This window comes from Brachycentrus maculatus, unplaced genomic scaffold (genome assembly GCF_059751285.1).
Source record: "Brachycentrus maculatus isolate JH-2025_06_01 unplaced genomic scaffold, ASM5975128v1 h1tg000440l, whole genome shotgun sequence".
Taxonomy (NCBI): Eukaryota; Metazoa; Arthropoda; class Insecta; order Trichoptera; family Brachycentridae; genus Brachycentrus; species Brachycentrus maculatus.
Window position 1 is genome coordinate 198043 of NW_028281188.1, and position 72089 is coordinate 270131.

A 72089-nucleotide genomic window follows, 5' to 3' on the forward strand; every position below is an offset into this window, starting at 1 on the left:
TAAATACAGGTATTAATAAAGTGACAAAGGTTTTACTAAAATATTATACTGACAACTATAAGAAATGAAGTCCTATGAAAATAGTTTTAAATCAATTTGTAAGCGATTAAAAATATTAAAGATTCATATATCTAGCGGTATATAATAGTACCGATCCGATGAACGAAGAAGGTGCTTGATTGGAGACCTAAAACAGGACGCAGAAGCGTGGGTAGGCCCCAGATAAGGATGGTCCTAAGAAAGTGGCGTGCCTGCACAGGAAGAGAGTCGCGTCTAACAGAGAACTGTGCAAGTCCAAGAGGGAGGGCTTTGTTCAATGCTGGAAGAAGGATGAAGAAGGTCATGTAGTATGGAACGAAGAAGGTGCTTGATTGGAGGCCTAGAACAGGACGCAGAAACGTGGGTAGGCCCCAGACAAGATGGTCCGATAACATTAGGATAGTGGCGGGCCTGCACATGAAAAGAGTCGCGTCCAACCGACAACTGTGAAAGTCCAAGAGGGAGGACTTTGTTCAATACTGGAAGAAGGTAATGTAGTATGGAACGAAGAAGGTGCTTGATTGGAGGCCTAGAACAGGACGCAGAAACGTGGGTAGGCCCCAGACAAGATGGTCCGATAACATTAGGAAAGTGGCGGGCCTGCACATGAAAAGAGTCGCGTCCAACCGACAACTGTGCAAGTCCAAGAGGGAGGGGTTTGTTCAATACTAGACACAATAAGAAGGCTGAAGTTAGTAAATATATCTAGAAAGACCTATTCTTCCTTAATAGATCTCCCGGGAGTGGCGCAGTCTCCTCCGGCGGCAAGGTAGGCCTCCCGTGCGGCCCTCCGCAGCCCGGCGGCCATCTCGGCGCCCGTCTCCTTGACCATGGCCGCGAGCGCACCCTCGGCCTGCAGCAACAGGTGCGGGGGCCCGTACTCCAGCGCGCGCCCGCTCTCCAGCACCAGCACGCGGTCCGAGTCCATCACCGTGTTGAGGCGGTGCGCGATGGTCAGCACCGTGCAGTGGGAGAACTGCTCCCGGATGGTGCGCTGGATGAAGGCATCCGTTCTGCACACACACATACATACACACAAAGGCTGTAGAGTCACTGTACATAGACCGGAAAGGCAAGAGTAGTGTCATTTGTTGCTGCAGACCAACCCACAGAATTGAGACAAAAGAAGACGACATTGAAAGCTGTCCCACCGCATTCCCAGATCTGCTGATATAGAAGCATTTTAAAGCTTCCTGACAGACATATCACTTCCAAAGCAATTTTCTTTTCTGTTTAACTAAGTTGTAAAAATGTAAATCAAAATTATATCCTGATTTTATGGTATATTTACATTTGAAAGCTTTCAAGTCAATCTAAATAAATACAAGTTTGAAAACCACCACCTCCAATACACAATATTACTCTGGACTGGTACCTGAAGCAGAGAGCTGATCACCTTTTCTTCCTGTGTTATCTTTAGATCAAAATAACACGTTAACATGCGTTCATATGATGCAGTGCCTTATGCACCATCGGGGCGCATAAGGTTTTGAATGAATGAATGAATGAAAACCACCACCAAATTGTCTAGAAGTGCCCCGGTGTAGGCAGTGGAACTGATCGGTGAAGGGATTGGTCAGTCAGCTAGCTCACTGTGCAGAGGGAGGGAGGTGTAAGTGACTCACTGCGGGTCCACGTTGGCCGTGGCCTCGTCCAGCACTAGCAGCGGGTTGGCGCGCAGCACGGCCCGCGCCAGGCACACGAGCTGGCGCTGCCCGAGGCTGAGGTTGGCGCCCCCCTCCGCCACGCGCCACTCCAGCGTCGGCAGCGCCCCCTTGAGCTCCACCTGCGACAGAGCACCTGTACTACTCCGCACACGCCGGCACTACGCCACCCCACACCCTGCCCGGTGCACTCACGGCCTCCAGCGCCCGCCACAGGGCCGCGTCCTCGTACTTCCCGAAGGGGTCCAGGTTGTACCGGATCGAGGCCGAGAACAGCACCGGCTCCTGGGGGATGATGGATATCCTGGAGCGAAGATCCTGAAAAACAGATATGAAAAACATCAAATTAGCAGTCGTGACTTTAAGGTCTGGAAAGTGTTCTTTCTGGGGCGTGTGCTGAGAGGAGACAAGTATGTGCTTTTGCACATAATGGAGGGTCGACGAGGTGTGGGCAGAAGGCAGATCTCCTGGCTCCGGAATATACGAGATTGGACGGGGATCAAGACCGTCAAGACGCTATTTAGAGCTGCCCAAGACAAAGACAATCACTCTCAAGTGATAACCGACATCCTGACATGAATTGTTGGGTTATATATCCAAAATTATCACGGTTATTGGATTGAATTCTACTTTTATTTACATATATATGATAAAATGTGATGCATTTAATTTTATTAAGACATTATCAAACAATCAGAGTGTTTGATAATGTCTTAATAAGACGAAACGTGTCACACATCGCTCACTCCTTTCAACAACATCATATATCAAAAATCATCAATTTTCAGTTTTGCATGTTTTCGGAATGTCCAGAAAATGTACTGTATCCCAGCAAAAGGGGCATAGTTTTAACTTAATATTTACCCGCTACAGGGCAGAAACTGTTGTTTTTGCATTTCGAAGAAAAGGTATTGTTTATTTATTTTTTCAATATACTAAATATTTTTCAAATGGAGAAAAAACCTTCAGGTTTTAATTAAACCTATAAAGATCTGTTGCACAGTAAAAAGTTCAATAAGTGGCTTGATATTCATTTTTAATACATTTCATTATATTCTTAAACTTTAAAATCAATCTCCTAAAAAATCAAGTTTTTTGATTTATCACGTTCTTGAAAGGAGTGAGCGATATGTTAGACGTTTATTACCTAAGTTTGTTTCAATTTAAAATTTTGCTTAAATTATTTATCCGCCTCCGTAGTGTAATGGTCAGCACGCTCGGCTACCGTTCTGGAGGTCCCGGGTTCGATTCCCAAGGGGGGTAAAATAAATAGAAGTGATTTTTTCACTGTCATATTTATTCAATATTATCCTGGACTGGTACCTGAAGCGGAGGGCTGATCACCTTTCCTTCATGTGTAAACGATCAAGATAACACTGCGTTTATATGACGCAGTGCCCTATGCATCATTGGGGTGCGGATAAGGGTTCCGCACCCCACGACCATTACACTACGGAGGCGGCTATATATATATACCTAGGTATAGTGGGTATCTACCCACACACAGGCCATGCCTTTGTGGGACCTTTTTTTGTATTTATATTAATATTTTTTGTACTTGTATATATTTTGTTGTAAAATGTAAAAGAATTAAAATATTAAAAAATGCCTCACCTGCTTAGAAATATTTCTAATATCCACATTGTCGATTGAGATTTTCCCTTGGACGTCAGCCAATCTAAAAAGGGCCGCTATAAGGGACGACTTGCCAGCACCAGTTCTCCCAACTATTCCCACCTACCATAAAAGCAACAAGATATTATTATTTGATTTAAGACAAACCTGGACATAAGTAAAAACACTTTAAAAGAAAACTAGCTTAACCGGATCCACGCGGCTCACATAACCGTATGTGTTTTAACAAAACATGCCCCATACGCGGCTGACATAAGCGTTTGTGTTTTTACATTGCTCCAAGTTTCCAACCTCAGTTCAACTTGGAGGGATTTTTTCATGGTGTGGAACTTTGATAAAATAATACGTCAATCCTTGGCCTTATGACATCTGTTGAAATATCTGACTAATAATTTATAACATCACAATTGTAAAATCATCAAAAGAACAGATCCCTGATTTTTCTTGCGGTCGGTAATTAGTCCGCGCCATAATCATGCCCTATATCTGTCTCACTCTCGACGCTACGCATCGCCAGTGGGTAAGAGTGACACACGATGCGTGCTTTGATTTATTTATGTTACGATCTAATTTGTTTTTATTACAATATATTTCAAGAATAATGTGACAAACGTGTATTATAGAGTACCAAAAAGGGTTTTTGTTTAGGAAAATAAATCGTTTCTTAACTAAATACATGATAAAATTAATCATTTAAAAAACGGCGATATACCGCCGCGCATAAGTATCTCTTAGGAACAAAGTTAACGCGGTTAAAAGGTGTAAGTTCCGTGATTTCACTCTCAAGCATAGATCTAACACCTTGATTCATGTGATTAACGATCAAGATAACACTGTGACAATACATGGATATTTGGCCTCAATTTACGGACTCCTGACAATTACAGACATAACCTCTGTTCTTACATTCCATTCCATTTTCCCATAGATTCTACATATCCTCCTTTATTGGGAAATTTCTGAAAGTTCACCTTCCATGGGAATTTGGTAAAACATGGGGAATTTAGTGAAACCCACCTTCCATGGGTTATTTTTTTAAAGGTTGCTAGTAAAACACACCTTCCATGGAAATTTTCTGTAAGTGCTCTAGTGAAACTCACCTTCTGGGGGAATTTTCTGAAAGGTCGCTAGTGAAACTCACCTTCTGTGGGAATTTTCTGAAAGGTCGCTAGTGAAACTCACCTTCTGTGGGAATTTTCTGAAAGGTCGCTAGTGAAACTCACCTTCTATAGGAATTTTCTGAAAGGTCGCTAGTGAAACCCACCTTCTGTGGGAATTTTCTGAAAGTTCGCTAGTGAAACTCACCTTCAATGGGAATATTTTGAACGTTCACTAGTAAAACTCACCTTCCACCCGCTCTGTATGTTGATGTTCAGATTCTTCAGAACTGGGTCAGAGTTTGAACTGTATCTCAAAGAAACATTCTCAAACTCTATGGACCCGTCAGAAGGCCATTGTTCAGGGGTAGATTCCGCTGCAAAAAAGAACTCAAAAATTAAAGTAAAAAAAAGGCACTGTATTTCAAAACAAATCAAAGGAACAGTGGTCGGAGTGTGAGGTTACATTTGAAAAATGTATTATATGCATCATTAAGTCAAAATTACATATTTTTGAGTTAACGTTTTTTGCCAGTAAACCCACGATATGTTGTTCAAAAGACTATTTTTAAGGGTTCAACATATCTCCCAGATGGTTTGTGTATTTTTCCAGTTTATAGAAACGTTGAAAAATTTATAATATGCATCATTGAGTAAAAATTGCATATTTTCAAGTAAGTGTTTTTTCGCTAGAACACCCATAATATAATAAAACCCTTATCCGCACCCCAATGGTGCATAGGGCACTGCGTCATATAAACGCAGTGTTATCTTGATAGTGAAGGTGATCAGCCCTCCGCTTCAGGTACCAGTCCAGGGTAATATTGAATAAATATGACAGTGAAAAAATCACTTATATTTATTTTACCCCCCTTGGGAATCGAACCCGGGACCTCCAGAACGGTAGCCGAGCGTGCTGACCATTACACTACGGAGACCATTACACTACACCCACAATATAATCATGTATATCGTAGTCATACAGGAGAAAGTGACCAAGTGCATATTTTACAAAAACGTGATCATTGACTATTTGTTATCTTACTAGCTTAAAATTGCCCTGAAAAAAATCCCAAAGGATTTTAAACTTGGAAGTTTAATATGTTGACTTGTTAAAAATTACTAACTGCATTGATGTTTATTTTCTTGCCAAGCAAAACTGACTTAAATGACCCTCCTGAACATTTTACGTTGTGTTAGTTGGTCACTTTCTCCTGTACGACTACGATATGTGGTACGTACTTCCTTCATACAAGGCTTCCTCAGGTTGGATCTTGTTGTACTGCAGGATCCTCTCCACGCTGGTCATCTGGGAGACCATGTCGGCCACCCGGGACACTCCGTAGGGCAGGACCTGGCACAGTATCAGGCACTGCGACACGGCTAGCCCGACGCTCCCAGACAGGGACTTATCTGGAAACAATTCACTCTCTTTACATTCACAACTGTCACAATTCATTCATTTGTTATTCCATGGATTGTCATTGTCCGCCTCCGTAGTGTAATGGTTAGCACACTCGGTTACCGTTCTGGAGGTCCCAGGTTCGATTCCCAGGGGAGGTCAAATAAATATAAGTGATTTTTTCACTCTAATATTTATTCAATAGTACCCTGGACTGGTACCTGAAGCGGAAGGCTGATCACCTTTCCTTCGTGTTTCAGTGATCAAGATAACACTGTGTTTATATAATGCAGTGCCCTATGCACCATGTGGGTGTGGATAAGGGTTTGAATTGAATTGAATTGTTAATCCATAATGCATTTGATCGTTATTTGAACGAAACCACCGGACAGGTAACCAAAATTTTCCTACTGACCATTTTTCATGCCTGTGTGGTGCCTCGGTCGGCCCCGACCACCATAGACGAACTGATGATGACAAACCATAGACGACCGTGCAATTGTGAACAGCATGACGTCACCACGCCTTTATAAGCGATGACGAGGCGAAGTACTCTCTCTCTTGTCCCAAGCCACCGGAGCGACCTGGCTTACCTCTGAAGGTAGGGCAACTGATTGCCCATTTACCCGCATATAAAATTTGTAACTTTAAATTATTTGTGTGAATATAAACTTAGTACTAGAATCTGTAAAGTTATTTGTAAGCATAATCTTTGTAAAAACGTGAATCATTCAAGTGACTTTATCGATTTATTTCTTCATCCATCATTAAAAAATGCAACTTCTGAGGAGCATTAAATGGAGACGTAGATGCACATAATTAGTGCAAAATGCACAATTCCCCATATCGGGTAATTACGTCACCATGTCTGATGATTACCGACGTACGAATATTCCACATTCAGATCCGTCTCCATACCTCATTGATTTCTAAGGAGACTGCAGAAACCTGGCTTTGAGCTTACACAAATCCTTACTGGTCACGGTGGGTTCATGAGCTACCTGCATCGTTTCAAGCTCTCCTATACCAACAGCTGTGCGTGTGATGATGAAACACCTCAAGATGCCCCTCACCTGTTGATTCTTTGCCCCCTTTTCAGTTTTTAAAAACAACAGCTGGAGTCGCGTTGCAGGAGCCTGGGTCCTCACCCTATCCGACATCGTTCCGATATCATAAGGAACTGTTACAAGAGGTGGTTTCATACATGATAAAGCTAGCAAAGGATGCCATAAACCTAGCTAGGACACAAAATGCCCAACCCTCTTCTAGTGGAACGGAAGGCCTGATAAAAGTCAACAGTCCGGCTTCTCCTGAGGATGGCAACATGGTTTTCTGCCAACAATGAGCAAATGCTGAGTACCTGATTGGTCCACACTAGATTATACCTCCTGTTCCCAACACAGATTAAAACAAAAGATTTTTTAGCTAGAAGAAACAAAATTCCACTTAACCCTTTCCGGTCCTATGTCGAATGTCATTCGACATTTTTTTCTTCATCAGTTTAGAGTTAAAATACAAGCAAACATATTTTTTTCTCACTCGTATTTAGTGTCGAATGTAATAATAAGAGACAAGATAGAATACATTCAAAATAAAAATAAATTTTTAACACAAGTGTAGTTTTATTTTTAAAAAAAACTTGGATGTATTGTTTAACCCTGTCATGCTGTAAATCTATTGTGGACCTGGTGGAATTTAAAAATTTTTTTATGGACCGGAAAGGGTAAAATGATCTATAAACCTTGTATGTTATAAACGAGGTAAATAATAAACAAACATAATAATAAATAAACGCAACTACTCCCATCTAAAAAAAAACTAAATCCATAATGGATCTTGTGGTGTACGTTTCTAAAAAGAGTCTTAATTTGGTTGTGTACCTGTATCGAAGATAAGGAATGAGAAGCACACAATAGCCAGAAACACTGTGCAGATTACGTCCAGCCAAAATCCCAGATGACTGCTGCAGGCCAACGACTGGTACCAGGCGGAAGTGTGCAAATCCTGGGGGAAATAAAAGACTGTTAAAAATTAATTTTTAATTAATTAATTAAACCATATCCGCACCCTAGGTGGAGCATATGGAGTCCACAAACTGTCTCCAGGCTTTTCTATTGGCTGCCAGCTCCCTGGCATCCTCCCAAGTCAGATCCGTGTCCCCAAGTTCTGACGAGAACTGCCGACGAATTGTCAGCAGTGGTCGGGAACCTGATGCCTTGTAAAAGAGGCAAGCTTGATGGCGGCTCTCGGGAGGCATGCGGAGTACATGGCGAAGCCAACTGAATCGCCTTTTCTTGACGACAGTTGTGACCAAGATCTGTTGCGTCCTACGCCTTATCTCTTCATTCCTCACAAAGTCAAACCACCGCACGCTTTAAAAGACTTTTTTCCACTTAGACATGAGTTATTTACATTAATATCTCAGCAATCCTGATCCATGCTGCCCATGTGATGGCACCACTGCTCAGTCTGTGGAACACGTACTGAGATCTTGCCCAATGTTTGAGCGAAACAGGTGGAATCTCCAAATGGAGTGTGATGCTCACAACATCGACTCCCTGAACCCGCAGGAGATGCTAAAAAGCGGAGTCGTCTCCAAATTATACTTGGACTACCTGGAAAGTTTAGTTGTGGAGATGAAAAACTACAATGAAGGAGGATAAACGTCGGAGCCGGATAATACTTACGGAGCTCAATGCAGCGGGGTGAAGCGGCTGAACGCTGCTCTAACCTCTTTTTCTCTCCCAGATAATGCATACCCGAAAGCACTAAAGCAAAAGTGCAAGAATCCCGTACCCGTAACATGACCTTGCATATATAAGCAGGGTGCAAAAAAATGTGAGAGGGAGAAAAAAAAAATAAAAAAAAAAAAATATCTCAGCAAAGATGAAGAATGTGTAAGTCTGGGTATATAGTATACAGGGCAACATGTCCTTTCTACTATCTATCCATAAAGATAGAATGTTGAATACTGTGATCAAGTGATCACTCAATTATACTGACTCCCCTGGAAAACGAACCCGGGAACTCCAGCAGCTACCATGCTACTACCATGAGGCTACCGCCAAACGGGTCACTATACAGGCGTACAAATGCTGATCAAGAACTTAAGATGACAGACTGATCTGTGATTAACTCTTGAGAGTTGGAATAAACGGCATGTATGAAGAGATGCATGAATATGGAAGACTCGAGAAATGTTTGCAAAGACAGAGAGGTGTGGTGTTCTATTCTCTTTGCCTACCCCTGCGGTGAAGCTACGTGATAGTGAATACCTGATGAGCATCAAACTCCGCAGTCAGACGTTCAGAAGCATTGGAGATCCGGATTGTGGCGATACCATTCAGCGTGGCTGTCATGTGGCAGAATACAGGGCTCTTAGCTGGAACAATTCACAAGGAAATATTATCACATCGCTCTGATAACGTTTTTGCAGTGAAGCATGGAGTTGGCAAAAGAAGGATGAAAGTAGACTGAATGCAGTACAAATGCAATCTCTCAGTGCGGCAAAACCATGTATGGTAGATGTTCCAATGGTGATATAAGGAAAGACTGCAAGGCTGAGATAAGCATAATGACATCTGAATATGGAAATCTGGGCATTTACGGGGCTTACAACCATCAAAGACTATTTTAAAAGATAACTTTATACACATGTAACATTTACCAATTCTACCCATGGTTGACAACCACACCACTCAAATTCTTGGGACTAGATGAAGAAAAACATGGAATATGGACCTCACATACAAATGAAAGAGATTCCGCTCAATAAAAAGCTTCTTTCATCTCACTATAGATATCTCTAGTGAAATGCTAGACAATTCAAGCAATATGTTTCGAATTGGAACAATATATATAGAAGTTCCAAGAATTTGAGAAGTATGGTTTTTCAATGGGTAGAATTTATAAAGTGAGCACTTAAACCAGCTTGTGACGGTCGTAAGCCTCGTAAATACCCAGACTTCCATATTCTTCTTCATCTATGTTGAGATGCCAAAAATATATATATATATTTATTTATTAAATAACTCCTGATTGGAGATAATCCAGATTTGTGACACAAGTATTTGGACATACTCAAAATGTTGTAACTTGTCCTAGCGGCGTGATGGTCAGTTAGTTAGTTAGTGACTTGATGAGGTCATCAGTCTGACTCACTAATGCCTTCAATTCTCCTGACGTTCTGAGCAGTCTTGAGGTACACGAGGAAGATGGCGTAGAAGAGTGCCGCGCAGACAGCGATGGGCAGCAGCATCCACACGTTGGAGATGGAGATGAGGACCAGGATGCTGCACATCACCAGCATGATCTGGACCCCTTCCAGGATGGCTCTCGGCAGCAGCTCGTCCACCGCGCCAATGTCCTTGGAGAATCGATTTAATATCCGGCCTAAAAAACATAATTCATAGAAATAGCAGACCAATGTGGTACCATGTGTGCAAGGAAAGTGACTTGCTGTTTTTTTTTATGTTGTAACTTGTAACTTGTAACTTGAAAATGTTGTAACGATATAAATGGGTAACTAAATTTCAGTTTTGAATATTGAAAGCAATAACTTTATTGATCATATTGACATATTATTTTGAGAAATAAAAAGACTTTGTTTTTTGATCCACTCACATTTTTATTAACCAACTAGTTTCGGCAACAACCTGTTGCCCTCTTCAGGGTTTAATTTATAAATTAAACCTTGAAGAGGGCATCAGGTTGTTGCCGAAACTAGTTATTAATAAAAATGTGAGTGGATCAAAAAACAAAGTCTTTTTATTTCTCAAAATAATACAAACTAAATTTCTGTTCTAAACTTGTCTATCTCCATAGTGCAATGGTTAGCGCATTTGGCTACTGAGCTGGAGGTCCCGTGTTCGATTCACAGGAGGATCAATGGGTGATTTTCACTTTAATATTTATTTAATATTACAGTGGACTGATACCTGGAGCGGAGGGCTGATCACCTCTCCTTCATGTGCCCTATGCACCATTGGGTGCGGATAAGGGTTTGAAGAAAAAGAATTTACACTGATGGTCAGGTGGCGTGCATTCTATATACGCAGAAAAGTATAAAAACCAGTACCTACCCTACCTTACTAAGTAGTACCTAGCTTACCTAACTACCTACCTCTATTGCCTACCCTAGTAAGTGGTACCAGCTTACCTTACTACCTACCTCTACTGCCTACTCTAGTAAGCAGTACCAGCTTACCTTACTACCTTTCTCTACTGCCTACCCTAATGAGTAGTACCAGCTTACCTTACTACCTACATCTACTGCCTACCCTAGTAAGTAGTACCAGCTTACCTTACTACCTACCTCTACTGCCTACTACCCTGATTCTCTGTGCACGCCACTGCTGATGGTATATGTAGTACTAATATGAATGTTTTTAAAAAAAAATATTTATAAAATACAATATAACATTCAATTTGTCCTCTAAGGTGTCTCAATTCGGTCTGTTAAACATCAATTTTTAAGTGGAAAACATATATAATATAGATTACCTGATGGATTGGTATCAAAGAAGCCCATGACAGAGTTTGAGACCGCTCTGAACATCTGATCGTGCAGGTTTTTAGAAGCGTTTATACACATCTTGAAGAACAGCAGAGACCTCGTTATGTTTGAACATATGCAGCAAGCTATGAATGCGGTATATATGTACAAGTAACCCACAGTGCTGTACGGACCAATGTAATCATGTATGCTGAACTCTCTCAGCTCGGCACGTGTTTGGTTATGCGAAAAAGTCACTGAATGGTCCGCCGCGGGATATTCAACATTGCTTGTGATATTGGCACTAGTTGCTTGGAGGCTCTGCTGATTTGTCCTTAAAAAATAAAGCATCGTTAGGGAAGGGTCAATTTATTTGATGGATAGTGCTTATCTCAGCCTTGTATCCTTTCCATATTACACCATTCAAACGTTTATCACACATCTTTTTGCCACACTTGATTCTCACTGCTGAACTTTTCCACTAAAAATAATAATAAAACCCTTACCGCACCCCAATGGTGCATAGGGCACTGCGTCATATAAACGCAGTGTTATCTTGATGGTTTACACATGAAGGAAAGGTGATCAGCCCTCCGCTTCAGGTACCAGTCCAGGGTAATATTGAATAAATATGACAGTGAAAAAATCACTTATATTTATTTTACCCCCCTTGGGAATCGAACCCGGGACCTGCAGAAAGGTAGCCGAGCGTGCTGACCATTATTCTACGGAGGCGGACAAACATGTTATTTAAAAAATATAATTAAAACTGGTATACACAACATGAGAAGTGGCGGGGCGAGTGAACAAGGCTGCAGCCATCTTAGGATGCCTGAAAAATGCTATATGGAAAAATCCTGAGATGAAGATCGGCAGCAAAATCAAGATTTACAAAACATGTGTCCGACGTATGGAATTGAAAGTAGAGCGGACACCGTTGCCACAAAAAACGCGCTTAGAGTGTCAGAAATGAAGACTCTAAGGAGCATATCTGGCAAGAGTCTTTGAGATAGAATAAGAAACACCAGGATCAGGGAAATATGCAAGATGGAAGATGTCGTTAGGTGGGGAAGGCAACGAAGAAGACAATGGTATGTGAGGAGAATGGAACCATCCAGACTCCCCCACATTGCACTGTACGGCCAACTCCAAGGTAGAGGACTCCCGGGCAGACCACCAAAGACATGGCTTTACAGCTGGAAATCGACATCGCAGGAGGCTAACCCCTCTTAAAAACAGGCCACAATGCCTCTACACCAAGAAGATAACAATTTAAAATCAATGAAAAAGTAAGGGATAGAAGCTGTCAAGAAGCATGCTTTTCGCCATTAGCAATATCTGGCATTGCGTGTGTTTCTGCTACATTTTTCACAATATTTTGAGTGTTTCCAAATCTTTGTTCACAAAGCTGGGTTTGGGTGTGTGTGGGTGTGTGTATGTGTGTGTGTGTGTATAAATACATGTAAAACAAGTTACCAGTAGCCCACCCAGTAGTCGGACACGCCGGCCGAGATCTGGCCCAGGAGCATGAAGATCAGCACCGTCCAGAGGAAGCACGGCGTCCCCCCGCTGCTCAGGTACTTCCAGTAGGTTCCCTTCTTCAGCCACCCGGTCTCCTGCTCCTCGCACTCCAGCACCTCGGCCTCTTCGTCATCCACCAGCTCCGCACCATATGGGGTCTAGAGGGGGTATGTTGCAACATCGTTCAGTCGTTAGTTGAAACTGCTGACAGCGGTTAGCATGTGACCAAAAGCACTAGCCAGTCTGTTGGACCAACACAAAAATACACAACCCAAAACAAAAGTACATAAGAGTTTGCGATTACTAATGCTTTCAATTGTCCGCCTCCTTAGTGTAATGGTAGTACGCTCGGCTACCGTTCTGGAGGTCCCGGGTTCGATTCCCAGGGGGGGGTCAAATAAATATAAGTGATTTTTTCACTGTAATATTTATTCAATATTACCCTGGACTGGTACCTGAAGCGGAGGGCTGATCACCTTTCCTTCATGTGTAAACGATCAAGATAACACTGCGTTTATATGAAGCAGTGCCCTATGCACCACTGGGGTGCGGATAAGGGTTTTATTATTTATTATTATTAATGCTTTCAAAGTCTCTATCACTGTCAGCGGGGCTGTAAGTTAAAACTAGGTAGTGTGTACAATCCACAAACATTTTCTACAACTAAAATCCCACTTCTCTTGAAAAATCAAACCCTTATTTGCACCCCAATAGTTCACAGGGCACTGCATCATATAAATGCAGTGATATCTTGATCGTTATCACATGAAGGAAACGTGATCAGCCCTCAGCTTCGGATACTAGTCCAGGGTAATATAATAAATAATAAAACCCTTATCCGCACCCCAATGGTGCATAGGGCACTGTGTCATATTAACGCAGTGTTATCTTGATCGTTTACACATGAAGGAAAGGTGATCAGCCCTCCGCTTCAGGTACCAGTCCATGGTAATATTGAATAAATATTACAGTAAAAAAATCACTTATATTTATTTCACCCCCTTTGGGAATTGAACCCGGGACCTCCAGAACGGTAGCCGAGCGTGCTGACCATTACACTACGGAGGCGGACAGGGTAATATTGAAGTGAAAAAATCACTTATATTTATTTGAGTTCCCTCTGGGAATCGAACCCGGTACCTCCAAAACGGCGACCTGTTGCACTACAGAGGCAGACACCTTACTTTACGGTTGAAAAGTCAATACATGGTACGTTTTACTTTGGGTAGATTCAACAGTCCATCAATGCTTCCGTTTACATGCTTTCTCTGCCCGATAAGTTTCACAAAAAGAAGAAATGATAGTTCACTCACCGTTCCACATAGTTGTTGGGTTGTGATACTAGGTTCTCCTTCCCTTTTGTCATCTTCAACAGTCGCTAGGAGGCTGGCAAATTCTTCACCAGACGAAGACAATTCATCATACGTCCCGGAAAGGTCTATCCGTCCCTGAAAGTTGCAACATCCAGTGTAACATTCATGGTCGCGGTGGAGGATGATATGGTCACACTTAACACACTGACTGCCAACTACGAGATAACTCTAGGATTGCATTCTTTGCGAGGATGCCGACTAGGAGTTATCTCCCACTGTGTTTATTTGCCATATTATGAACTCACATTCTTCATGATGACTATGATGTCAGCGGCCTTGAGGTAGTGCAGCTGATGTGATTATTTCAGCCACATATTAGTTTTTTGATCCCTAAGGGATGTCTTTGCACTGTTCCGTGTCTGTCTGCTGTGCTGGTCGGGGCTGTGGGCGTCTGTGTACCGGCCAGCGTCGGTTCGGAGTCGGATCTAGCTGACTAATTGAACTAAATACTAATCCCTTTCACTGCCTGCACCGGGGTACTTCTAGAAAATTTGGTGACGGATTTACAAATTTTTTATTTATTTAGATTGGCAGTGACAGGTATATTGAAAGCTTTTAAATGTTAATTCACAGTAAAATCAGAATACAATATTATATTGTTTCACATTTTCAATAAATTTCGCAACTTAGTTTAAAAAAAATTGCTTAGCAAGAGCAGATCTGTCAGGAAGCCTAGATGCGCCTGTATCAGATCTGGGCATGCGGTGGGACAGCTTTCAATATATGCCCCTTAGGGATATGTTCAGCATCCTTTCTTTTCTTAGCATTATTCAAAATACACTAATAATGACAACTGTATAGGTGTCATCAGCTGACTATAGACCAAAATGTGTTTAAAAGACATTTCTCAATGAACTCACATTCTTCATGATGACTATGAGGTCGGCGGCCTTGAGGTGGTGCAGCTGGTGCGTGACCAGCACGACGGTGCGGCCGCGCAGGTGGCGCCCCACACACTCCGCCACCAGGTGGCGCCCCACGCGCGCATCCACGGCCGACAGCGGGTCGTCCAGCAGGTACACCTGCGCCTGCAAGCAGCGCACCGTCAGTACCGCCCCCTGTGCGCCCCTCCCCCCCGCCGCGTGTGTGCGTGCTACCCACCTGCCTGTACACGGCCCGGGCCAGGTTGATCCTGGCCCTCTGCCCCCCGGACAGGGACACGCCCCGCTCCCCCACCAGGGTCTGGTCGCCGCGCGGGAACTGCTGGAAGTCCTTCTCCAGGGCGCACACTCTCACCACCTGTCGAGGAACTACCCAGATTAATGTCCATAACACACATGGCTCACATTCATAAGATCCTAGTTATGTCAAATGACATATGAACTGCTGGAAGTCCTTCTCCAGGGCGCACACTCTCACCACCTGTCGAGGAACTACCCAGATTAATATCCATAACACACATGGCTCACATTCATAAGATCCTAGTTATGTCAAATGACATATGAACTGCTGGAAGTCCTTCTCCAGGGCGCACACTCTCACCACCTGTCGAGGAACTACCCAGATTAATGTCCATAACACACATGGCTCACATTCATGAGATCCTAGTTACGTCAAATGACATATGAACTGCTGGAAGTCCTTCTCCAGGGCGCACACTCTCACCACCTGTCGAGGAACTACCCAGATTAATGTCCATAACACACATGGCTCACATTCATGAGATCCTAGTTACGTCAAATGACATATGAACTGCTGGAAGTCCTTCTCCAGGGCGCACACTCTCACCACCTGTCGAGGAACTACCCAGATTAATGTCCATAACACACATGGCTCACATTCATAAGATCCTAGTTATGTCAAATGACATATGAACTGCTGGAAGTCCTTCTCCAGGGCGCACACTCTCACCACCTGTCGAGGAACTACCCAGATTAATGTCCATAACACACATGGCTCACATTCATAAGATCCTAGTTATGTCAAATGACATATGAACTGCTGGAAGTCCTTCTCCAGGGCGCACACTCTCACCACCTGTCGAGGAACTACCCAGATTAATATCCATAACACACATGGCTCACATTCATAAGATCCTAGTTATGTCAAATGACATATGAACTGCTGGAAGTCCTTCTCCAGGGCGCACACTCTCACCACCTGTCGAGGAACTACCCAGATTAATGTCCATAACACACATGGCTCACATTCATGAGATCCTAGTTACGTCAAATGACATATGAACTGCTGGAAGTCCTTCTCCAGGGCGCACACTCTCACCACCTGTCGAGGAACTACCCAGATTAATGTCCATAACACACATGGCTCACATTCATGAGATCCTAGTTACGTCAAATGACATATGAACTGCTGGAAGTCCTTCTCCAGGGCGCACACTCTCACCACCTGTCGAGGAACTACCCAGATTAATGTCCATAACACACATGGCTCACATTCATAAGATCCTAGTTATGTCAAATGACATATGAACTGCTGGAAGTCCTTCTCCAGGGCGCACACTCTCACCACCTGTCGAGGAACTACCCAGATTAATGTCCATAACACACATGGCTCACATTCATGAGATCCTAGTTACGTCAAATGACATATGAACTGCTGGAAGTCCTTCTCCAGGGCGCACACTCTCACCACCTGTCGAGGAACTACCCAGATTAATGTCCATAACACACATGGCTCACATTCATGAGATCCTAGTTACGTCAAATGACATATGAACTGCTGGAAGTCCTTCTCCAGGGCGCACACTCTCACCACCTGTCGAGGAACTACCCAGATTAATGTCCATAACACACATGGCTCACATTCATGAGATCCTAGTTACGTCAAATGACATATGAACTGCTGGAAGTCCTGCTCCAGGGCGCACACTCTCACCACCTGTCGAGGAATTACCAAGATTAAAATCGCATTTTGCGATGCATCAAGCCACTTCAGCGCACTAATAATATTGTTTTAATCTTCTTCTTATAGTGCTTCTCCACATTGAAGGTTTCCCGAGAGAAGTCTTGTTCCAAGGCACAAGCTCGCTCTACCTTAACTTTGAAAATCTTTATACTGAAGAAGAAAAATATGCATGTAATACGAGTATATGATGTACAATAGATGTTCGAATGGTAAAATGAAGAAAGAATGCAAGGCTGGGGTAAGCATTATCCATCAAGTTAAGAAAGGTGTGTTGAGATATTTTGGACATGTGGAATGAATGAGTTATAAAACATTTAACTCTTCTTCTACAAACCCTCATCCGCACCCGATGGTGCATAGGGCACTGCATCATATAAACGCAGTGTTATCTTGATCGTTAACACATGAAAGAAAGGTGATCAGCCCTCCGCTTCAAGTACCAGTCCAGAGTACTGAATAAATATTATTGTGAAAAAATCACTTATATTTATTTGACCCCACCCTGGGAATCGAACCCGGGATCTCCAGTACGGTGGCCGAGAGTGCTGACCATTACACTATGGTGGCGGACTAAACATATAGAAGCAGAGGAAAACTCTTGACCAACTATGTCAATACTTGAACGTGGTGGGTCATAAGTGGGAATAATCGGTGGTATGAATGAAGAGATGCATGAATACGGAAGAGGCAAAGATCGTTTTCAAAGACAGATTGGTATGGCATTATTTTCCATCTGCCTACCCCTGCGGGGGAACAGCTTTATGGTTTGCTAGCTAGTTAGATATGTGAATGTGGCTATTAGAAATGAAAAAGTTACCCTCGACTAGTTAAAGCGATCGCTTCATGCCAACATACATTCATCCAATTGTGACACAATTATAATACAATACAGTAAAACAACACACAAATCACACCATTTGAGCATAGAACCACAAGATCAAAAACCAAAAGAATCAAGCATATACCATGTTTTATACGAATTCGAGAAATAAAAAGACTTTGTGTTTTGATCCACTCACATTTTTACTAACCAACTAGTTTCCGCAACAACCTGTTGCCCTCTTCAGGGTTTAATTTATGACCATAATAAGTCATTAATTAAACCCTGAAGAGGGCAACAGGTTGTTGCCGAAACTAGTTGGTTAATAAAAATGTGAGGGGATCAAAACACAAAGTATTTTTATTTCTTGAAATAATATATCAATATGATCCACAAAGTGAATGCTTTCAATATTCAAAACATATACCATGTTTGGTCATAGGAATTTTGACTATTACGCAATAAAGCTGTCACAATAGTGACATTCAGCAATCTTCCCATCCCTTACCTCTCTGTATCTCCTGTGGTCATACGGCAGCCCGAAGAGGATGTTGTTCCTGACGGTGGCCACGAAGAGCCACGCCTCCTGGCTGGAGTAGGACACCTCCCCCTGCACGCGCACACTGCCTGCCATGGCGGGCAGCTCCCCCAGAAGTAGCTGAAGCAGAGAGCTCTGCAAGAAATGTGTTGTGAAACGATTTGTATATTTGGGAAGTATGTTTTCCAGGGATGGAGAATTTGATAAAGATTTAGAAAGGAGAGCTAATGCTGGGGAAATTCCCAATGTGCATGGTGCGCTGAAATCAGTTATAGCAAATAAAAGCCTAACAGTGGAAGCTAAACTGGCAGTACACTACGGAGTCTTGGTACAAGCTCTGATGTATGGTAGTGAAGTGTAGAAGGATGAAAGTAGACTGAATGCAGTGCAAATTTGATCTCTCAGTGCGGCTAAATCATGTATGATAGATATTCCAATGGTGACATTGTATAAGGAAAGTATTGAAACCCTTATCCGCACCCCAATGGTGCATAAGGGCACTGCTTCATATAAATGCAGTGTTATCTTGATCGTTTTACACATGAAGGAAAGGTGATCAGCCCTCCGCTTCAGGTACCAGTCCAGGGTAATATTGAATAAATATTACAGTGAAAAAAATCACTTATATTTATTTAGCCCCCCTTGGGAATCAAACCCGGGACCTCCAGAACGGTAGCCGAACGTGCTGACCATTACACTACGGAGGCAGACAAAGGGAAAGTATGCAAGGATTGAATTCAATCACGATTCATCACTAGATTGAACAATATATCTAGAAGTTGAAAATTTGAGTAGTGTGGTTGTCAATAATGGGTAGAATTGGTGAATGTTATACGTGTGTAAAGTGATGACTTAAACCAGCCTATGACAGTCGTCAGCCCCGTAAATACCCATTCTTCCATATTCTTCTTCATCTTTGATGAGATTATGGTTTCTAGTTGAATACCACTTTAATTTATCAGAAGGGAAGCAAGATGAAAGCGGATTACTTTTAACACAAATTTATTTAGTTCTATCAAATTACAATCAAGAAAATACTTAAGGATAATCGCGTGACTCTAATATGAGAACAGTTGAAGTACGTGTCGATCTGAGGACGGGTGGCGACGAAGTGTCGCGGGCTCGCTCGTTCCGTTCGTTTCTGGTCTCGTGAAGGTAGCTCGCTACGTTGAGCTTGAGTTGCCATATTCGATGTACATTATATGTGTGGGTTGCCACAAGATGTCAATAATTAATATTATGTTCTGGCTGGATTCTATACTCACCTTCCCAGACCCAACGGAGCCAATGATGGCACATAACTTCCCTTTGGGTATATCCAAACTGACCCCGTCCAGCGCCAGAATAGAACCGTCAGAAGTCCAGCTGGCCTTGACATCTTTGAGACTCACTGCTACATCAACACCGTCTCTTGTTAAATGTGACTCTTCATTTTGATAACCTGTTAAACGGTCACCATTTCAATTTATTTATTTATTTTAATTGCCTCCTCAGCTGACCACGCCCGAGTATTTGATAAACTTGATCATGCCAAGTTTTACTCGGCCTCTTAACGGCAAAAACAACTTTAACAGTAAGAAATTCAATAAGTAGCCTGATATTTATTTTTAATACATTGTATTATATTTTTAAACTTTAATAACATTCTCCTGAAAAATCAAGTTTTTTGATTTATGACGTTCTTGAAAGGAGTGAGCGATATCACCTGAGTGCGCGAAAGTTTACAGCTTCGTTAGGGAAGGGTTTATTTATTTGATGGATAATGCTTATCTCAGCCTTGTATCCTTTCCATATTACACCATTCGAAAGTCTATCATACATCCTTTTGCCACACTTGATTCTCACTGCTGAACTTTTCAACTAATAATAATAATAAAACCCTTACCGCACCCCAATGGTGCATAGGGCACTGCTTCATATAAACGCAGTGTTATCTCGATCGATTACACATGAAGGAAAGGTGATCAGCCCTCCACTTCAGGTACCAGTCCAGTGTAATATTGAATAAATATTAGAGTGAAAAAATCACTTATATTTATTAAACCCCCCTGGGAACCGAACCCGGGACCTCCAGAACGGTAGCCGAGCATGCTGACCATTACACTACGGAGGCGGACAAACTAAACTAAACTTTAACAAATTGCACAAATTACCTAAATTTTGTATCCCACGTATGACATCTCGTTGAACCATTACAGGCGATTCCTCTTCAAGGCGTTTGGTATACTTTTCCCTGACTATAGAATGATCTTCGAGTCTGAAATTGGTCTCACGTTGGCCTTCCAGTTCTTCCAGAAGCAAAAAGGTTTGAAGACGCTTTACGGTGACCATGCACTCTGCCAGGTTCGATATCGCGGTGGGAAATAGTAGAGACAGGGTAGCTTGAAGGGTGTTGTAATATGAAGCCAATGAAAAAACCTGGAAATTAAAGGATATTTAGAATTTTATAACATCAGACGCTGGATAATTCACCCTACGGATGATGTATCAATTTTACCTTCTTCTTCTTCAAACCTTTTCAAGGAAATTTAAAAATTTCATCAAATGAACGTTTGTAATTTTTTTAAAATTAATTATTGTAACTGCAGACAGACAGTTGGTAGAATTCCATACTAAATTGTTGGGTAATATATCCAAAATTAAACACGGTTATTTTATTGAATTCTACTTTTATATACATATATAAGATAATATTTGACGCGTTTTCTCTTATTAATACTTTTTTTTTTTTTTTTATTATTAGATTAAAACCAATATTTTTAGCTTTTCCACTTTTTTATTTGACCAGCGACCGGGTTTCGTCGTTACCGACATCACCAGTCTGATGATGTCGGTAACGACGAAACCCGGTCGCTGGTCAAATAAAAAAGTGGAAAAGCTAAAAATATTGGTTTTAATCTAATAATAAATTAAAAATGCAATTCCATCACGAAGTGTCAGTGGATAATATAAATCTCTTATTAATACATTATCAAACACTTCTAGAGTGTTTGATATGACGAAACGCTTCATATATTATCATATATCGCTCACTCCTTTCAACAACGTCATATATCAAAAAACTTGATTTTTCAGATCATTTTTAATGTTTAAGAATATAATGAAATGTAGGTATTCAAAATAAATATCAAGCCACTTATTGAACTTTTTACTGTGCAACAGATCTTTTTAGGTAAAACCAAAAGGTTTTTTCTCCATTTGAATATTTAGTCTAATAAAAAAAAAATTAACAATACCTTTTCTTCAAAATGCAAAAACAACACTTTCTGCCGTGTAGCGGGTAAATATTAAGTAAAAAATATGCCGCTTTTGCTGGGATATAGTACATTTTCTGGGCATTCCGAAAACATGCAAGACTGAAAAATGGCCAAAGGCAGGTCGTAAGCCCTGGGATGCTCAAACCATGTAATCAGTTGACCTTTTGGGATGATAAGACAGCCATTAGTATTACCATGGATGAAGTGACCCTCCTTCCCAGAAGAGAGTGTGACAAGAGCGTCACGTAGAGAGTGCAGCGCTCTATGATGAGCACCATAGCCATGAAGATCCCCATTAGGTAAGAGGCCGAGGCAATGGATCTCAGCTCCCGGACTCTAGCTAGGGAGACCACCTTCTCGAAGGACTTTTCCCAAGCGTACATTTTAATCACCTAAAAAATATATTCACAACATTTTGAGTGAATCCAAATTTAATATTCTTCTTCTTTTCATGTTTGCTCCCTAGGTGGAGTATATGGTCTCCAAGTCACTCTGTCACGCGCCATCTCCTTGGCTTCCTCCCAGGTCAGTCCGGCGTCTCGAAGTTTTGCTGAGTATAGTCGGTGAATGGTCATTAGCGGCCTTCCGGTGCGCCGGAATCCTCGGGGTTGGAAGAAGAGACATGAGGGGTTGATGCTCTCAGGTGGCATTCTAAGAACATGTCCCAACCATGTCCACCTTCTCTTTCGTTAGGACTTCCAGTATGAGGGGCTGTTGAGTTCTTCTCCTCACATCGTTATTCTTGACGAAATCATACCACTTTATACCCAGTATTCGCCTCAGGCACCTATTTTCAAAACTTTATTGAATATACCTAATAAATAACCCAAGGGAATGGACAACAGTCCATATTGCCATAAATTCAGATTCCCGATCGTGCCCAGAAAATCCATCAAGAGACACATGGAGTCGGTGCATAGAAGATTAAAAGAATTTAGCTCTTATTTTAAATTTTCAATTTCAAAATTCTTTTTCAATTTCAATTTATTTATTTGTAATTTACAAATGTATTACAAACTAAAATTTAATGCGTTTACATTAACAAAAAATTGAAAATAAACAAGAATACTCTTGTTAAAGATGTAGAAGAATCCCGCTTCGGAATACCCCTTCAGACACACGTAACAGATCCAGTGTGATATTGTTCAGCGTAGCGGTAGCTCTTCCTACAGGCATAACCATCGGCAGGTTGCTCCTGTGTATAGGAATGTGAAACAATCTATGCCGACGCTGTCTTAAGTAACTATCAGGAACTACAGACCCATTAAATAACTAACTAGCTAACTATCACGCCGCTTCCCCGCAGAGGTAGGTAGAGAGAATAGAACGCCACACCACTCTGTCTTTGCAAACATTCTTCGCCTCTTCCACGTTCATGCATCTCCTTGATTGTTTCGACTCCTAACCTGGCCGCTTTCAAGTATTTGGCATACCTGATTGTGCCAAGTTTTTCTCTTGCATTCGCATCATAAATTTGTTTTACCGTTCTTTCTTCACTCATTCGTTCTACATGTCCAAACCATCTCAACACACCTTTCTTAATTTTATCGATAATGCTTATCTCAGCTTTGCATTCCTTCCTTATTTCACTATTCGCACATCATACATCGTTTTGTCACACATTCTTCTGAGAGATCACATTTCAACTGCATTCAGTCTACTTTCATCCTTCTTTTGCCAACTCCATGTTTCACTTCCATACATTAGAGTTGGAACCAGGACTCCGTTGTGCACTGCCAGTTTAGCTTCCGCTGATAGGTTTTTATTTGCTATAACTGATTTCAGTGCACCATTCACTTTGTTCCCAGCATTCACTCTCCTTTCTATGTCTTTATCAATCTTTCCATCCCTAGAAAACATACTACCCAAATACACGAAATCATCTACCTGTTCCAAAATCTCTCCGTTTTACCGTTTTAACGTTTTTGATGTTTTAAAATATAATACAATGTATTAAAAATGAATATCAAGCCACTAATTGAACTTTTTACTGTGCAACAGATCTTTTTAGGTAAAACCTGAAGGCTTCATTTGAAAAATTCATCACCATTCGAACATCTATCATACATCGTCTTGTCGCACATTCTTCTGAGAGATGGCACTACAGACCCATACTCCGGATAATTTCAGGATAATCGATCATACCGCGCAACAATGGATAAAAATGCGTAATCAAATACACATTCCTTCTAGTCTCTAAACTGTTGTAGCCAAGCATACTCTGGAGAAACTGGGTCGGGTAGAGCCAATGATAATAGCTGTACTCTCTCATGTAGAAATACCTCAATGTTAACAGTACAAACAGCTGACAACGGGCCAATGTATTATAATATGAGTACCTGTATTCCAGATATGATTTCGTTCATGATCCTCACACGTTCGTCCGTTCTGACGGCAATCTTCTTCCTGAACTTTGCCGTTAGTGCACTGATGACGCCTTAAACCAGAGAAAGTCATTTTTGTATTATTGATATCTCAATATGGGTGGGTATTAAGATTTAGAATAAATTGGGAATAAGATTGGGAATAAGAATATGTCCATGGAAGCCAAGCTAGCGGTTCACAACGGCGTGCTGGTACCGACACTAATGTATAGAAGCGAAACATGGAACTGGCAAAGGAAGGATGAAAGCAGAGTGAACGCTGTTGAAATGCGCTCCCTCAGACCAATGTGTGGAAAATCATTGTATGACGAATTAAAAACGATGATACAAGAAAGGAATGTAAGGCTGAACGAGGAATAATTGAAAAGATTAGGAAGAGTTCTTTGCGGTGGTATGGACATGTGGAGCGAATGGATAGCGAGAGAACGACTAAGAAAATATATGTGGCGAATGTGAGAGGGAAAACAGAACGTGGACGACCGAAAAATACTTGGCACGATCAGATCAATCAACCTAAAATCTGGCGGTGTCAAAAGTCTGCGTAATCGGAGGGCATGTATGACTAGATGTATGGATGTGAAGGAGGCGAGGAGTGTATGTCAGGACAGAAGAGTGTGGCGTTCCATCCTCTCTGCCTACCCCTGCGGGGAAACGGCGTGATGGTAGTAGTAGTAGTAGTAGTAATAGTCAATATAGGTATAAAAGAATATGAAAGTCTGAGTATTTATAGGGCTTGCGACATGTCATAAACTGGTTAAGGTAATCATTTCATAGCATAAACATAAAAGCCAAATTTGTGATCAAATGCCTGAAAACACCATTTATATTTTTTATTGGCTTGGATTTTAATTGATATTTCAGTGAAAAGGATAAAATTATCCTTTTTATTGCAATATCAACTAAAATCAGTTAGAAATCAAAACATTACATCCTAGGTATAATGATTTATTTAGTTACAACATTTTGAGTGTATCTCACCAATAGATGTCTCTAGTGAAGTTCTAGTGATTCAAGAAGAAGGTTTCTTAATTGGTTCATATATCGCTCACTCCTTTCAAGAACGTCATAAATCAAAAAACTTCATTTTTCAGGAGAACGTTTTTGAAGTTTAAAAATATAACACAATGTATTAAAAATAAATATCAAGCCACTTATTAAACTTTTAACTGTACAGCAGATCTTTTTAGGTAAAACCTGAAGGTTTTTTCTACATTTGAAAATATTTAGTATATTTAAAAAAATAATTAAAAAATATGTTTTCTCCAAAATGCAAAAACAACACTTCCTGCCCTGTAGCGGGTAAATATTAACTTAAAATATGTCTCTTTTGCTGGGATATAGTACATTTTCAGGGCATTCGGAAAACATGCACAACTGAAAATTGACGATTTTTGATTTACGAAGTTCTTGAAAGGAGTGAGCGATATATAGAACTTCCAAGAATTTGAGTGGTGTGGTTGTCAATAATGGGTAGAAATTGGTGAATGTTACACACAATGTGTGTAAAGTGATCACTTAAACCAGCCTATGACGGTCGTCAGCTCCTTAAATGCCCAGACTTCCATATTCTTCACCATCTTTGATGAGATGTCCAAAAAAATTATTGAGTTATTTTTTCAAGTTTTCTTGTCAATTTATTACATTTCTGATAAAATATGTGCGTAATAGTTATATGTACCATATTTATTGGTAAAACCATAATAGTTATAATTTTATGAGACAGTTTATTTTTATAACACGGTTGAATTTGAACAGCTTTGACGCTTCAAAAGTATGAGTCACACGCGAGCGTTATGATATGTTGGACTGATTTATACTACAAAAATCAATCTGTTTAGTGCGTGCCACCTTTTTCTGCATTTAAAGATTATTTCTATGTTTGTTCTCGTTTTATCAGGTGCAAAATATTAGTGCCTCATTGTTTGACAAACCATATCACCTCCCCTCCGGGCGGGGCAACTTTTTTACTTTCGGGGATACATTAAATTAGCATATTTGTGTGCATTTTTTTTTAATACTGATATCGGTAGTGTAATGGCAATCTGTGCAATTTTTCATTTTCTAAGTTTGTTCTACAAAATGTCTAAAATAGTGTATTCCATAATCTGGCAAAAGGATATAGCGGTAGTTGCAACACTTAATAATAATAATAAAACCCTTATCCGCACCCTAATGGTGCATAGGGCACTGCATCGTATAGAAGCAGTGTTATCTTGATCCTTAAATACACGTAGGAAAGGTGATCAGCCTTCCGCTTCAGGTACCAGTCCAGGGTCGTATGAAATAAATATAAGACTGAAAAAATCACTAATATTTATTTTGACCCTCTTGGGAATCGAACCCGGGACCTCCAGCATGGTAGCCCAGTGTGCTAACCATTACACTACAGAGGCGGACAAAATACTTAATTAGTTTTATTAAGATATATAATTTGTCCATCTCCGTAGTGTAATGGTCAGCACACTCGGCTACCATTCTGGAGGTCCCGGGTTCGATTCCCAAGGGGGGTAAAATAAATATAAGTGATTTTTTCACTGTAATATTTATTCAATATTTCCATGGACTGGTACCTGAAGCGAAGGGCTGATCACCCTTCCTTCATGTGTAAACGATAAAGATAACACTGCGTTTATATGACACAGTGCCCTATGCACCATTGGGGTGCGGATAAGGGTTTTATTATTATATTATAAGATATGGACATATAAAAGCACATAAAACAAATTAGTTGTTTAATTTCACAAATTTGTTTCTGCCCTCCTGTAAAATTTGGTCTGAGACAGATATACCCCTTTGCTTCTACATTATATGTGGATGAGTTAATGAATAAGTAGAATGTTGATGCACGCACTCTGCATTGGCACCGTCTGCAGGATGACAGCCGCGACCCCCACGTACGCAGAGAAGCCCACCCGGAGGTAGAGCAGGTAGGAGATGAAGGCTATCTGGAACGGCATCATCCAGAGGTGGTGGGAGTACAGGAGGACGTTGTCGAAGCGGCCCACGTCGTTGGACAGCATGTTGGCGAGCTGCCCCGCCGTGGTCCGTCCCAGAGACCTGTTGCTCAGCCGGAGGATCTGCAAAAAAGTGGACAGATGTGGATAAAAGCTGAAACAAGCATTATCGATAAAATTCATTGGATTTCACTGTATTTGAGTTAAAGAATAGAGGTATTCTCCAATACACCCATACATTTAGGGTTTATTAACATTCCAAATCACAGTCAAATAAATTCTTTTACAATAATAAATCAAATAATAGACTTTGGAAGCCATTCCATGTCAAACTTTGAGTTTTAGCACTCAAAGTTAACTGCACATCCCGTACTGTGATGGTAGGCCAGCATGTTGAAATATAACAATATATATGTGACTTATGAGTAATTTTATGTCTTAGGCAAGCAATTCTGGAACTTAGCTCTTCTTATCAATAACTACATCTACCAGTGTAAAGTCACATACTACAATACAGTACCTAGTGTTATATTTTTAAACTTTAGAAATGTTCTCCTGAAAACAAGTTTTTTGATTTATGACGTTCTTGAAAAGAGTGAGCAATATATATATATATATATATATATATATATATATATATATATATATATATATATATATATATATATATATATATATATATATATATATATATATATATATATATATATATATATATATATATATATATATATATATATATATATATATATATATATATATATATATATATATATATATATATATATATATATATATATATATATATATATACATATATATATTGAGATTAATTTGTGTGTTGGCCCACCTTCCTGTAGAGCAGCGCGCAGCAAGCCACCCGCATCCTCATGCCCAGCCGGTTCTGCCTGAGGTTGGTGTGGTGCTGGATGAAGGCGGAGAGCGCGGAGAAGCCGACCACGGCGCCGGCGTACCCGCACGCCCGGGCCCTGCTAACGCTGCTGCCAGCCGAGAAGTGCTCGATGAAGCAGGCCATGGCCATTGGCTGGAAACCCCTGGAAGAGACGTATATGGTGTTAGGACATTACTTTACTAATAACTCAACAATACTGTCATTGAAACTCGCTCACTGCTTTACTAGACAAAAACCAAGTGTCGTCTCTTTAACGCCTGCATCCCAACAGTGCTGCTGTACGGATGTGAGTCGTGGCACCTCACTAAAGCTCAAAGTAAGAAACTAGCAAGTTTTATAAAATAGGTGCCTGAGGCGAATACTGGGTGTAAAGTAGTATGACTTCGGCAGGAATGACGATGTGAGGAGAAGAACTCAACAGCCCCTCATACTGGAAGTCCTGAAGAGGAGAAGGTGGACATAGTTGGGACATAACCTTAGAATGCCACCTGAGAGCATCAAACCCTCATGGCTCTCCTTCCAACCCCTAGGATTCCGGTGCCCCGGAAGGCCACTGACGACCATTCACCGACTGTACTCAGCGGAAATTGGAGATGCCGGACTGACCTGGGAGGAAGCCAAGGAGATGGCGCATGTCAGATTGACTTGGATACGTGTTGGCCATATGATTCACCTAGGGAGTGAACATGGAAAAAGAAGATGAAGAAGCCATTGAAAACTCTTAACCACATTCCCGGGTCTGATACAGAAGCATCTAGATGCTTCAGGATCAGGTAGATGAAGTGTTCAGGGTAGGTGGGGAAGAACAGTGATCTAGTGTTTGGCCAAAAACTCATGAGTTCCGAAACCTGAATGAGCTGAGCGTTGTTGTTTCATCAGCTTCAGCCCATATAACTTCTAAATAAAGTACATTTTGTACCAGTCTAAAAATTAGGAACAGAACCAGAATAGCGGATATCAAGGAACTACACTTGGATGGCTTGACTCTGGCCAATGTTTGTACACGATAGATTCTTCAGTTCTTCGGACAATGAGGATAGCTTGGAACGACCGGTTGTGATCAGTAGCCTGGAGGGGAAGAGAGGGAGAGGAAGATACCTATACGATGGAGCGATCAAGTTAAGGTGGTTGGAGCGCTACGTGCAGCGCAGTCAAGGGATAACTGGAGAAGAGTCATTGCTTCCACAAGGGTCACAACCCTCAGTAATGAGGAATAAGACGGAGTTGAAGATCTTTCCTGACTCATTGGTTCCACGTTATATATGTGTATATATATATATATATATATATATATATATATATATATATATATATATATATATATATATATATATATATATATATATATATATATATTCTTCTTCTCCGTCTTAATCCTCATTGCTGAGGGTTGTGACCCTTGCAGAAGCAATGACTCTTCTCCAGTTATCCCTTGACTGCGCTGCACGTAGCGCTCCAACCACTGAGGTGCCTGCTGCTGCCTTAATTTGATCGGTCCATCGTGTGGGGGATCTTCCTCTCCCTCTCTTTCCCTCCAGGCTACCGATCACAACTAGTCGTTCCAGGCTATCCTCGTTGCCACGCGCAACGTGTCCAAAGAACTGGAGAATCCGTCGGGTACAGATATTGGCCAGAGACAAGCCATCCAAGCGTAGTTCCTGGCGAATGGACTCATTGGTGCGTCTAGCTGTCCATGGAATTCGGAGCATGCGCCTCCAACACCACATTTCGAAGGCATCAATTTTTCTTCTTTCTGCTGCTTTTATAGTCCATGTTTCAGCAGCATAGAGAAAAATGGAGTGGACCAAGCTCCTGACAAGCTTCATCTTGGTGTTGTTACTCACACCCCGGTCTTTCCAGATTTTGTCTAGCTTAGACATGGCACTTTTGGCGATGGCGATACGACGCACAGTGGGGTATATTGGCGATCTGGGCGGCCAATATTATTTTTCGTTCTAAATCGATTCCAAATATGCCTTTTGACTAATTCATTTTATTATATGGAGATATTTTTTACTTATCAGTAAAAAAAAAAATTTTTTTTTTTTAATAAATGCAAATCGTAGTAAATAATTTAAAAAATATTAGTCCGAGAAAGATGGCCATGGTTCCTCGTCCGGACACAGTTTTTCTTCCGCTTTTAATATAAGCGATTTCTTCATTTGTTATTTTTTTTGTTTCCTTTATAAATCGTATTCTTATTGGACGACAATAACGTGGTGAAGAAGGAATTGGGTTTTGCCAAATAACCTTATTATTCAAGGAACAAATAAGTTGTAGGGGCACAAACGAACTCTGAAATATGTTTGCATCGGAGTCTGCATCATTTAAAAACGTTTGTTTATATTGAGCTTGTTGTGCTCCATCACAACCCCACTTGCACATTTAAACTAATGTTTCTCTTTCTTTTTTATTTAAATTTTGTAAACATTCTTCTAAATGTGTCAATAGTCGCGTGGTAGTGTGATCCATTAAACTCTGTAGGTTTACTTCGGCACAAGTTTCAGTTACTCTGTAAGCTTTCTTAGCAGGTAACACTCGAGTTTTGCTTTTTGTAAGATACTGTAACACGGGTATAGTTTTTTTTATGAGAACTCCTTACTATTTCATATTGCCTTCTCGAAAGATCGGCTTCTACAAAAATAGATAAAGCCTGTGATGGAGTCAATTGCGTTATCCGGGTATTTTTTTGCTGGCAACGAGAATACGCTTTCTTATATTTGGTAGCACGCTTAGGTGTACAGATAATTTTTTTCAACACCAAAGAAGCATCTCTCATCCCGCTTTCTCCTAACTTTGACCGAGTAGCATGGGTGAGCACATCTAATTCAATATGTTTGCGCAAATCTTCAGTTTTCCTTCTTTTGCTTCTCTGACTTGATTCACCAAACGACTTTGATGGTCGTCCTGATCGATTCATTACCCAAGGAATTGTAAAAGTTCCGTCAAGCCAATTTTCATTTTTTATCAAGAAAGTTTCCTCCTTTCTGAGTGCATTAGTCTATCTTCGTTTCATTTCAGACTTGAAATGCGAAAAATCGTTTTTAATTTTCATTGCACACTCGTCAGAAAAATTATCTAATTGTAAAAGGTACTTTTGCAAGCATTCTAATTTTTCATTAATTTTATTAGCATTTTATTGCTGCATGATAATAAATAACTGTTTTCTAGTCATTATTCTAACATCTACTGGTCCTAAAATAAAAATGTAACAATTTTTAGATAAAAAAACTGTACGTAGTTTAGTTTTCATTATTGTGCTGACTCATCTTAAAAGAGCGATTTCTTGCAAAAGAGCAAAATTCTGCAAAAAAATTTTCAATTTATATAAAGAAAAAGGGCTAAGCTATTTAATACAATCAAAATTATAGCCGGATAACACTCGGAAGCACAACTAAATATCCTTTATTTAAAAAAAAAATGAAGGAAAAATCCATTTAAAGGCACTTATTTAAATTAGTTTTTTTTTAGTAAATATGTTAGCTATTGCAACTTAAATCTATGTACAATACACTATCTTACCTGTTTAATCACAATTCATTATTAAATTGTATACGTGTAATACAAAAAAATAATAATAATCACTGAAATGTTTGCGTACTAAACGAACAGCGAAAGAGAAACACGTGCACTCACAATAACAACAACTTTGCGACTGACCATTAGACACGTGAGATGTGCGTGGGGGGGATACAATTATTGCATGTCATCAACAAAATACTCTATTTCATGTTGATTTATTTTTCATACACCTGCGACAATGTTTTTAAAAGTGACTTTTGGCCGCCCAGACCGCTAATATACCCCACTGTGCGACGTCTAATCTCTCCTTCACAAGTTCCTTCATTGCTGATTTGAGATCCAAGGAACTGGAACTCGTTTATTATCTCTAAACCTTCGAGTGAGTTCCCGAGATCACCAAACTTCTTAGATCGATCTATGATCATGATCTTGGTCTTGCTTTGGTTAATCTCTAGTCCCAGTGCCTTGCTCTCAATCTCTACTCGTTTAAGGAGATCTACCATCTCTTTTGGGTCTTTGGCCAAAAGTGTTGTGTCGTCCGCATATCGTATATTGGACAGCTTTACGCCACCAATGGACACTCCTCCATTCCATTCGTAGAGAGCCCTGCGCATATATATATATATATATATATATATATATATATATATATATATATATATATATATATATATATATATATATATATATATATATATATATATATATATTATATATATATATATATATATATATATATATATATATATATATATATATATATATATATATATATATATATATATATATATATATATATATATATATATATATATATATATACAGTGGGTGGCCAAATTATTAGGGACACTTGTCCTTTTTTGTAATTTTCAAGTTTAAATGAATTTTATGATCAAATAAATTTGTTCTAAATAAAAAATATTATTTATTTTTGTTGCTGGTATCATAATTATTGTTTTTAAGACGTAGCAATGCTGCAAAATATCAAAGAAGTAAATTTTTTTCTCATTTTAGTGTTAATTAGTGAAAAATGGTGTTGGTGTGAGCTCACTTAATATTTTTTTAAACCATTTTCCTGGATGTTTTTTGAGTCCAAGACTTTAAAAAATTAAGTATTGTTTAATAATTTATTAGTTCTGCTAATTTAATAAGTTGATTTCAATTAATTTTTAATTAAAATTCAATTTAGTTTGAATTGAACCTTAATATTCTAAATTTAAGTATGGGCAAGTCTTTAGACATATCTCCAAGAAAATGTAGGGAAGTACCAACCTAACTACTTCATTTCACATATTCCTAAAGAAAAATAGCAGCACTCACAGGTATTTTGAAGTCAGGAGTCAACCAGATAAAAAGAAAATTCATAAAAACCCACCTCTAGAAGCAGCCCGCGTCTGAAAAAGTGGCAGAAAAACGATCACCACTCCGCGTGGTCACCGTAAAATCAGGGACATCTATTTCCAAAATCGTAAAACGTGTGTTGATTGTCCACTACGTTGATAAGCAATGTAGGAATCAACGCCTCCAAAATGACAGTTTGGAGACGGTTAGTCGAAGTAAATCTAATTGGTCGACGTCCAACCAAAAAACTACGCTTGACTGAGGCCATGAAGAAAAAACGACTCTTATGGGCCAGAGCACTCCGGAATATGACTGTTTCGGATTGGAATCAAGTATTTATGACTTACATTTGTATGATAAAATAAGAAGATAATAAAAAATACACATTTTTGCAATCATGGTAATACTTTATAGGTCTGCTTCTAAGAAGAGTCAACATTTAAAATTTTGGTGGAAAAAACTTAATTCGTCCGACGGGGCCCAGGAGAAAAATTCCACCCGGACTGCCTGGTAAAGAGGGCTAAAAACACCCTGTTAGCATAATGTTGTGGTCCATAATCTCATTTAAGGGTATGGGACGCCTCCATATCATGGAAGGGACCATGAGGCAAGACCAGTACCAGCGAGTACTGAAAAGTCGGCTCCAGCCGAGGCTAAGGAATGGTTCCCTGGTGATGAAGAGTATGTGTTTATGCATGAATTGGTATCGTGTCATAAAGCCAGGAGTGTTACCGCATTCCTGGCTGAAAAAAACGTCTGTTGAGTATGTGTTTTGCCTTGCCCGGGCAATTTGCTGGATATGAACCCCATTGAAAACATTTGGAGGCTAACGAAACGGGAAATTGCTAAAAAAGTCATCACCACCAAGCGGTTACTGATAGAAACTCTTATAAGAGTATGGCATGGTAACCCTCATCTTTGGCACAATATAAAAATCTGCATAGAAAGCATGCCCCGACGTTTGGAAGTTGTAATCGCAGCAAAGGGTGTTATTACTAAATATTACGGTTTTTTCTGAAATTTTTGAATAATCGCTTTTTATGATAAAAATTTATTACTTTTATTAAATGTTTGATTACATTGTTTCTAAATTCTAAATAAAGCACCCCAATCAATAAAAAAATAATTTAAAAACCTAATTGTTTGCTCATTAAATTCATTTGAACATGAAAATTACAGGAAATTCGAAGTGTCCCTAATAATTTGGCCACCCACTGTATATATATATATATATATATATATATATATATATATATATATATATATATATATATATATATATATATATATATATATATATATATATATATATATATATATATATATATATATATAAACCATAGCAAATAAACATTTCAAAAGGTGTACCTGGTAGCCATGTTTTGTATAAAGAGCAGAAACCCATCCAGCAAATGCGCGGTCATAAATGTCTTCACCAAAGCTCTCAAAAGAGAAGGTTTTTTCACCGATTTATTTTTGACTTCCACATACCAATTTCTGAAAAGAAAATTTTCCACCTTGTCATAAATTTATGTAGTACCTACTTATGCAGAAACCAAACGTTAATTGCCACTAGCTAATATAAGTGGGTTTGTGTACAATTGGATAGTGTTGTGAATAAAACGCAGTTTGGATGTTCAAACTCAAAACACAGTAAGGGATATTTTTTTCGTAGTACTTTTTTTTGCATTTTTAGACTAAGTAGATTCTACTTAGTCCAAAAATGCAAAAAAAAACATACTACAAAATATGTCCCTTACTGTGTTTTGAGTTTGGACAGCCGAGTTGTGCCACGGATTTTTAAGCATGTACAAATATGTCATATCAAATCATATAATTTTTTATTTTTTATTTTATTTTATTTTATTTTTTATTTTTTATTTTATTTATAATATTTTACAAAAAAATGCTAATATCATTATGATTTTTTTATAATTTTTTAATCCACATATCTGTCTTCTACTTACCCTTATCCACACCCAATCGTGAATAGGGCACTGCAATCAAATTGACACAATGTTGATCGATAATTGTATGACGGTTTACCTTCATATAAATAACTTATCAGTTTTGTGCTTCAGGGAATTTAAAATAAATAATTGAGTAAATATAAAATTACACTTTTTTGAGCCCTCTGGGAATTGAACTCGGGACCTCCAGCATGGTAGCCAAACGCTCAAAGCACACTGTGTAAGTGGACATACAGACTTGATATACACATGGGACATAAAGAAAGGAATAGGCCAGCCCAGAATAGATGGGCCGATGACATTGTCCCCGTTGTGGGCAGTAAGTGAATGAAAGATCCCAAACGAGAGAAGTCTGGAAGGAAATTTAAGAGGCCTACATCCAGCAGTGGTGGACGGCTGACAAAGAAAAGAAGAAGAAGACATATACTTACTTTTCCAAGGCGTCGGCCAATATTTTGGACGAGTCAGATTGCGATGGCTGCCTCAAATTATCACTCGTTATATTGGAAGTGATACCTTTCTTAAACAACGGTATTAACCACAGAAAAAATAGCTTAGAAAAACAGGAAATTTTCGTGGTATTAATTTTTTTAGCACTGTTATGACTTGAATCCATTTTTCGTAGATCAATCACAGTAAATTAATGTGGAGTACTGAGAACGTTTGATACTTAAATGACTAAATGCCTTGAAAAAAGACACAATATGAAAATATAGTATGAACATAGAATGAAACGGTCTTTGGACTTTACTGATAAACTAACGTGGAATGTCCATTTTTAATTTATGAGCTAGACCATCGCGATTACTGGCACGCTTATCAAAGTCCTTCAAACCTACAACAGAGTATCTAATTCTTTTCCTCTTGTTTTATTTTATTTTAATGTATTTATTTATCCTCCTGTTCTCTTATACGGCTGTGAAACATGGCACCTTACAAGGGCCCAGAGCAGCCGTGTACTGTGCTTTGAGAATAGGTGTTTGCGGAGAATTTTAGGCGTGCGGTGGTTTGACTTTGTGAGGAATGAAGAGATAAGGCGTAGGACGCAGCAAATCTTGGTCACAACTGTCGTCAAGAAAAGGCGATTCAGTTGGCTTGGCCATGTACTCCGCATGCCTCCTGAGAGCCACCGTCAAGCTTGCCTCTTTTACAAGGCATCAGGTTCCCGACCACTGCTGACAATTCGTCGGCAGTTCTCGTCAGAACTTCGGGACGCTGATCTGTCTTGGGAGGATGCAAGGGAGCTGGGGGCCGACAGAAAAGCCTGGAGACAGTTTGTGGACTCCACATGCTCCACCTAGGGAGCGGATATGGTTTATTATTATTATTATTTATTTATTGGAAAACCAACAGAATATTTAACAAAAATAATATAATTTAACATTTAAAAAATAACATTCCAATAAGAGGTTTTCACTTAAGTAATTTTTTTTTAAAATAAACTGTCATGTACATAAAAGTATAACTATTTAATACACTAACATTAAGCTTATAATTTGACCAGATAATTTATTTACAACATTTTGAGTGTGTCCAAATACTTGTTCACAAAATCTGAATTATCCCCAATTACAGGAGTTATTTTCATATTATTTTTTGACATCTCATCAAAGATGAAGAAGAATATGGAAGTCTGGGCATCTACGGGGCTGAAGACCGTCATAGGCTGGTTTAAGTGATCACTTTACACACGTGTAACATTCACCAATTCTACCCATTATTGACAACCACACTACTCAAATTCTTGGAAGTTCTATATATGAACCAATTTAGAAACCTTGTTCTTGTTCTTTACATCTCACCATTAGATGTCTCTAGTGAAGTTCTGTGATTCAAGACCAAGGTTTCTAAATTGGTTCATATATAGAACTTCCAAGAATTTGAGTAGTGTGGTTGTCAATAACGGGTAGAATTGGCGAATGTTACACGTGTGTAAAGTGATCACTTAAACCAGCCTATGACGGTCGTCAGCCCCGTAAATGCCCAGACTTCCATATTCTTCTTCATCTTTGATGAGATGTCAAAAAATAATAAGCATTACATTGCACATATCGCAGGCTCGATTTAAAAATGAATTTTGGAAGGACTTGGTGTGCATTTTAGGGATTTTAAATAATGCTTTGTTTCTGGTCTGTGCTCCCGGGACTCTAAAATTGATGAGTGATAAAAGCTCTGGGCAATCTATATAATTATTTAAAATTTCTTCTTTGTAAAAGCCTTGTGGCCTGTTTTTAAGAGGGATTAGCCTTCTGCGATGTCGATTCCCAGCTGTCAATCCATATCTTTGGTGGTCTGCCTGAAAGTCATCTACCTTGAAGTTGGCCGTGCAGTGCAATGTGGGGGAGTCTGGATGGTCCATTCTCCTCACATACACATACCATTGTCTCCTTCGTTGCCTTCCCCACCTAACGACATCTTCCATCTCGCATATTTCCCTTATCCTGGTGTTCCTTATTCTATCGCGTAGACTCTTGCCAGATATGCCTTCAATTCTGTCTTCATTTCTGTCTTCATTTCTGACACTCTAAGCGCGTTTTTTTGTTACTGCGGTACCTGCTCCCCATTTGTACAAAAAATAATGCAAAAAATAATCTAAACCTTTGGCCATCTCACTACTACATCTCTGCCTTAAGTGACAACAGCTGTCAAGTAGCAAGCAATCCGCCATGAGCAATATTAAACATTGTAAATGCCAATGTCAGTGACAGCATCTGTCAACAAGCACGCTGTTATGAGCAATGTTAAGTATTGCTGCTATGTTTAATAGATGGCGCTGCCATCGCGTTCGAAAAAGCTGTTTTTGAAGAAGCAAAACATATTTTTACTGGTAACAGTTTATCGAAAATTCATTAAAATAAAATTTCAAAGCAAAAGATTAATAGTTTTAGGAGATTAAGGATTTTGAACAATCGATTACATTTTTACTTATAGAGATAGAAAGAGATATACTAAAAATTTTAAGGCAATCGGTGAATACCTTTAGGAGATTCAGGAATTTGAACAAAAGAGATCTTACATTTTTATTTTTATATATATATTATAAATTTCCTATATACAAATTAATAATTACAATAACACTTTATTACATTAACATAATACTGATAAAAAATTATTGATAGAAAATATGCTTGGATGGTTTGGGCATGTGGAATGAGTGGATGAAGAAATAACAGTAAAACAAATTTGAGGAGAATGTAGTTGGAAATAGGAGCAGAGTAAGACCGAGGAAAACCTGGCATGATCAAGTATTTCAAATAGTTGGGTGTGATGAGGTCAAGAGTCAGAATAATCGGCGGGTACGTATGAGGAGATGCGTGAATGTGAAAAAGGCGAATATTATACTCGCCTTATCATTCATCGTTCACTTTGTGTAATACCACTTTAAAAAACACTACTTCGTGACTACCAATTTCGGAATAATCATTCCATCAATAGGTCAAATGTAGATGAATGATAAGGAGAGTGTTATATTACCATACCACAAAGTTAACAATGCTTTTATATACAAAATATAAGGCGAACATTATTTGCAAAGAGGTGTGGCGTTCTTTTCTCTCTGTCAATCCTTGCGGGGAAGCGCGATGGTACCTGAAGCAGAGGGATGATCGCCTTCCTTCATTCATGTGTTAGCGGTCAAGACAACACTGTGTTTATATAATGCAGTGCCCTATGCACCATTGGGGTGTGGATAAGGGTTTGAAGAAGGAGGATTTTGAAGAACCAGTTTCTTCCCATTTCTATCATGATCACCTTCCTTCATTCATGTGTTAGCGGTCAAGATAACACTGCGTTTATATAATGCAGTGCCCTATGCACCATTGGGGTGTGGGGTAAGGGTTTGAAGGAGGTCATGGGTTTTGAAGAAGCAGTTTGTTCCCATTTTTATATAAATCCAATGATACGTTTTTCCCTGATTTTTTTTTAAACGGAGACTAGCACACAATTGTGTATAAAAAAATTGACACAGCTTGTTCAAGCATTGTTTTTAAACAGTTTTTTCACATTATTTTAATAACACAGCACAAATCTTCAACAAAAACTCAAAGAAATTTACAGCTTCGAATAAAAAAATCGTATGATCATATCATAGTCGGACAGGAGAAAGTGACCAACTGACAAAACGCAAAATGTTCAGGAGGGCCATTTAAGTCACTTTTCCTTGGCAAGAAAATAAACATCAATGCAGTTTAATTTTATTTAAAACCCTTATCCGCACCCCAATGGTGCATAGGGCACTGCTTCATATAAACGCAGTGTTATCTTGATCGTTTACACATGAAGGAAAGGTGATCAGCCCTCCGCTTCAGGCACCAGTCCAGGATAATATTGAATAAATATTACAGTGAAAAAATCACTTATATTTATTTGACCCCCCCCTGGGAATCGAACCCGGGACCTCCAGAACGGTAGCCGAGCGTGCTGACCATTACACTACGGAGGCGGACAGTTAGCAGTCAATGCAGTTAGTCATTTTCAACAATTCAATATATATTATCCTTCCAAGTTTAAAATCCTTTGGGACTTTTTTCAGGGTAATATTAAGCTAGTAAGATATCAAATAGTCAATGAACACATTTTTGTAAAAAATGCACTTGGTCACTTTCTCCTGTATGACTACGATATTAAAGTCTTATATTCATGATATTTTTCCGCATGTACGTTTCTTTGGCAACGTCCGTCAACAATTCCAAATTCTGCGGTCCAGTTTCAGCGGCCATTTTGGCGAAGAACCCGTCGTCTTTCTGCAGCAAGATGTACGGGTGGTCGAACTCTACCATCTGACCGCTGTCCATTACCAAGACCCTGTCGGAGTCGATGATGGTGTTCAAACGGTGAGCCACTGTCAAGACTGTGCATTCCACGAAGTTGTCCCTGATGGTTTTCTGGATAAGGTTGTCGGTGTATGGGTCCACGTTGGCGGTGGCCTCGTCCAGCATCAGCAGGCAGTTGTTCCTCAGCATCGCCCGTGCAAGACACAACAGCTGGCGCTGCCCCACGCTGAAGTTGGACCCTTGGTCCATCACGTTGCTGTCCAGACCCCCGGAGGCCGAGAGGGCTTCCTTGAGTTCGACGGCGTCCAGCGCCCTCCATACGGCTGCGTCAGAATATTCCTCAAACGGATCCAAATTCCTTCGCAACGTGCCAGAAAACAACACAGGATCTTGCGGTATAATAGAAATCTTCTTCCTCAAGCTGGTCAGTGAGATATCTTTAGTATCGACGCCATCTATGATCACCGAGCCTTCGTTGAACGCCAAACGGAACAAGGCTGAAATCAAAGACGATTTACCGGCGCCAGTTCTTCCGACGATACCGATTTTTTCTTTGGGTTTGAACTCGCAATTCAGTTCGCGTAAAACGTAGCAATCTTCGGATTTATCGGTGTATTTCATGTACAAGTTTTTAAATATGATATGACCAGACTGAGGCCAATCCTGGTGCGGGGTTTTGTACTTAACGGCCATCGTCTTGAGAGCCTGGGGAGTTTTGAGCTTCTTGTCGATTTCGTCGGGCTGTATGCCGTTTTCTGGGGGAAGTAACTTGTATTCCAGGACCCTCTCGACTGACATCAGATTGTTGGCCACTTCAGCCGTCTGCCTGATGCCCCACTGGACGCTCGTAGTCAGGTTCATGCACTGTGTGATAGCGAGGCCGACTTTGTCCCCAAAAATCGCAGTCGTCACCAAGAGGAAACTGAACGTCACGATGGTTATTAAGATCAGACACATCACGTCTAAGAGCTGTCCGAAAGCAGAGCTGGTCGTGATGAACATGTACCAAGCGGACGTGTGGATGTCTTGATAGTTATCAAACTCTGTTTTCAGTATTTCTTGGGCTCCGAATGCCCTGATTGTGGCCAACCCTCGAAGCGTCGCGCCAAGATGCACAAACACCGGACTCCTTGCTATGCCTTCCATGCGCTTGATATTCTTCGAAGTCTTCAAATACACCTTCCTTAGTAGCATGAAGATGAATCCGAGAACAGAAATAGGTATGAGGAAGTAAAAATTAACATAACACGCTAGACAGATGGTTCCCACCATCTGCAGCAGGATTTGGGAAGCGTCCAGAGACACTCTTGGAAGAAACTCGTCCACGGATCCCATGTCTTTTGCGAAACGGTTCAAAATTCTTCCGGCAGGATTCAAGTTGAAGAACATCATGGGAGCCCGGACGATTCCTCTGAACATCAAGTCATGAAGCCTTTGCGACGCTCGCATGGCGACGTTGAAAAAGGTGAACGACCTCAGGAGGGTGAAAAAAAGAGCCAAGATTAATATCCCCGCATAGATGTACATGTGTGTGTTCGTGGATAGTAGATTATCAAACTCTGGTCCATGTTTCCCGGTTGAATTGCCAATTGGAGTAGACTGGGCTGATAGATCACCAAGACTGATAGTGATATTATTTGGTAAACTAGACTGCAGGATATTGGAGCCGGTGAAATTGTTAGCAAATCCTGAGCGGCTATAGAAGTCACGTTTCTCTTCCTGCGATGTCCTGAAAAAATTAAAATGGTAATTCAAAATACTAGACAATTCCATAGGTCCCATGTTAGAAGCTCAAAGGGGGGTCAATAATAATAATAAGGGATTTTTCACTCTATCAAACCTTTCATTAACTAATTGGGTAGTCACTTTGTGATAAAATCTATCCATTTTTAATTAATGTTTTACTTAGTAAATACCACTATTGCTTAAAATCTACTGTGACACGTGTTTCGATGCATTCCGCATCATTTTCAAACGGTGTTTTTTCAAACATTTTTATACGGTGTTTGAAAATGATACGGAATGCATCAAAACATGTGTCACAGTAGATTTTAAGCATTAGTGGTATTTACTACGTAAAACATTAATTAAAAATTGATCAAACCATTAGAAAGTTAAGAATCAGAATCTCTGTTATACTTTGTCAAAAGTGCGGCAGTCGTTCAAATAACAATCAAGATAACACTGTGTCTTTATGAACATAAAGCACTGGAACCAGTGCTCTGTGCACTGTGAGGTGCAGATAAGGGTTAGCAAAACAATATTTTAAACAGCTATTAAAACGGACATACATTGACTGTACACGACATTAAACGCTCCCAACCGCATTCCCAGATCTGATACAGAATCATCTAGGCTTCCTGACAGACCTGCTCTTGCAAAGGAATTTTCTTTTCTTTTTATGAACTAAGTTGCGAAAATTATTAGAAAATGTGAAACAAAATTGCATCTTGATTTTGTTTCACATTTTCTAATATCCGTCTTTGTAGTATAATGGTCAGCACACTTGGCCATACCATACTGGAGGTCCCAGGTTCGATTCCCAGGGGAGGGGGTCAAATAAATATGTATAAGTGATTTCTCACTGCAATATTTATTCAACATTACCCTGGAGTAGTCGCCTTTCCTTCTTGTGTTAAAGATCAAGATAACACTGCGTTTATATGATGCAGTAGTCACCTTTCCTTCTTGTGTTAAAGATCAAGATAACACTGCGTTTATATGATGCAGTACCCTATGCACCATCGAGTAGGGATAAGGGTTTAAGATAGAGATTTTCTAATGCCATGTAAACCTGACCAGCACAGCAAGGAACAGTTGCAAGTACCGTTCATGACAGTCTTTTTATGTCCAGTTGGAAGACCGCTCCAGCCACATACCAGAAGGACATCCAGAAGTCGGCCAGGGAGACGAAGACCTGCGCCGTGAGAAAGGTGAGCAGCAGCAGCGTCAGGGACAGCCAGCCGGCGCCCGCGCGCAGGTACTGCAGCCCCACACTGCCCCCCGCCACGTTCTTGGAGCTGGCCTCCGCGATGGCGTACTGCTCCTTGTTGATAGTCAAGCCGCCATCTTCCATCTCTGCGTCAGACTCGCTGGCGTTGAAGCTGAGATCCACGTCTACTGCTGAGGATATCGAGGTCTGGAAATAAAATCTTCTACTCTTAGTACATTTACTTATTTACTTCATCCTTCTTGTGTCCAGTATTGAACAAAGGCCTCCCTTGGACTTGTACAGTTCTCTGTTGGACGCTACTCTCTTCCAGTGCAGGCCCGCCACTTCCCTAATGCCGTTGGATCATATTGTCTGAAGCCTACCCAAACTGTGTCCTGTTCTAGGCCTCCACCAGTCAAGCATCTGCTTCGTCCATCCATCACTTTAGTACATATCCCTAACTCCTTTCAAGAACGTCATAAATCAAAAATAGGCCATTTTCAGTTGTGCATGTTTTCGGAATGCCCAAAAAATGTACTACATCCCAGCAAAAGAGGCATATTTTTAACTTAATATTTACCCGCTACAGGGCAGAAAATGTTGTTTTTGCATTTTGAAGAAAAGGTATTGTTTAATAATTTTTTTAAATATACAAAATATTTTTCAAATGGAGAAAAAACCTTCAGGTTTTACCAAAAAAGATCTGTTGCACAGTAAAAAGTTCAATAAGTGGCTTGATATTTATTTTTAATACATTGTGTTATATTTTTAAACTTTAAAAACATTATCCTGAAAAGTTTTTTGATATATGACGTTGTTGAAAGGAGTGAGCGATATGGCATTTGTTGATTCACTGATCTTATCTTTATTTATTTTCACTCCACATAGACAGAAGCACAGGTCTGGTCACATTACCTTTTCTAGGCAGAGAGAATAGAACGTCACATCAATCCGCCTTTGCAAACATTCTTCGCATAGTGCACTGCATCATATAAACGCAGTGTTACCTTGATCGTTAACACATGAAGGGAAAGTCATCAGCCCTCCGCTTCAGGACTGACCTGATCAGATATGGAGTTTCTGGGCTCGAATTTGACCAGGGTCCTGCGTATCTTCTTCTCGCTCTTGGCTTCCTCGACGCTCCCGGGCGGCATCATGGAGTTGGAAGGCACCAGGAGGCGCGCGTACTGCAGCGAGCTGGTGCTCATCTCGTGGTAGGTGCCCTGCATCTCTATCTTGCCCTGAAACCAACATCGTGCCATATATTAGACACACAATAATGGAGCTAGATCCAAGTACTAAACAATTTATTATCATTTATTCAACCAGACGCTGGAATATTATTCTTCTTTTTTTTTCTTTAAACCCTTATCCGCACCCCAATGGTGCATAGGGCATTGTGTTATATAAACGCAGTGTTATCTTGATTTTTTACACATGAAGGAAAGGTGATCAACCCTCCGCTTCAGGTACCAGTCCAGGGTAATATTGAGTAAATATTACAGTGAAAAAATTACTTATATTTATTTTACCCCCCTTGGGAATCGAACCCGGGACCTCCGGAACGGTAGCCGAGCGTGCTGACCATTACACTACGGAGGCAGAATATTCACCATACTCTTATATCAATATAACAAGCATCTACTTTTCCTTCATGCATATTCTATTTTATACTATTGAAATTTTAAATGAAAAACATTAGTTATATCGCTCACTCCTTTCAAGAATGTCATATATCAAAAATTGTCAATTTTCAGTTGTGCATGTTTTCGGAATGCCCAGAAAATATACTATATCCTAGCAAAAGAGGCATATTTTTAATTTAACATTTACCCGCTACAGGGCAGAAAATGTTGTTTTTGCATTTTGAAGAAAAGGTATTGTTTAATTATTTTTTTTAAATGAACTAAATATATTTAAAATGGGGAAAAAACCTTCAGGTTTTACCTCAAAAGATCTGTTGCACAGTAAAAAGTTTAATAAGTGGCTTGATATTTATTTTTAATACATTGTGTTATATTTTTAAGCTTTAAAAACGTTCTCATGAAAAATCAAGTTTTTTGATTTATGACGTTCTTGAAAGGAGTGAGCGATATGTCCCCTTGAGTTTATTTTATGACGACTAGTTTCGGAAGCTATGCTTCCATCTTCAGGTCTAAGTTTTACATTTAGCTTGATGGAAACATAGCTTCCGAAACTAGTCATTATAAAATAAACTCAAGTGGTAATAAAACAAGTGTTTTTTACTTAAAATTTCATCATATCTTACCACAAAGTGAATGCCGAAACAATAAACAAAATATCATTTTCCATGTTGTGATATCAATTGTCCGCCTCGGTGGTGTAATGGTCAGCGTGTTTAGCTACCATGCTGGAGGTCCTGGGTTCGATCACCTTGCCTTCATGTAAGAAATGATCAAGAAAACACTGCGTCAATTTGATGCAGTGCCCTATGCATCATTGGATGCGGATAAGGGTTATAAGTAAGTAAAGATATCAATTAGAATGTCGACTACTACTCACGTTTTTGAGCAGCACTATATGGTGGGCGTCCTTCAAGTAGTGCAGTTGATGCGTGACAAGTACGCGTGTGCGATATCGCAGATGGGACACGACGCACTGCTCGAACAGGTGGCGACCCACATGGGCATCCACGGCTGACAGTGGATCGTCTAGAAGGTAGATGTCCGCACGGCGATACACAGTCCTGAAAACCACAAATTACCGGTAAGACCTGCCTCAAGGCAAGGCAAAGATCTCGAAACAGTAAAAAAAACCATTCACTAAAGGTGGAGACTGACCAGAGCATTTCGTGGTAACATAACGTCGTAACATCGCTCGCGGCGAGCATCAGCGAGCATCTGAAACTATGGATGGAAACTATGCGCTCGGCTCGCTGTACTGACTGCCTGAATGCTGAATGTGGAGGTCAGTCTCCACCTTAAGAGTGAGTTTCTATGAAAAAAAACAACATTGGCGGGTGAGTTTTTTTTACTTTTACCTAACTTACTAACTAGCCATAACGCTGCTTCTTTGCAGGGGTAGGCAGAGAGAAAAAATATGCCACATTAATCTGTCTTTGCTTCTTCTACATTCATGCATCTCCTCATACATACCTGCCAATTATTCCGACTCCTGACCTGACCACGCTCAAGTAAGTGAAATACTTGATCATGCCAAGTTTGCCTTGGTCTTTTACTTAGTAAATTTGTTTTATTATTCATTCGTTCTATATCCCCAAACCATCTCAGCATACTTTTCTTGATTTGATGGATATTGCCTATTGAGATAGGTAAGAATTCAGGGTTGAGGCCTTTCCTGTATTTCCATTTAAACATCTACCATACATGGTTTTACCGCTGTGAGAACATTTGGAGTGCATCTCTCTATTTTTATCCTTGCTTTCATTTTTGCTCTGGAAATATAGTACTATTGGTGTATTTGAGTAAAGAATTTCCAAAAAAAATGTAATCCTACAGGCTTATTGAGTGATGGATATACCTGGCAAGGTTGATCCTGGCTCTCTGGCCACCGGAAAGAGAGGCTCCCTTTTCCCCGACTATTGTCTGGTCCCCAAATGGAAGCTGCTCAAAGTCTCGCTGCAGAGCGCACACGCGGACCACCTCGTTATACCTAGAATTATTAATATAATATATAATGCATATAATTTAGTAGGCATCGAATCCTTGATAGTTTGCAAGGAACTGTCACGAGAGGTGGTACCATATATCGCTCACTCCTTTCAACAAAGTCATATATCAAAAATCATCAATTTTCAGTTGTGCATGTTTTCGGAATGCCCAGAAAATGTACTATATCCCAGCAAAAGCGATTTATTTTTAACATAATATTTACCCGCTACAGGGCAGAAAGTGTTGTTTTTGCATTTTGAAGAAAAGATATTGTTTAATTCTTTTTTTAAATATACTAAATATTTTTCAAATCGGAAAAAACATTCAGGTTTTACCTAAAAAGATCTGTTGCACTGTTAAAAGTTCAATAAGTAGCTTGATATTTATTTTTAATACATTTCATTTTATTTTTAAACTTTTAAAATGATCTCCTGAAAAATGAAGTTTTTTGATATATGACGTTGTTGAAAGGACTGAGCGATATGATAAAACTAGGGAAGGACATAGGTACCATAAACCAAGTTAGGACATAAAATGCCGAACCCTCTTCTAGTGGAACGGAAGGCCAGCTGATGACAGTCAGCAGTCCAGCTTCTCCTGAGGAGTGCAATGTGGTTTCCTCCCAGAAATGAGCAAATGCTGACAAGTTCTTGATTGGCCCACACTAGATTATCTACATCATGGGTCGGCAACCTTTTGTTGTAAAAGGGCCAAATATTTTTCATGGGGATCAGTGCGGGCCGCACTTGCAGTAGGTATACATACAAAATTTATGTACAAATATTTTAGTTTTAAAAATAAAACGCTAAGTGTATATTTTAACGACATTTATTGTATTTAATAAAATCAATGAGATTCCCTTCGCTCCCTTTCTCGCTTCCTTTCACTCGATTGTGTATAATATCGTCCGTCATGTGCGTTGCGGCGAGAATCTCGCGGGCCGCACCAAGATGTCTCGCGGGCCGCAGGTTGCCGACCCATGATCTACATGTATATACTAGTTCGCAGGGCTTTTTTTTTAAGTAACACGGTGGTACGGCCTTCAGGCACCTTTTTTCACGGACAAATTTTAACTTAATCACTTTTTCTCTCTTTTTTGTGTGTATATTAGGTTAAAACGGTTTATAAAAAATAATAATGTATTCAAAAAGAACTCCACTGACAAGACACACAAGGTGGCTTGGTGGATCTCTGAAAAAAAAATATGTTTAAAATTGTGATATTAATAAATGTATACAATATATCGCTCACTCCTTTCAAGAACGTCATAAATCCAAAAACTTGATTTTTCAGGAGAACGTTTTTAATGTTTTAAAATATAACACAGTGTATTAAAAATAGATATCAAGCCTATTATTAAACTTTTTACTGTGCAACAGATCTTTTTAGGTAAAACCTGAAGGTTTTTTCTCCATTAGAAAAATATTTAATATATTTAAAAAAATAATTAAAGAATACCTTTTCTTCAAAATGCAAAAACAACATTTTCTGCCCTGTAGCGGGTAAATATTAAGTTAAAAATATGCCTCTTTTGCTGGGATATAGTACATTCTCTGGGCATTCCGAAAACACGCACAACTAAAAATTGACGGATTTTTGATTTATGACGTTCTTGAAAGGAGTGAGCGATATGTTAATAAAGAAAAATAAAAAAAATAAAATTGAAAACAAATTAGACAGAACAATGTTTACGCTTAAGTAATAACAATCTATATTTATATCATTCATCAAAATGATAAAATATGGCATTGAATTAAATATTTAAATGATATTTGAATTATTTTTTTTGGTAAAAAAAAACTTGACTTGAAGTGAGTTCTGGGACCATTTTTGTTTTAAAAAAAAGCCCTGCTAGTTCACAACATAAATTAAAATAAACCATGTTTTAAGCTAGAAAAAAAACAACAATCCACTAATTGATCTATAACCTTGTATATAATAATAATAATAATAAAACCCTTATCCGCACCCAATGGTGCATAGGGCACTGCGTCATATAAACGCAGCGTTATCTTGATCGTTTACACATGAAGGAAAGGTGATCAGCCTTCCGCTTCAGGTACCAGTCCAGGGTAATATTGAATAAATATTACAGTGAAAAAATCACTTATATTTATTTTGCCCCCCTTGGGAATCGAACCCAAGACCTCCAGAACGGTAGCCGAGCGTGCTGACCATTACACTACGGAGGCGGACAATATATATAATACAAATACTAATTCAATATTTTTCTTTTTGAGTGGATGGAGAGTCTGGCCTTACTGCCTAGAAAACTCTACTCTTTGCCATACGCCATGCTAAAAGTAAGGTAAGTATCGCCTACCTGAATCTTTCATAGGACTGTCCGAAGAGTATGTTTTGTCTGACGGAGCCCCCGAACACCCAGGCCTTCTGAGGCGCGTACGACACGCTCCCGTGCACCTCCAGGGTGCCCCGGAGCAGAGGCAGCTCACGCAGCATCGCCTGCAGAAGAGAGCTCTGGAAAATGAAAAGTTTAGTTAATCTTCACACAAACTCTCCGGTGCATCTATCTTATAATACATATGGATAGTGTCCCACACACCCAAATGGTGCATGGGACACTAGGGAGCTTGTTGACTTTATCCTTGATTATGCGAAGGTAGTGTGATTCGTCCTGCGGCCTGGGATCTATCCCATATGTAACAATCATGGGATTCTTCTACATCTTTAGCAATAGTTCTTGCATATTTTCGATTTATGTATGTATTTAATGTAAACGCCTTAATTTTTTACATAGTTTGTAATGTATATGTTAGTTTATTAATTTATGGTTCACAAACAATGAAAAACATATTACAATAAACGAAATACAGTGCAATACAAATTGTTTTAATGTTTTTCATCAATTAGATGAGAACACAACAAGTTCATAGAAATAATGGTGCAGGTTAAACACATATATAAAGAATAGAAATTTGGTTGTAAAAAAGGGTAATAACAACTAAAAGTAATGAAGTAAGAAAAATACAAATAAAATTTAGAAGTAAAAATTAAAAGTGAAATTAAACTATGCTACATAAGGTACAAAATTCAAGACTCCACCAGATTGGTGAAATCAATTACAAATTGATTTCACCAATCTGGTAATAGTCCTCTTGTATTTCTCCTTGCCATCATTAAATATGTCGACGGTCACATTATCAGTATTTTCTAAATTATTATACAATCTTAGCATCCTAGAAATGGGGTTAAAGTGTGCTATACTAATGTTATATACTGGGAGAGAAAATGTGATAGAAAATTGAAAATAAATAAATTGAATTGAATAATATGTCTGGTCTGGTCTAGAGACAAGGATAAGACAGCGAAGACGATTCTGGAATGCCATGTCAATAGAATGCAAGAAAATAGACTGGCCCAAATTGCTCTTCAACAGAACCCAGATGGAAGAAGACTTCCAAAGTGATAGCGTGATAGTATGATCGATAATTCTGAAATTATCCGGAACATTGGTCTGTATGTTCCCGATAGTTACCTAAGACAGCTTCGACATAGATTGTTTCACATTCCTATACACAGGACCAACCTGCCGATGGTTATGCCTGTAGGAAGAGCTACCGCTATGTTGAAGAATATCTCATTGGATATTGATCTGTTCCATGTGTCTAAAGGAGTTTTCTGAAGTGGGATTCTTCTACACCTTTAGCAATAGTATTTTTGATTATTTTCTATTTTTGTTAATGTATACGATTTAAATTTAAGTTTGTAATGTGTATGTTAACTATAAATAAATAAATTGAATTGAATTGAATTGAATTGATAGCTGGCAGTCTACTGGAATAATGGAACAAACAGATCCGAGGATCTATAAGAAGAAAGAAGAAGAATAATATTTGGAAAAGAGCTGACCTTTCCTGATCCAACTGGGCCTATGACAGCCACCAACTTCCCTGTGGGCACCTCCAAGCGGTCCAGATCCAGCGTCAGAGGTTTCCCCTCAATCCATCTAGCTTCAGCCTTCAGCATCCTCACGGCCATTCCGCTGTCCATGGTGTCATCCTCCTCGCCTCTTTCCGCTTCTGAGTCGTCATCATAGACTGTCTGAACTGTATTATTTATATTTTGACCAATTTTTTCACATTGAACTAAATTTTCAACCTTTTTGCTAATATATCCCTTTTTATCAACATAAATATCTCCAACTCTATCACTTATATCAGCTGTTTTGTTTATAGTTTTATCATTGTTAATTTCTGCCTTTTTATCAACAAAAGCTTCTCTTTTGTTGTCAGCATGAATGTCTCCCTTTTCATCAACATAAATATCTCTCACTTTATTATTAATATCAGCTGTTTTGTTTATAGTTTTATCATCATTCATTCCTGCCTTTTTATCAACAAGACCATCTGTTTTGTTGTCAGCATAAATATTTTCCTTTTTATCAAAATGAAAATCTTCCATTTTATCATCACTAATATCAGCTTTTTTGTTTAAAGTTTTATCATCATTCTTTTCTGCCTTTTTATCAACAAAAGTTTCTTTTTTGTTGTCAGCATGAATGTCTCCCTTTTCATCAACATAAATATCTCTCACTTTATTATTAATATCAGCTGTTTTGTTTATAGTTTTATCATTTTCCTTTTCTGCCTTTTTATCAACAAGACATTCTCTTTGATTGTCAGCACGAAAATTTCCCTTTTTATCAACATAAATATCTCCCACATCATCACATATATCAGCTGTTTTGTTTATAGTTTTATCATCATTCATTTGTGCCTTTTTATCAACATCAATATCACCTTTATGAGTATCTTTATTTTGATCATCAAAATCAGAATTTTTTCTTATAAAACTAACACCATTACCGTCATTGGGGTATATCATTTTATCAAAACTAGTCTTTTCGCTTGTGTCCTCAGTTTTGATTGCCATATTTCTTCTCTCCTTACTGATATTATCACCCTTTTTAGTATGAATGACATCTCTCAGACTCCCTTCCTTTTGACTAGGTCCATAACCATTGGGTTGTCTGTCATCGCCTTCAAATCCTTTATTGATAAAGCCGTTGGTTTTGTGGATGATGCTGCCATTTCCTTGCAGACCGTTTGCTAAGGGGTTCTCTGGAGTGTCGGGAAGAGTCTCCTGTCCGATCTCTTCGAGGTCCAGGTAGGTCTGCAGCCTCCGCAGGGCGATGTACGCCTCGGCCGACTCCGCGATGGCTCTTGTGAACATGGAGGATATGGATTGGGCCATGAGACTGAAGTACGTTGCCACCACAAACACCTAGAAAAAAATATTGAAAAATAAAAAAGGATAACTTGTACCATTTGTTCATATAGCTATATGATGAAGAAGATTATGGAAGTCTGGGTATTTACAGGGATTAAGACCTGTCATAGTCTGGTTAAGTGATTACTTTACACGCGTTACATTTACCATTCCGCCCATAATTAACAACCACACTGTCATTCAATATTCAACTCATACATATAATTCTTATGTCGCTTCATGTGTGACATCACAGCAGTATCTATAGTTGATTTGAGAAAGCTTTTATTTAGCAGAGACCCTTTTATTTAGATGTATGCAAGATCCTAACCGGATTACTTAACAAACTGGGAGACGTCTGAAAACATGATTTTCACTTTACATACTTAACATTCAACATTGACAACAATTCCACTTATTATTTTTTGACATCTCATCAAAGATGAAGAAGAATATGGAAGTCTGGGCATTTACGGGGCTGACGACCGTCATAGGCTGGTTTAAGTGATCCATGTGTAAAGTGATCACTTAAACCAGCCTATGACGGTCGTCAGCCCCGTAAATGCCCAGACTTCCATATTCTTCTTCATCTTTGATGAGATGTCAAAAAATAATGTGAAAATAACTCCTGTAATTGGAGATAATCCTTAATAATAATTTTTAATTTTTTGGACTAATACATATGTCATAAATCTCATGACGCTTTATTATTGAGTTCACTGAAGCCATCTATGGTTGGTTTTGAGGGAACTTCAATTTAGCACAGACCCTTTTAATTAGATATATGCAAGATCCTAACGGGATTGTATTATTTGAAGTTTTACTTAGTAAATATTATTATTTTCATGAGAAAATTTATACATTTTACCACTAAGTGACTTCCAAATCAATTAACGGATTATTTTACATACTGGGAAAAGCCCGAAAATGTTGTGAGATAAATTACTAACCGTGGCCGATGTCAGCTTGTAGCCGAAGAGGGTCATGAACACCATGACGAAGAACACAGACACCCTGGTGGTCGTAAGGAGGAAGGACATGAACACGGCTCTCACGAAGTTGTTCTTGCGAACCATCTTCAATTCCAATCTAGAAACATACAAAAACCCTTCAAATAACCCTATCTGAACATAATAAAAAAAATAATAATAAACCATATCCGCTCCCTAGGTGGAGCATATGGAGTCCACAAACTGTCTCCAGGCTTTTCTGTCAGCTGCCAGCTCCCTTGCATCCTCCCAAGCCAGATCCGTGTCCCCAAGTTCTGACGAGAACTGCCGACGAATTGTCAGCAGTGGTCGTCCTGGGCGGCGCGAACCTGATGCCTTGTAAAAGAGGCAAGCTTGATGGCGGCTCTCAGGAGGCATGCGGAGTACATGGCCAAGCCAACTGAATCGCCTTTTCTTGTCGACAGTTGTGACCAAGATTTGCTGCGTCCTACGCCTTATCTGAACATAATAAGGCAAAATCGAAAGTTGGCAAGGTGTGGGCAGAAGTTAAATCTTCTGTGATCCTGTGACTAAATAGGTTTTATTGTTTTCCATTATGTTTAAAATATCTTCTTCTCTTCTTCATCTTGTTGTAGGCCTTGTGACCTGTTTTTATGAGGGATTAGCCTCCTGCGATGTCGATTCCCAGCTATCGAGCCATCTCTTTGGCGGTCTGCCCGGGAGTCGTCTACCATAGGGTTGGCCGTACAGTGCGATGTGGGGGAGTCTGGATGGTTCCATTCTCCTCACATGCGCATACCATTATCTCCTTCGTTGCCTTCCCCACCTAACGACATCTTCGATCTCGCATATTTCCCTGATCTTGGCATTTCTCAATCTATCTCGAAGACTCTTGCCTGTTATGCTTCTCAGAGTCTTCATTCCTGACACTCTTAGCGTGTTTTTTTGTTACTGCGGTATCCGTTCTTCATTTGTGCAAAAAAGTATGCAAAAAATAATCTAAACCTTTGGCCATCTCACTACTACATCTCAATGCCTTAAGTGACAACAGCTGTCAAGAAGCACACAGGCCGCCATGAGCAATATTAAACATTGTAAATGCCAATGATAGCATCTTTCAAGAAGCACGCTGCCATGAGCCATGTTAAGTATTGCTGCTTTGCTTAATAGATGGCGCTGCCATCGCGTTCGAAAAAGCTGTTTTTGAAGAAGCAAAACATATTTTCACTGGTAAGCGCGTTTTTTGTGGCAGCGGTGTCTGCTCTACTTTGGATTCCATACGTCATGATGGGTCGGAAACAAGTTTTGTAAATCTTAATTTTGCTGCCGATCTTCATCTCAGGGTTTTTCCATATAGAATTTTTCAAATATAATAAACCTAATAATCAGGTAGCCCTGCCTGGAATTATCTATCAAAGTGTTGGCAGAAATAATTGGTGCAGTATATCACTTCCGGACTTTGGTATCAGTTGCTGACTGATATGCCCTATCTGGAGCATGTGCTTGGAGAAGAGAAGTAAGAACTATTGCACCTAATAGAGGGTCGACGAGGTGTGGGCAGAAGGCAGATCTCCTGGCTCTAGAATATACAAGATTGGACGGGAATCAGGACCGTCGAGACGCTGTTTAGAGCTGCCCGAGACAAGGACAATTACTCTCAACTGATAGTCGACGTCAGGGGGACCTGACATGACACGCACAGAAGAAGAAAAAAAACATAATAAAACAACAATTTTATGGTTTGAGACCGAGATAAACATGGCACGATCAGGTATGCCAAATACTTCAAAGTGGTCAGGTTAGGAGTCATAACAATTGGCGGGTATGTATGAGGAGATGCATGAATGTGGAAGGGGCGAAGAATGTTTGCAAGGACAGAGTGGTGTGGCGTTCTATTCTCTCTGCCTAACCCTGCGGAAGCGGCGTGATGGTTAGTTAGTTTATATGGATAAAAAATAATTTATTCTCTCTGCCTACCCCTGCGGGAAGCGGTGTGATGGCTGGTTAGTCAGTTTTCTTGTATACAAAAATTTCAAGGGTTGATGAGTATCCGCAGACTGTATTGAAGGAACAAGCGGAAGACTTGGTACTAAGCATAGTAATTGACCTTCTAGAGAGAGCGATGAGTCCTTGGAAGGGTATCTCCCAGGCGTACATCTTGATGACCTGGACTCCAGAGATGATCTCCCCCATGAAGCGAGCTCTTTCGTCAGTCTTCATGGCGGTCTGGAGACGGAACCTGGCTGACAGCTTCCCCGTATAAGCTGGAAATCATAAAATCAAAATAAAACTGCCGAAAAATTTGTTATGTTTCAGAGAATACAGGACTTCCCCATACTAATAAGCATTTGAAACGTTCGTCAACCAACGTTTCGAGATTTTCAACAACGTCGTATATCAAAAATCGTCAATTTTCAGTTGTGCATGTTTTTGGAATGCCCAGAAAATGTCCTATTCCTCACAAAGTCAAACCACCGCACGCCTAAAATTCTCCGCAAACACCTATTCTCAAAGCTTAGTACACGGCTGCTCTGGGCCCTTGTAAGGTGTCATGTTTCACAGCCGTATAAGAGAACAGAAGCAATGCAGGCATTGTATAGGCGGCATTTGGTCTTCACCGAGTATAAATCCGATCTCCAGACAGCCTTCATACTGTTAAATGCGGACCCTGCGAGTCCTAATTGCACTCCCAGTTCTTTTTGAAGGCTGCCATTTTCAGTCGCGTACACTCCCAAGTACTTAAAACTCTCCACCCATTCGATGCGCTGGTTACTCAACATCAAGCTCAATACAAGTAAAAGAGTTTTAATATTGGCCGACCTTGTATTGGCACCACTGTGAGCAGGATCAGCATGCCCAGAAGGCCGGGCAGGCCCACGATCTGCCACAGGAAGTACACGGTGACCAGCCCCGCGGCCGGCGCCACCCAGATGTAGTGCAGGAAGGCCGACGTCATGTCGAAGCGGTTCACGTCGTTGGAGAGCAGGTTCACCACCTTCCCGGGGGGAGACTCCCCCAGGGCGTTCCGGGACAGCCGTAGGGACTGAAAATCGGGAATAGTCCAGGTTAAGCCAAGCAATATTTTAAGACCTAACTAAGGATTCCAATCCCACGTCAATATCTCAATCCCGCAAGCCTGCGGGATAATCTAGTATTGAATAATCTAGTATTTTCAATTTCAATTTCAATTTCAATTTAATTTATTCAACAAAAAAATAATATATACATTAATTAAAAGTACAAATACATATATAATTAAAAGTAAGCAAGAAGACTTAAAGGTGTAGAAGAATCCTGTTTCGGAAAACTCCTTCGGACACATGGAACAGATCAGTATCCAATGTGATATTGTTCAACATAGCGGTAGCTCTTCCTACAGGCATAACCATCGGCAGGTTGGTCCTGTGTATAGGAATGTGAAACAATCTATGTCGACGCTGTCTTAGGTAACTATCGGGAACATACAGACCAATGTTCCGGATAATTTCAGGATTATCGATCATACCGCGCAAAAATCGATAAAAATGCGTAATCAAATACACATTCCTTCTAGTCTCTAAACTATTGAAGCCAAGCATACCCTGGAGAAACTGAGACCAATATGGACCAATCATGAACTTGTCAGCATTTGCTCATTGATGGGAGGAAACCACGTTGCACTCCTCAGGAGAAGCCGGACTGCTGACTGTCGTCAACAGGCTTTCCGTTCCACTAGAAGAGGGTTCGGCATTTTGTGTCCTAGCTTGGTTTAGAGTACCAGCATCCTTCACTATTGTTATCATGTATGATACCACCTCTCGTGACAGTTCCTTATGAACCAACACAAATCTGATGTCGGATAGGTCCTGGCCTGACAAAGCTTCAAAACTTCTCCAGATGTTGTCTTTGAAAGCTCAGATCTGGGAATACAGAGAGACAACTTTACTTACCTTTCGGTATATGAGTGAGCACACAGCCACTCTGGCCCTCATGCCCAGATGGAACGCTCCCAGCACGTAGTGGTTCATGACCAGGGCTCCGAGTCCCGTCAGGAACACGATGCCGCCCGCGTAGCACAGAGCTGCAGAGTGGCTGACGGTGCTGCCCGGCCGGAAGTACATTAGCAGGTGACCTAGCAGGACCGGATTGGTCAATCTAGAAAAACATACGCCAAATTTTAAGAGTTTTAATATACAAAATTGATGGTTTTAGCATTAAAAATAAAAGGTATTTGGCATACGATATTAAGGCTTTTGGTAAGCTATATCAGTGATTTTAGCATGATTTTTGGTAGGTGATTTTGAAATTTTTTCGACATGATATATATTAAGGAAGCTTCGTATGCATTATTGAGAGTTTTTGTATGTCATATTATTGGAATGTATGTCATATTATTGGAATGTAATGTTATAAGTTATTAGAATGTAATATTGAGGGTTTTTGAAGTTTATATTGAAGGTTATTGGCATGTAATAATATGAGGGTTCTTAGCATGGTTTAGGATGGTTTTTGGAACATGATTTTGAAAGTTTTTACTATGATAGTTTTTACTATAAATTGGAAAGCTTTGTATCCATTACTAAAGGCATTGGCATTCAATATTGAGGGGTTTTGTAGGCCAAGTCATATTCAAGGTTATTGGCATACAATATTGAGGGTTTTTGTAAGCCATATTCAAGGTTATTGGCATGCAATATTGGGGGTTTTTATTAGCCATATTAAAGGTTATTGGCATGCAATATTGATGGTTTTTGTAAGCCATATTCAAGGTTACACATGTAAGCCAAGGATTTTGAAAGTATAGATTTATTTAATATATTGTTATCCACCTTGAAGTCTGTACTTTCTCAGCATTTCTTCTCCACGTTATAATGGATAAATTTAAACGTTGTGTTTCACTCTCTCTTGCTGCTCGCTGATAGTGTGTGAAGGAGACGTGTATTTACCAGTGCTTACTATTTGTTATTTTATTATGATTTTATGTTATAAGACTTTTTGTTTCTCTATAAGTGTATTTTAATTTTTATATTAGATACTGTATATATGTATTATATTAAAGGCTTCAGCCATTCAATAAATAAATAAATTTATTGGCAGTGATATCGAGGGTTTTGTAGGCCATATCATATCAATCTTGATGAGGGTCCAGACCTTTTGGGTGGAATTAATAGTGTATGGTCTTACTTTATAACAGCCTCAGAAGGTTCTGACGAGGATCCAGACCTTCTGGGTGGAATTAATAGTATATGGTCTTACTTTATAACGGCCTTAGAAGGTTCTTACGAGGTTCTAAACATTCTGGGTGTAGGCAATAGTGTATGGTCTTATTTTATAACGGCCTCAGAAGGTTCTGACGAGGGTCCAGACCTTCTGGGTGGAGGCAATAGTGTATGGTCTTACTTACTTTATAACGGCCTCGTTGACGAAGGCCAGGAACCCCAAGAAGACGATCTCCACCCAGAAAGTCCTGACGAGGGTCCTGGCGAGGCTGGGGCGAGGTCCTGCAGCAGGGTCGCTGGTCCCAGAGGCCTTTCTCTTGGCCTCGCATCTTTGGATGTCTTGAAAATAATACCTGGTAACAATAATACATTATTTAATAAACTGCTTTTTTGACGCCTCAACATAATTTTTTTTATTTCTTTAGTTAGCTTATCCCTCTTCCTTTCTTTGTAACCTTTATTCGCACCCAATGGTGCATAGGGCACTGCATCGTATTGACACAGCGTTATATTGATTGTCAATTGCTTCAGGCAACACTCTTACGTTTCAGAGGTAAGCCCAGGGCAATATTTAAAAAAAATATTAGATTATAAAATCACTAATATTCATTTTCACCCCCCTCCCCTAGGAATCGAACCTGGGACCTCCAGCAAGGTAGCTAAACACGCTAACCACACCACGGAGGCGGACAAGGCGGACATGTTAAATACGTTACAATAATATGGTAAATATGCACCTCTGAAATTTCTTAATTTGGTACTTTTGTACTAGAGGATTAATTTTAATTAAAAATTAAAGCAATCGATCACTCGGCACATCTGTCAGCCTTGTGCTGTAGGAACATCGGCTAGCGAATCGATCAAATTAAAGTTACGACCAATTGTCCCGCGCGCTGGAATTCCCTTGCTTAGTTTCACCGCTTATTTTGCAAATAAGATTATATATATCGCTCACTCCTTTCAAGAACGTCATAAATCAAAAATCGCCAATTTTCAGTTGTGCACGTTTTCGGAATGCCCAGGAAATGTACTATATCCCAGCAAAAGAGGCATGTTTTTAACTTAATATTTACCCGCTACAGGGCAGAAAGTGTTGTTTTTGCATTTTGAAGAAAATGTATTATTGAATTATTTTTTTAAATATACTAAATATTTTTCAAATGGCGAAAAAACCTTCAGGTTTTCCTAAAAATATCTGTTGCACAAAAAAAAGTTTAATTAGTGGCTTGATATTTATTTTTAATGTAGTGTATAATAATATATTATTAGATTAAAACCAATATTTTTAGCTTTTCCACTTTATTTTTATTTGACCAGCGACCGGGTTTCGTCGTTACCGACATCATCAGACTGGTGATGTCTGATGATGTCTGATGATGTCTGATGATGTCATCAACCAGTCTGATGATGTCGGTAACGACGAAACCCGGTCGCTGGTCAAATAAAAATAAAGTGGAAAAGCTAAAAATATTGGTTTCAATCTAATAATATATTAAAAATGCAATTCCATCACAAAGTGTCAGTGGATAATATAAATCTATTGAATAATAGTTTTAAACTTTAAAAACGCTCTCCTGAAAAATCAAGTTTTTTTATTTATGACGTTCTTGAAAGGGGTGAGCGATATACGTTATGTGGGTCGAGCATAAAGGCGCAGATGGTGCGGTTTTCCTGTTATTTCAACAATCTAGACTATTTTTCCGAGTAGGTACCAAGCACTTTGTATAACAATAAGGCCCTAAGTGTGAATTCGTGTTGCTGTAAAGCCGCTTGTGCACTGCACGGAATTTTACCGTCCGGTTTTGAAAAATAAAAGCGACTATGACGAGGACGCAGACCCCCAGGCATACCTCCGAAAAGATGGAAAGTCAGCTGGGAGTCGACATCCCAAGAGCGACTTGCGGAGACACAAACAGATCCCTAGGATCTACAAAAAGAAGAAGAAGAAAAAGAATTTACGTGCAACGTGTTCACGCACCGATCCGAAGAAAGATGGCCAAACCGCCCTTAGGGCGTTTGTCCACTACACGGAATTACACGGAATTTTACCGTCCGACACGTCAGTTATCGTTTTAAAACGATGATTGGCTTGTGCTTTTGCCCGTCTTTCTTCGGATCGGTGCTGTTGATCGGTGCGTGAACACGTTGCGCGTAAATTCGATCACGCTAAACTGTCGTAGTCGCTAATTTAGTGTTGTGCACAAGCTGCCTTAATGTAGTTTGTTATGAAAAAAACAGAGTCGCAAAATTGTTTAATGTATAATAATAATAAAACCCTTATCCGCACCCAATGGTGCATAGGGCACTGCGTCATATAAACGCGGTGTTATCTTGATCGTTTACACATGAAGGAAAGGTGATCAACCCTCCGCTTCAGGTACCAGTCTAGGGTAATAATATTAAATAAATATTACAGTGAAAAATCACTTATATTTATTTTACCCCCCTTGGGAATCGAACCCGGGACCTCCAGAACGGTAGCCGAGTGTGCTGACCATTACACTACGGAGGCGGACAAAAAATGTATAAGGGTTTGAAAATGTATGGTGAGATGCCTGAATGTATGAAGAATGAAAAGAGTCTGAAAGAATTTAAAAATAAATGTTTTGTTTACTGTAAGGAGATGTAAAAATTTATTTGTAGATGTAGTAAATTAAGTGTAAATAATTGTTTACACTCGTTGTAATATAAGCTATAGAGAAATAATAAAATATATAAATAAATATTTTTTAAAACCCTCAAAATAACATGCCCAAATATCCAATATCGCTCACTCCTTTCAAGAACGTCATAAATCAAAAATCGTTAATTTTCAGTTGTCCATATTTTCGGAATGTTCAGAAAATGTACTATATCCCAGCAAAAGAGACAAATTTTTATCTTAAAATTTACCCGCTACAGGGCAAGAAGTGTTGTTTTTGCATTTTGAAGAAAGGGTATTGTTTAATTATTTTTTTTAAATAATAATAAAAATAATAAAACCCTTATCCGCACCCCAATGGTGCATAGGGCACTGCGTCATATAAACGCGGTGTTATCTTGATCGTTTACACATGAAGGAAAGGTGATCAGCCCTCCGCTTCAGGTACCAGTCCAGGGTAATAATATTGAATAAATATTACAGTGAAAAAATCACTTATATTTATTTTACCCCCCTTGGGAATCGAACCCGGGACCTCCAGAACGGTAGCCGAGCGTGCTGACCATTACACTACGGAGGCGGACTATATTTTTTAAATATACATAATATTTTTCAAATGGAGAAAAAACCTTCAGGTTTCGCCTATAAAGATCTGTTGCACAGTAAAAAGTTCAATAAGAGGCTTGATATGTTTATTTTTAACACATTGTATTATATTTTTAAAACTTTAAAAACGTTCTCCTGAAAAATCAAGTTTTTTGATTTATGACGTTCTTGAAAGGAGTGAGTGATGTATAAAAAAATATGGCATTGATCAATGAAGCCAACCATCTTTATCGTCTGATTAACTTGGAGCAACTGACAGGAGTTAAATTTTTGTACATTTTAAGTAAAAAAAAGCAATTACTTATGCGACACGTTCAGTTACGTCATCACTAGGTTTTCGACATTCTAGCAAAACGTTTTTATCTTCATCGCATATCTATCATATATCACGGTGATGTTTGCAGTCAGCATTTTAAGTACTGGAGTTGATTTAGAGATTATTCTGAGAGGTATTTTATAACCCCTACTAAATAAGACAGTCGAGATACTAAACATAGTGTCAAATTAACCATTTCCAGTAACCTTGTTCCTTGAAATTACACATTCAAGCAATTATTTATTATTTATTTATTTATTCAGTGTGTTGAGATGGTTTGGACATGTAGAACGAATGAATGAGGAAAGAACAGTAAAACAAATTTATGAGGCGAATGTTATTGGGAAAATAAGCAGAGGAATACCGAGAAAAACATGGCACGATCAGGTATGCCAAATACTCGAAAGTGGTCAGGTTAGGAGTCGTAACAATCGGCGGGTATGTATGAGGAGATGCATGAACGTGGAAGAGGCGAAGAATGTTTGCAAGGACAGAGTGGTGTGGCGCTCTATTCTCTCTGCCTACCCCTGCGGGGAAGCGGCGTGATGGTTAGTTTTAGTTAGTTTCAAGCAATTATATACCTTTATATTATAATATTCATACAGTCAAGCAAATATACAACTTCAAATTAGTCAAGTAACTAATAATAATAATAAAACCCTTATCCGCACCCCAATCGTGCATAGGGCACTGCGTCATATAAACGCAGTGTTATCTTGATCGTTTACATATGAAGGAAAGGTGGTCAGCCCTCCGCTTCAGGTACCAGTCCAGGGTAATATTGAATAAATATGACAGTGAAAAAATCACTTGTATTTATTTTACCCCCCTTGGGAATCGAACCCGGGACCTTCAGATCGGTAGCCGAGAGTGCTGACCATTACACTACGGAGGCGGACAAGTAACTACAAGCCTTCAAAATATCCTTTAAATTATTAAGTCAAGCAATTTTACTTTTTCAAATTATGGAGTCAAGTAACTTATATGCGTTTAAATTATGAAGTCAAGTATGGGTTTAAATAATACGGTCAAGCAACTATACGGTTTAAAATTGTAAGGTCAAGCAATTAAACGCGTTTTAATTATACGGTGAAGCAACTATACGATTTTAAATTATAAAGTGAAGCAATTATATGCCTTTGAATTACAAGGCCAAGCAATTACGTGCTCTTAAATTATAAAGCCGAGCAACTACATATGTGCCTTTAAATTATGCAGTCAAGTAATTTATGCTTTTTAATTTTACTGTCAAGTAACTTTACGCTTTTACATAAATTATAAAGTGAAGAAATTATATGCCTTTTAATTTTGCAATCAAAAACATATAAAAGTATGCTTTATCGCTCACTCCTTTCAACAACGTCATATATAGAAAATCGTCAATTTTCAGTTGTGCATGTTATCGAAATGCCCAGAAAATGTACTGTATCCCAGCAAAAGCGGCATATTTTTAACTTAGTATTTACCCGCTACAGGGGAGAAAGTGTTGTTTTTGCATTTTTAAGAAAATGTATTGTTAAGTTTTTTTTTAAATACTAAATATTTTTTAAATGGAGAAAAAACACTCAGGTTTTACCTTAAAAGATTTGTTACACAGTAAAAAGTTCAATAAGTGGCTAGATATTTATTTTTAATAGATTATATTTTTAAACATTAAAAGCGATGTCCTGAAAATCAAGTTATTTTTATATATGACGTTTTTGAAACCAGTGAGCGATATATGCTTTTGAATTACACAGCCAAGCAACTATTTGCTTGTAAATTTTAAAGTCAAGCTGTAATATCAATTCCCAGTGGAGTCGAAGCAAATTTAAGTGATTTTTCATTAAAAAAATATTTATTTAATATTACCCTAGACAGGTACCTGAACCCCAAGACTGGTCATCTTGTCTACATATACATAATTAACGTGTGTGTGTGTGTGAGTGTGAGAGAGAGAAAGAGAGAGAAACATACAGTAATTTTGTTTGCAAAAACAGAAATCAAACGTTAAAAAAATCTGCAAATTATTTATTGACACAAGTGCACCTTACCGCAGTACAAAACACATATAAATCTTTCATACATACACCATATTATTCAGAGGAAAGTAATTAAAATATTTGAAATGAAGTATTTTTTATCTTTGCTTTTTATCTTATCCTTTTACAAAATACACAAGTTAACTAACCGACAACGCAAGTTGACTAACTAACAACACAAGTTGACTAACTAACTGCACAAGTTAACTAACAACATAAGTTAACTTACTAATTAACTAAACAAGTTGAATGACTAACTAAACTCACAAATTAACAAAATAATACACAAGTTAACGAATTACTAATTAACAAACTAACCACACAAATAACTAATCACGCAAGCAAACTAACTAAAAAAGATACGACAACTTATAACTAACTATGTAGTTATGTAACTATGTAGTTAACATATGTATGTTAACTAATTAACCAACTAACTACACAAGTTAACTAACTATTTACTCAAGTTAACTTACTGATAACACAAGTTAACTAACTAATTACACAAGTTAACATACTAACTACACAAGTTAACCAACTTGATACACGAAATAACTCTAACCGACTAAAAACTAACTACGTAAGTTAACTTATTATTATTAATAAGTTAACTTATGTAGTAACTAACTACACAAATCAATTAACTAATCACAAGTTAACTTACTAACTTCACAACTGAAAAAACGTACTAATTACACAAAATAACTAACCAACATACTGCATGACTTAACTAATAAACAAACTAACTACATAAGTCTACTAATTAATTACATAAGTAAACTTACTAAATACACAAATTGACTGACTAATTACACAAGATAACTAACTAACTACACAATGTAACTTACTAACTACACAAGTTAACTAACTAATTACACAAATTAACTTACTAACTACACAAGTTAACTAACTTACTACACAAGATACCTAACCATATTGGACTTTCCGAACTACCACCTTAATCCACAACCGATCGTGTTTTTATCTACATGGCTGAACATTACATTGCAAAGAAAATTATTAGTCATAATTTATAATGGACAATCGTTAATATTTACACAATGTTTCCACTGGCGCCATCTCAAATTCCATCAAGAGCCAATTTGAAAAGCAGGAAACCACCCATTTTTTCTTTATTTTAAATTCTTTTGCATTTCACAATAATCAGTTTTAGCAAATAAAAATCTATCAGCGGAAGCTAAACTGGCAGTACACAATGGAGTTCTGGTTCCAACCCTTATGTATGGAAGCGAAGCATGGAGTTGGCAAAAGAAGGATGAAAGCAGACTGAATGCAGTCGAAATGCGATCCCTCAGACGAATGTGTGGCAAAACGATGTTTGATAGATGTTCGAATGATGAAATAAGGAAAGAATGTAAGGCTGAGATAAGCATTATCGATAAAATTAAGAAAGGTGTGTTGAGATGGTTTGGACATGTGGAGCGTATGAGCGAAGAAAGAACGGTTAAACAAATTTATGGAGCGAATGTAGTTGGAAAAAGAAGCAGAGGACGACCGAGGAAAACTTGGCACAATCAGGTATGTCAAATACTTGAAAGCGGCCGGGTCAGGAGTCGTAATAATCGTCGGGTATGTATGAGGAGATGCATGAATGTAGAAGAGGCAAAGAATGTTTGCAAAGACAGAGTGGTGTGGCGTTCGATTCTCTCTGCCTACCCCTGCGGGGAAGCGGCGTGATGGTTAGTTAGTTAGTTAGTTAGTTAGTTAATATGCCCACCTCCGTGGTGTAATGTTTAGCACGCTGGGCTACCGTGCTGGAGGTCCCGGGTTCAATTCCCAGGGGGGGTCAAATAAATACAAGTGATTTTTTCAAACTAATATTAATTCTTTTTTTTTTTGACATCTCATCAAAGATGAAGAAGAATATGGAAGTCTGGGCATTTACGGGGCTTACGACCGTCATAGGCTGGTTTAAGTGATCACTTTACACACGTGTAAATTCACCAATTCTACCCATTATTGACAACCACACTACTCAAATTCTTGGAAGTTCTATATATATGGACCAATTTAGAAACCTTGTTCATGAATCACTAGAACTTCACTAGAGACATCTATTGGTGAGATGTAAAGAAGCTTTTTATTAAGCAGAAACTCTTATATTCTTCATGAACAAGGTTTCTAAATTGGTCCATATGTCTAGAACTTCCAAGAATTTGAGTAGTGTGGTTGTCAATAATGGGTAGATTTATTTGGCAACATAAATAATTTTAAAAAATCAACAAAAAAACTAGAGGTAAAATAACTGTGAACGGACTAGATCTGTTTTTATAATTAATAATTTTAAGCATCATTTTAAATTTTAAATTGAAAAAAAAATTACAAATACAGCATATCTTTGTCTTACTTTGATGGATTCCTTATTGATTTAAATTTTTACAACATTTTGAGTGTGTCCAAATACTTGTTCACAAATCTGGATAACCTTCAATTAGGAGTTATTTATTTGCAACACTTGTTGACATCTCAACGTAGATGGAGAAGTATATGTAAGCCTGAGCATTTACAGGGCTTACGACCGTCATAGGCTTGCGCTTAGTGATCACTTTACACACGTGTAACATTCACTAACTCATCCCATGATTGACAACCACACTACACCAACTTCTAGATAAACTTCTAGATATTTCCTCATCCCACCATAGATGGTTATTGTGAACTCGCGCACACTGTGTTACGAGTTTGATCAAACTATTATTAGTTTACCACTGCGGACAAGAAATGTGTTCAGCCCTCAACGAGAAAATTTCGACAGTATAAGTACTATTGTGAAATAATTTTGTTTTTATAAAATAATTTTTAAACGCGTCAAGTATTCCGGATAATCCGCTTCACGGTAAACCCGGCCCCGGAAAATCGACAGTGTACCGTACATCACGTGTTTATTAAACTTTAATGTACATATTTGGGAATGATATTATTCCAAGTAAGTACTGTCAAATTCGGCAAATGGTAATAAAGTCTGTTAAGTTGGGAGTACACGGTTCCGAATTGCCAACCTTTACCCTGAAAATATTTCTTATCTTATTTTTTTAATTATTATTTTTTTATAAGAGATTTTACAAAAATTAAATCTATAGGGGTTTAATCATAAATTATATCGTAGTCATACAGGAGAAAGTGACCAAGTGCATTTTTTACAAAAACGTGATCATTGACTATTTGATATCTTACTAGCTTAATATTGCCCTGAAAAACATCCCAAAGCGATTTTAAACTTGGAAGTATAATATATTGACTTGTTTAAAATGACTAACTGCATTGATGTTTATTTTGTTGCCAAGCAAAAGTGACTTAAATGGCACATATTACGTTTTGTTAGTTGGTCACTTTCTCCTGTACGACTACGATATGTAAATAAAAGTAGAATTCAATCCAATAACCGTGTTTAATTTTGGATCAATCACATTTTTCCAATTCCTGTGTTCCTTATTCAATCTCTTAACGTGTTTCCGTTATGTACCTCAATGTCATCATTTCTGAATTATTTTTTGACATCTCATCAAAAATGAAGAAGAATATGGAAGTCTGGGCATTTACGGGGCTGACGACCGTCATAGGCTGGTTAATGATCGCTTTACACACGTGTAACATTCACCAATTCTACCCATTATTGACAACCACACTACTTAAATTCTTGGAAGCTCTATATATATGAACCAATTTTGAAACATTGTTCTTGAATCACTAGAACTTCATTAGAGACATCTATTGGAGAGATGAAAAGAAGCTTTAGCTCTGCTCAATAGAGCAGAAACTCTTTTATTAGTATGTGAGATCCGAATCCTGGACTATGATCACATACATGAGAAACACCAGAACGCGCGTTTTATTTCAGCACCGGAAGGGAAAGGTTAAATTTTGAAACATTGTTCTTGAATCACTAGAACTTCACTAGAGACATCTATTGGAGAGATAAAAAGAAGCTCTGTTATTGAGTAGAAACTCTTTTATTAGTATGTGAGATCCGAATCCTGGACTATGATCACATACATGAGAAACACCGGGACGCGCGTTTTATTTTAGCACCGGAAGGGAATGGGTAAATGATAATTTTTGTCTAAAGTTTCAGCCCTGAAAATCCCTTTTGTTCAAAACCAAACGCTTAATCATATTCGAGTTTCATCGTCTGGAGAATACGTACGATAGAAAATGGAGAAGAGTTTCTTTGTTGGTTGTCAATTAAACAGTGTGTTGACGAACATATGTTTGTAATTTTCAATGTCTCGACCACCGCCACCGCCATGAATGCACGCTACTACAAACCGTCGAGTTTGTTCAAATGTCCATAATTACAGACGATGCCAATTATAAGAAATGAAATGTACACATAAAAACAAAACACATACATATACATGTGCATATAATTAAATATATTTCTCATGGATACATCGCTCACTCCTTTCAACAACGTCATATCGCTCACTCCTTTCAAGAACGTCATAAATCAAACAAATCGATTTTTCAGGAGAACGTTTTTTAAGTTTAAAAATATAATGCAATGTATTAAAAATAAATATCAAGCCACTTATTGAACTTTTTACTGTGCAACAGATCTTTTTAGGTAAAACCTGAAGGTTTTTTCTCCATTTGAAAAATTTCAGTGTATTTAAAAAAATAATTAAACAATACCTTTTCTTCAAAATGCAAAAACAACACTTTCTGCCATGTAGCGGGTAAATATGAAGTTAAAAATATACCGATTTTTCTAGGATACAGTACATTTTCTGGGAATTCTGAAAACATAAACAACTGAAAATTGACGATTTTTGATTTATGACGTTCTTGAAAGGAGTGAGCGATTTACACTCGTGTATTTTTAAAACACATAACACACATCAAGGTATATACCGCATTTTACTGACTTTAATAAAAAAAACAATAAAAAACCTTTATCCGCACTTGATGGTGCATAGGGCACTGCATCATATAAACGCAGTGTTATCTTGATCGTTATCATTCATCGATTATGTTTTGATTGCTTTCTGTAACTAACTACAGTACTAACATGTCTTATTCCTTCATCTTCTTCTTCAAACCCTCATCCGCACCCAGTGGTGCATAGGGCACTGCGTCATATAACCGCAGTGTTGTCTTGATCGTTTACACATGAAGGAAAGGTGATCAGCCCTCCGCTTCAGGTCCAGGGTAATATTGAATAAATACGACAGTGAAAAAAATCACTTATATTTATTTTACCCCCCCTGGGAATCGAACCCGGGACCTCCAGAACGGTAGCCGAGCGTGCTGACCATCACACTACGGAGGCGGACAAATATGAACAAAATAATAATAATAATAAAAATAATTATATGAAAAATAACTCCTGTAATTGGAGATTTTTCTGAACTAGTATTTGGACGCACTCAGAATGAAGTAGGGTGATATTATGGATAAATGTGGCATACTTCCGGTATCTAGCCAATAGGCTAACAGAAAAATAAATAATTTAATGAAAACAGCAATATCTTCACCGCCAAATAGGTATCTAAACACACATTCACTCTATATAAAGGAATATATTAATCACCACATGTCCCATTCATAATTCTAATTTATTTATTTATTTCTTTATAAGTTTCACTTCGCCATTCAGTACACAAGAACGACCTTTGAATTTTTCCCCAATTCTTCCCATTTTTCTTCTTCTTCTTTAGCCTTCTGTGTCTTAAAAATTACTTTAATTGAATATATATCGTGGGTATATTGGCAAAAAACCTTAACTCTAAAATCCCTGTTTAAATAATCCCCGTTCTTTAAAGCTTTCAGCCTGAATAAAATTACTTATAACCGTTATCCGCACCCAATGGTGCATAGGGCACTAGGGATGTGGAAGAGGCGTAGTTTATTTGCAGACAGATTGGTGTGGCGTTCTATTCTCTCTGCCTACCCCTGCGGTAAGTGGCGTGATGGTTAGTAAATGGCACTGCATCGAATTGACGCAGTGTCATCTTGATAATTACTTACATGAAGGCAAGGTGCGCTTCAGAAACCAGTCCAGAGTAATATTAAATAAACATTACAGTGCAAAATCACTAATATTTATTTTCACCCCCCCCCCTGGGAATCGAACCCGGGATCTCCAGCACGGTAGCTAAACACGCTGATCATTACACCACAGAGGCGGACAAGATTAAGGCCTTAAAAATGAATAATAATAATAATAAAACCCTTATCTGCACCCAAATGGTGCATAGGGCACTGCGTCATATAACGCAGTGTTATCTTGATCGTTTTTACACATGAAGGAAAGGTGATCAGCCCTCCGCTTCAGGTACCAATCCAGGGTAATATTGAATAAATATTACAGTGGAAAATCACTTATATTTATTTGAACCCCCCTGGGAATCGAACCCGGGACCTACAGAACGGTAGCCGAGCGTGCTGACCATTACACTACGGAGGCGGACAAGATGATTATTATTTATTGATTTGGCGTTTAATTTGTAGAACTCCATTTTAATTTATATATTAATTTTAAATCAAACCCAGATTTTTGAGTCTACTGAGTTGTATTTTACCAACACATAAAAAATTATTTTGTGACAATTGTTTCGCCTTGTTAGGGCATTATCAAACAAATGTGAAGATCAAATGGACTACGCCCCTTATGTAACTATACAATTCTAAGTGACAGTTTTAACACGTGCAGCAATAATTTATGGGAGACAACAGTAGCTAATGGGGGATGTAGGTACGTACCCTTATATTTATTTTCTGGGAAAGGAAGAATTTATTGACATGGCCATATTTTAGAGAATTAATATATTTTTTTTTAAATTGTTATCTGAGGCAGACAAAGAATTTGTGTATTTTTTTATAAAAAGATTATGTATTCCAGAAGAACAAAGAGACGCAGTTCACAGACTTTTAAATGTTTACAATATTGTCCCCACCACATGCAACTGCTTTAAAATAGTATATAAAGAAGGGTGGGGGACCAATTATTTTGTGCTCAGATTAGATAATAATGGACCTTTGTCAGACGGAAGGAATATCTAATTTAACATACTCAACCTATAAAGGATTGTATTAGACGCGTTCTATGTTTATAACAGCCGATATAATCAATATTTTCATTCATCATTTTCTTGTGGAAAATTCGCCTTCGTAAATACGTTGTTTTCGCAAGTTGGTAATGAATGGCGTCACAGAAACGATAGAGTTATTTTAATATTGCCTTTATAGGTTGACCTATAAAGGATTGTATTAGACTCGTGAAGTGTTTATAACAGCCGATATAATCAATATTTTCATTCATCATTTTCTTGAGGAAAATTCGCCTTCGTAAATACGTTGTTTTCGTAAGTTGGTAACGAATGACGTCACGGAAACGATAGAGTTATTTTAATATTGCCTTTATAGGTTGACCTATAAAGGATTGTATTAGACTCGTGAAGTGTTTATAACAGCCGATATAATCAATATTTTCATTCATCATTTTCTTGTGGAAAATTCGTCTTCGTAAATACGTTGTTTTCGTAAGTTGGTAATGAATGGCGTCACAGAAACGATGGACTTATTTTAATATTGGTGACATTGCTAAATTATTGGCGGCTCTATTTGTTGATGTCTATTTGAAAAACTCAATCGTGCCAAGTCTATCTCGGTCTTCCTCTGCTTCTATTTCTAATTACATTCATCTCATATGTTTGCTTATCTAACAGAATAATTTGTTAAAAAACTTCATCATTATTAGTCAAAAAAAATGGTCTACAATTTTTCAACACATTTTTCGCGATTTTTTTTTATTTGATGAAAAATCTTTTTATCACATACCTACATATATAATATCAAAGAAAATGATAATTACCATTCCAAAGTATCTCCCAATTTGTTTGATTTGTCCTCTGTCAACGTTTCGTACATGTCCTCCAGTTCCAGAGGCCTTTTGTATCCCATCATGAACATCGGGATCGTCCAGTAGAACGACAATTTCGAAAAACAGTTTGCCGTTTCCTTCGGGTTTGGCGGGAAAACCTTTTTACCCCGCTCCATTTTGTATGAAAACGTCTTTGAGCACTTTAACGTTCGCGTAATAACGCTTCCGAGCACTTTAACGTCCGCGTAATAACGCTTCCGAGCACTTTAACGTTCGCGTAATAACGCTTCTGAGCACTTTAAACGATCGCGTCAAAACGTCACCAAACTTTTTAAAAGAAAACTCGAAACACTTTAATTCCTAGTTCCAATTCCTACGTATCGAGGAATTTAGTTCATGATTAAATGTAATCATAATACTGTATTTAAAACATCATATTACTGTATTCAAAACATCATAGAACTGTATTTAAAAAAAATGTCAAAAACAAGTTATGCGTATGTGTTTTTTATCAATTTATTTATTATTTATTTACGTTAAACAAAAAGGACCAAACATCTCCAAGCACTGAACGAAAACTGGTACTTCAACACTCAAATTCTTACTTCATTGTTCTCAGTTCCAATACCAATTTCCCGAGGAATTTAGTTCATGATTTAGCGTAGTCATAATGCTGTATTTAAAACGTCATACTAGGGTATTTAAAACATTATAACAGTGTATTAAAAACAGAGGTTTTATGTTTTATTTTTACAAGGTTTTTTATATTTATTAGTTGCCTTAGAAAATTCTTTTTGCCAACTGTACAAGGATTTATAGCATATATAGTTTATGTCTTAAAAAAATATAGTATAATGTGTACTAAATGTATATTTTTGAAAAATAAAGGTTTATTTATTTATAAAAATAATTGATTTTTTTCACTGTCATATTTATTCAATATTACCCTGGACTGGTACCTGAAGCGGAGGGCTGATCACCTTTCCTTCATGTGTAAACGATCAAGATAACACTGCGTTTATATGACGCAGTGCCCTATGCACCATTGGGGTGCGGATAAGGGTTTTATTATTATTTTATTATTATTTATTTTCCAAACAATACTAAATTCTATATAAATACATGTACAGTATCGAACCGATTATTTTAAACAAAACTTT

General features: G+C 38.6%; 2 protein-coding genes across 5 annotated transcripts in view; both read right to left on the reverse strand.

Annotated features, from left to right (window-relative positions):
* Positions 1–748: 748 nt before the first annotated feature.
* On the reverse strand, positions 749–34198 carry LOC148302545 (ATP-binding cassette sub-family C member 4-like). Its single transcript, XM_088271422.1, has 22 exons — positions 34188–34198; positions 27894–28098; positions 26941–27166; positions 24045–24142; positions 21900–22097; positions 20602–20866; positions 19714–19889; positions 18419–18583; positions 15327–15464; positions 15086–15253; positions 14166–14300; positions 12808–13010; positions 11340–11665; positions 9999–10229; positions 9113–9219; positions 7718–7841; positions 5678–5848; positions 4685–4812; positions 3318–3440; positions 1899–2021; positions 1665–1825; positions 749–1052 (listed from the first exon to the last, which is right to left on the reverse strand). The coding sequence occupies exons 1-22, from the start codon at positions 34196–34198 to the stop codon at positions 755–757; spliced, it is 3780 nt and encodes a 1259-aa protein (XP_088127548.1). The 3' UTR covers positions 749–754.
* Positions 34199–38757: 4559 nt separating this feature from the next.
* The window catches only part of LOC148302546 (ATP-binding cassette sub-family C member 4-like), a 37468-nt gene continuing 4136 nt past the window's right edge, over positions 38758–72089 (reverse strand). For 2 of the 4 annotated variants that reach the window (XM_088271402.1, XM_088271399.1), the window contains exons 2-14: positions 70921–71391; positions 57688–57855; positions 56234–56438; positions 55125–55347; positions 54412–54568; positions 52305–52443; positions 49996–51369; positions 48449–48603; positions 45995–46126; positions 45017–45200; positions 43555–43734; positions 42441–42700; positions 38758–41290 (exon numbers count right to left, since the gene is read on the reverse strand). In XM_088271402.1, coding sequence (XP_088127528.1) covers positions 39412–41290; positions 42441–42700; positions 43555–43734; positions 45017–45200; positions 45995–46126; positions 48449–48603; positions 49996–51369; positions 52305–52443; positions 54412–54568; positions 55125–55347; positions 56234–56438; positions 57688–57855; positions 70921–71105 — 5241 coding nt within the window. In that variant the 5' untranslated portion in view covers positions 71106–71391 and the 3' untranslated portion in view covers positions 38758–39411. Of the gene's footprint in view, positions 41291–42440; positions 42701–43554; positions 43735–45016; positions 45201–45994; positions 46127–48448; positions 48604–49995; positions 51370–52304; positions 52444–54411; positions 54569–55124; positions 55348–56233; positions 56439–57687; positions 57856–70920; positions 71622–72089 lie in introns of all 4 variants that reach the window. The other 2 variants (XM_088271401.1, XM_088271400.1) reach the window with 2 other exon arrangements.

Excerpts from the sequence above, each read along its gene's own strand:
- LOC148302545 (XM_088271422.1), bottom strand. Across the intron at positions 14,301-15,085 it reads TCATAGTCATCATGAAGAAT|GGACGGATAGACCTTTCCGG; the intron begins GTGAGTTCATTG and ends TGCAACTTTCAG. Across the intron at positions 11,666-12,807 it reads GACTACTGGGTGGGCTACTG|GACAAATCAGCAGAGCCTCC; the intron begins GTAACTTGTTTT and ends TTATTTTTTAAG.